Source organism: Limanda limanda, chromosome 13, assembly GCF_963576545.1.
Source record: "Limanda limanda chromosome 13, fLimLim1.1, whole genome shotgun sequence".
NCBI lineage: Eukaryota > Metazoa > Chordata > Actinopteri > Pleuronectiformes > Pleuronectidae > Limanda > Limanda limanda.
In genome coordinates, this window is record NC_083648.1 from 15337856 (window position 1) to 15408893 (window position 71038).

The following is a 71038-nucleotide window of genomic DNA, read 5'->3' on the forward strand; positions in this document are numbered from 1 at the left end:
TGTAGCCAAGATTTTTAATAACAGACATCATGAAAACAAGTTTCTCCAACATTCCTTCCATCCCCATCAATAAATTTGGACCCATGGCTCAATGCTTTCAAATGATTTGGGTTTATCTTATTCTATCATTTCGGTTTATTCGTTCTGTTTTATACCCCAACATTACACCGTAAACGTTTACACTGCTGCAAATACGATTTGGTGATTGTATTATTTGTTTCATTCTAAAAGTCTTACTGATTCAAATTTAAAAAAAGACTAAATCGGCCTGTAAAATACTCACTGTGTATACATTTAGATAAAAACATAAACCCCCAAATCGCTAGAATACAACTGAAGGTTATGACCTCAGTGACCTCAGAGGAAGATGTGAGCAAACTCTTAATTATCACGATGACATTTATTGCTAAATCAACACAGGTCGTGATATTATTTCACAGGCTCGCCATGTACATAATGACTTTATATAAAAAAAATTAAATCAAAAAAGCCCATGAATTTGTGTTATTCCTGTAGGGTTTGGACATTATATATCATGAATGACAAATGGGTATTTGTGTGTCAGCATTTGAAACTAAATGAGAGTTAAACATAAATAGGCCTTAGTGAATGAATAGTTAATGATTTGACACAAATGAAAGTCAAACAAATGTCGATTAATATGAATCCAGACACACTCATGTATGCATGTGTGTGATCATGACTGATTGTTGCTCTGTGATTGGGTGGATGCTCTTTTTTATTTCCACATCGCAGCTGAGTCACACACGTACAGATTGTTTGGCAAAAGATAAAACAAAGAGCTTTCACCCTGAAAAAGCTGTAAGACAGGCCCCCAAGGGTACTGCATCATTCACTCTGCACACCGGCCAGTCCATCATCTGAAGTCTGTTAGAAGAGCCGGGGGCACAGACTTTGTGTTTAGTACGACATCTTGTGGTAGAAATAAGCATTTCAGCCACATGCCATGAAACCGATCCATCCCCTCATTGTTCTATGGCAGCAAATATTTCAAATTAAAGACACATCTGGAGCAGTTTTTTGTTAAATTTATCATGTATTCATGGTGTGTGTAGCGTTTGCTATTAAAAAAGGAAGCAAATATCTAATAATATATGTCAGAATGTCAAATAACATGGTAACACAATGAGTTGTGAAGGAAAGCATAATTTGCATTATGACAAATTAATGATGTAATGTTTGTTTTAGGAATGTCAGGTAAACAATAAACAAACACACATTGACCAATAAGTGTTATTAGGGCCCGAGCACTGAGAGGCACTGACAGACAGTGAAATTGTAAGGATTATTGTTAATTATTATTATTCAGGCAAATTAATTGGCTTTTTGATGGCTTTAACATGCTCAAATTCTTACCAAAATTTGCAGTAAATTAGATTTAATAGAATAAAACAAAAAAATGTAATTTAATTTAAAATTGTATTTACCTCCTGTGCAGAAGTGGGCTGCGCATCTCCTGCGCAGAAGTTGACTGCGCAGGATTCATTAAATTAAATTAAATTCAATTAAATTCAATTATTTAGGTTTTTGTTTTGAATTTTTTAGTGTTTTTTCAGTTTTTTTGGTTTAGCCTTTTTGCAATCTTTTCTAGTTTCCTGTATTGTGCACGTTTGTTTTGTAGGAACCTTAGTTTGTTTTATTATTGCCATTATTATTACCCTCATGATTTGTTTGTTTTGTTTGTCTCTTTCTCCACAAACTGTGTCCTACTACCTATATATATATTTTATGTTTTCTAAAGTAGATACACGCATTGGAGATACAGTATCATATACATATTAAATTGTAGTTAGTCTTAAAACAGTGTAATTTAAATAAAAAAGTTTTAGAAAATATTTGTACACCCCACAAAAATGGGAATTTGCAAGAGGGTCACATCGACTGGAGGAAAATGTGGAATTGATCTCGGGAGGATGATGGGAAATGTGGTTTTGGGACTTTTGCTGCTTCATCAAATTCAAAACACCCCCCCAACATATAACATGATACAAATACAACAATGTACCTGGTTTTAAAATAGAGAAAACTATTAAACGTTCTGTGAGTTTTCAGATACGGAAGTAAACCGAAGGAAAGTGAGTAAACCTGGCCTCAGGTCCCAGAGTGCTTTGGGAACCGAGAGTGCATCCTGGTATTTGTAGTCCACGAACTGGAGTCGTTTCCGCGTTACTAGCCCCTGTTCGGTGGAATCTGCAAAGACAAACACATGTGAAATTAGAGATCAGGTAGGAAGAACACTTTATTCCCGCGGCTCCCTCTTATTCAACTTGTCGACCACGGTATATATCCTGTTTTATTTCTCACGGTCAGTCCTTGTGTGTTCCGCTGAACCCGGTCGCTGCCACCAAGATGCAAAGAGCAGCGCTTTACATGGCGAAGCGTTTCCTTTTGTTCCGCTAGCGTATGTCCAGAAATGCAGGAGGCGAATTCTCGGAAATGTTTCTAATTCATGACAAACTGGGTCTGAAAGGCTTTAACAACATGAGCTAATCGCTGCTTCTAATTATAGACCCTCCGCAGCTCAGCACACCCGACAGTAATGGATACGTCGACAGTCATTCTAGCTAGCTCAGGTGAAGTTACATATTTATTAGCCATATAGTTGTCCGTCTAAATATACTACAGTGTTAGCATGGAGCTAGCATTAGCACGGGCTTGTCGCAGTTAGGTTGTTTACATCCGGTGTTGCGGGTTGATTTGCATGTGTAGGAGCAGCTGGGAGACGAGACTTTGTTGTTGCATTAAAATACTGAATACCGTGTGATGTGTTGTGACCTGACAGGTCAGTGGGGGGGGGGGGGGGGGGCTCGTCCTCTGGCCTCGTCACGTTCACTAACTGACTTGTGTTGTGTGTCACAGGGTGCTGTGAATATATGGAAACATGTCAAAGAAACGGGGCAGGTAGGTTCAGGCTAACCTCTGGTGCACAGTGGTTCACAGGATACTTTCATTCCCACACCAGGAAATACTCTCATGTACTCTTGTCAATTAATGCCCCTTCAATAACAACTTTTTTTCACATTTACTTTGTTTTTCCACATTCCTCCTAAATTCTGTTCTCGTGACTTGAAACTTTCCCCAAACTATTTGACCTATTTTATATTCTATAAGTGCTTATATGAAATCTCTTTTTTTCTCTATTCATTATTGTTTTATGATCAGTTCTTCAGAACTTACTCTGGCTTGTTAGGACAAATCAGTAAAATCAAAGTTATCCGGCATTGGGATGGGTTTGTCAGTAAATCTTAAAGACTCGTCATCAAATCATGAATCTGTAAAGTATCTGAGAGGTTTAAGGGAGTGGCTAATTATAGACACTACAGCTACTTTCAATGAGTTAAATTAGCTCTGATAAATCTTCACAATAATTGTTTACTACCCAACATTTCGCACCTTAATCGCAGAATCTCTGTGAAGTTACCCTGCCATGTTTATATTGTGTATTGTGTATATGTAGAGTAGAGATTTTATCTGATACATTTTACACAGGAAATATATATTTATAAAATTCATGTTTTATATGATTGCTAGTAATAGTTTAACTTAACTTATATATATATATATATATATATATATATATATATATATATATATATATATGTGTGTGTGTGTGTGTGTGTTTATGTATATTAATGTGTAACAGGCTCACACTATTCCATGCGTTCATGTGACAGTTTTGTAGAATAGCATTTTCACTATTAGGGGCGACAGTATCCATATGGAACCCCAGATGTTTGGTAAAAGGTGATGTACCTGTTCATATCTTATCTTAAAGATCGCCTTAGTCAAAACAAATACCCCAAAACTAGAATCGCTCTAAAAATGACCCCAAAAAGTACATTGTACTCGATCTGTAACTAATTTATCAATGCTGTCATTGGTCTTACTCCCTCGGTGTTCCCAGGAAGCGCAGCAGTGGCGAGCTCAGTGAGAGCTCGACGTCGACCCCGACCCTGAGCGCAGACCCTGACAACCTGCTTGGCCACAGAATCCAGCACAACTGGAGGGAAAAGGGGAACATGACCAAGTGGAAAGGCACCGTGCTGGAGCGTCTCACTGTCAACAGCTCCCTCTACATGGTGAAATATGACGGCTTTGACTGTGTCTACGGCATCGAGCTGTTCAAAGACAACCGGGTTTCTAATCTACAGATGCTGACAGAGAAAATCGGTGAGTTTAATGGCATATGATCCCTGGTCATGGACGTATTACGGCTTTGCTTGGGGTTAATTTAATAAAAAATGAAGTGCTGGTTGTTTCTGTAGCTCTTCTGTAGATCCTTTCTGCAGTGTTGTCCCTGAACTTTAGATTGAAATTAAACTGCACATCTTATTTTAAAAGATTTTCTGTTAAAGATTGACTTTGTCTCTGCCTCAGGTCTAGTGTGGTGACTATTATTCCTAACACTAGCTACCCAGTTCTTCTGTTTACTCAAAACACACTGCTGACTGACACATGAAACATAGCCATGTTTTTTTGTCTGCCACTGACGGTTTGTCTCAAACATTAAAACTTTAAATGGAAGCTAAATCAAATCCTGGACAAATCATTTTATAATTATCAATTTCTTATATCCATGAGCTAATGTAAAGCTGTTTTCAGCCCAACTGATTGCTTTTGCAGGTTTTGGTCCTAATTTACCACATTGTCGGGTTTCCATAAAGTTTTCCAGTTAAAATGCTCATCAGTTACTTGTCTTTCTTGCAGTGAATAATAAGATCAAGGTCCCTCCGGGGGCGGAGGAGCTGGTGGGCCGAGCTGTGGAGCATCTGTTCGAGAAGGAGGACGGCGAGAAAAACGAGTGGCGAGGCATGGTGCTGTCCAGGGCCCCCATCATGACCCACTGGTATTACATCACCTACGAGAAGGACCCAGTGCTGTACATGTACCAGCTATGGGACGACTACAAGGACGGAGATCTACGTGTCCTTCCGGAATCAGGTACGTAAATGTCATTGTTGATATGCACAAAACTGCTCCTGTTTCATATCAATTCTGATACTCCTGGAAAGGTGGGAGTCGGGGAACAGGATAAATTTACATAGTCATGCCGTATTATTAAACTCCAAACTCTTTGCCTTTTTTATTTTACATTTTGTGCAAAGTTACCTCTTAAGTCAAGGGAAAGAGAGTACGTTTGTGTTATGAGGTGACAATACTATTGAGTAGGAGTTGGAGGAGACAAGGCCAGGCACACAAATAATGGTTGTGGTTCTCCTTCAAACTGAATTTAAATAAATTCTTAACCTTGCAGTTTTTTAACAAATGTTTAAACTCTGTCTGCTTTAGAAAGAAATCACCTCTTTCACTGGCCTTATTATTTACTTATCTGCCTTTTGTCCATCCATCTCTCCCCCAGAGAACAAACACCTGCTGCCAGCAGACAGGAAGCCTGGTGAGGAGCCAGAGAGCCTTGTGGGTAAACAGGTGGAGTATGTCACAGATAACGGCCTGAAGAGGACAGGATTGGTCATCTACCAGGTCCCAGCGAAACCCACGGTATATTACATTAAATATGACGACGACGTTCACGTCCATGTCTACGATCTAGTCAAGACCACCTAGAACTGACTGTGCGGGTTTCATCTTCAGCTGAGGGCTCATCTTTGTCCCGACCAGTCGTTACCTGTTAAAGTGTTACAGATTCAAGTCCCCCTACAATGGGAGACGCTGTGCCGAAGATCAATATCCCCCTTTCATTTTTATTATTTCAAGTTTTTTTGGCCTCCAGAGGCAAACTCTTACATTGCGAGACATCCTGGTTTTGGAGTCTCCGTTTTTAAGTTGACCTTGGTTCATGACTCAAAGGTTGGCTTCAGTGTAAATAAAGCAGATCTGAGAAAGGTTGTATAGCCCAACAGATGACATGAAGCTTGACGTTAGATTTGGTTCAAACACACTTGTATAGTGCAACTTTCAAACTCCAAATTCAAACTTTTTCTAAGATACACATCGAACCGAAGGAATTTAGATTTATTACCTATACATCTGTGTTTTATTCATATTTGATCTCACTTTTATATGCCTGTGCTATTTATTTCGTCTGGACTATTTGGCTGTGCCGCCGGTAACATTTGAGCAAATCTCCTCTGGTGTGTTTTATGTGTGTCACTGGGTTGGTTTGCTAACTAAAGAAGTAATAGTCATTCATCCAGTTTGCTAATTTTACCATCGTCAGATTTCAGCTGAAGTCTATAGTCACTGATCAGACTCTGTCACATCATGGTTAAAAAAAACACACAGATTCATCTAAAATGTCATGTATCATATTTCTGTTTTTACATTATAATAATATATGAGACTTGCTGATGTTGATGTAAAGTTGTTTCCGTGGTGTTTGTGCTACACACTATTTATGTAGTTCAAATTGGCCACCAACATTGTTTAGTAGTTTGGACTGAAGTCTTTATTATTTGCCAAAAATGAAAACAATGTGAAATGATATTATTCAGGCCTCAAAATATTGTTATTTGTGTCCCTTAATATGTTTTGTTGTGTAAATATAATCTTGAGACATTTTTATGAACGTTAAACAAAGCTGCTCGAAAGTGATTTTTCTCGTCCAGTTATTTGTTAAAGGCCCTTCCAGTGGATACTTTGTCCTATGAACAGTTTGTGGTGGTAAGAAGTACCATACATTATTTAATCTCTCAATAAAAACTTTTTATAAGATTAGGAACATACTTTTTGTTTATAAGAAGCACTTAAAGAGGTCTGTGAAATGTATAGAAGTTGGGATTCAAATCTGTTAGTTAATGTCTATTAACATAATTGATAGTATGCTACATATTAAGATATAATACATAATCCAAGGTTCTGATCTCATTCCCTTCTTTTCGTGTCTGAGACTAAACATCGATGATAGAGTGCCGGGGTTTAACTTTTGAGAATGTGAATATTTTCATTATTAATTGCAGGTCTTATATGTTTATCAACACATGAAACTGAATGTGAAATGCACGAATGATCTGAGAGACGTCTCTATTCGAACTTTATCTAAACAGGGGACACTGTTGAAAAGTGGATGGAGGCAGTTTCAGACTCTACACACAGTTTTCTAATAAATGTTACTGTAATTCAGAAGCATCCCCAGCTTTCACATTATTCCTACAATTACCTTTTTGGTATACTCTGCACATTACACGATAAAACTAGAATAGATAGAAACTTTAGTAAGTGTGAGAGAAAGGTCACCAACATAAATGAGTGGCCTCAGAAAGTTGCTTTGTTTTATGTCAAAGACGAACAGAACATATGACGTCCGTGTAGCTCAGGTGTTGCTGTGTAAAAACACCATATTTGATTACTAGGCAACAGGTCAATCAACCTCACTGCATAAATAAAACATGACAAACGTATACCAGTAAAATGTAAACCTAATTGCAAGAGGTGAGCAGACGCATTGTCAAGTTGTGTTGACACATGTCAGGTTCCAACATGTAGTGCTGCTTGAAGTTTACACCTATAAAACAGGAAACACTCGAGCTGACTCAGACGAGAGGAACGTCTCTGCAGCATAGGGGTCGGTGATACGTCCAATTACGATACAAACATAAAAATATTCACATCAGTCTATATCGATAATTATAATAAATGTCACTTTATTAACGGTTAGATTTTTGCTCCCATGTGAAGGATGTGATTTTAAACTCTTCTCCATTATCAGAGAATGACAAACACTTCAACAAAACATTTAGAAAATCCTATAGATCAGTAACATGTTTTACCTCCTCATTTTGCTCAATGCATAAGCATTACATCAATGTATTTTGAACGTTTGTTATATTGCTATTAATGGAAATGACATTGCTATAGTTATTGATATTACTTAAGCTTTTGTAGATAATAGACATTTATAGATGTTTATCTTTTGGAGCTGTTATTTTAGGGGTTTTGATTTCTGCTTTTGGGGTCTTAGGCCTGCTTTAAGCCGGTGATATTTGCTTTGACTAGGTACTTTCATCTATCTTTAATATTTAGTTTTTCATATTTACCAAAGAAACAACACCTCTTACATCTGTTACATGGACTAAACAACACTAACATAACATGAGCAGAAAATATTGCTCTGTGAGGCTTTACTCAACACATGCATGCTGTAATCCCCACAATAACTCTGGTAACATGCTGTTGTTAATCAGCTCTAATGTTTGCAATGTTAAACATCATATTTGAGCAGGTTAACATGCAGAAAACACAAAGGTCATCTAACACTGGTGGGAGGGTCAGCATCTTTGTGAAATTGGACAAATAACAATTTTGCCCTGATGATGGCACTAGATGAATTCATTCTAAAGGGATATATCTCCTGGGAATAACCAATACCTGTACAAACCTTTATGGTCACTGGATATTTGGTGAGATATTTGTAACATAACTTCCAGCTTAATGCTTAAAATTAACTAGTATAACTCCTAAAGATGAAGTTTCCCTCTAGTTCAGCTGCTTCACCAGTTTTTTTGCCAGTTTTAATCAAACTCATGATTCGCTTGTGTATTTAAAGGCCAATGAAATCAGAAGAGCAGAAACTATTAACACAGCAGCTAATTAAGGATCGGAGTCATCTGAATGTGTTCATCTTACAGCAGCAGGTTCTCGATATAAACTCAATTTCATCATAATCCTCATTATTAGTTGTGCCTCATAAAGAGAGCTATCAAAACTCTGCACACACTGACCAGGCAGCAGCAGTTATTCGTCCTACAGTCACTGGTGCATCTTAAAGGGAACATCATTAAGATGATTATAGGATCATATAATTACTCATAACTGCCTGTCGTTAATCTCTACAATTCATTTTGATGGTTTGTTTCATGTTTGTAAATGACTCGGCAACAACAAAATGATATCAGACTTGACCCTGCTCAGACATTTGCAATTATTTTTATGCCAATAACGATCTGCCGTGAGGTGGAGCTTCGGTCTGAGCTCAATCTGTGTCTGTTCGTCAAATGTCAGCCTTGCTTTGATGGTGAGCAGAAATCTCCTCTCCTGATTACCCCCCCCTGGCCACACATGTAGCCACACGCTGACTGCCCGCCCCCAGAGTCCCTCCGAGGGGGCAGGGTGCTGCTGGTGACGGGTGCCAGTACAGACGTCGGGGAACAGTTGGCATACCATCACGCCAGGCTGGGCGCCCAGATAGTAACGACAACGAGGAGGAAGGACACGCACTACACAAGGTCTGCGCTCTTGAGAAATGTGTCTGATGCAGTTTGTCACCTGTTGTGCATTTCTCGCACTATCTTCTACCATTGTCTTTCTTTGCGAAACCATCTGCCCGGACTCCTGGCAACAGATCCAATCATCCGGACATAACAATTATAAACTGGAGTTTATGAGCAGACTGTGAGTCTGGTCACAATGAGGCACCATATGGGCCTGTGATGTGTGATTCTGTCCCCTGCCAGTGGGGGGTGGTCACAGGTGCCTGGGGTGAGCATGTCTTCATCCCTGAAATTGATCAGACTCTCGCCCTTCTTTGTGTTTACCAAGCACTATACATTCAAATGTAAATGTAAAAATTATGATACCAGCTGTACAAGCAGAAAGCATCATAAAATGATTATTATCTCTGCTTTCCACCTCAGTAGCTTTTTTAATTTACATTAGGGCAGGAGATTTACATGTGATTTGAATGTTCTGTATGAAGCTAAAACCAGCAGTTTATCAGCCAATGGTTTTTATTATCATGAGGATGCAAGAGGGAAACGTCTGCACGATGCACGACACTATTTAAACACCTTTATAAGATCATATTCATAGAATCCTCGCCATCTATTTTTTCCTGGGACCTTCCTCCAAAACCTTGTAACTTTGTCTGGATTCTTATTGGCCAATGAAGCAATGCACTTGACTCGTTTGTGTTGCTAAGCAACCCAAGCCAGTCCCTGTTTATATATACAATGCATTTGTAATTAAAACGTTTGCAGAGACCTTCCTCCATGATCTCATGGCCGTACCATAGAGTCTATATAAAAAAGGGGCAGCACACGTTGTTAGTGATCATCTCAACAGGAGATGGAGACGTGATTGATTTTTTTTCTTCACTTTTAGTGAAGATAAAGATGATTCATCATTTTTGATGGAACTTCCTGCCTTTATTTCAGCTTAGGATTTTAAAAATGGTGAAACTGCCCTACTTTGTATCCATCTCATGGGATTTAATATAAACAAAGTAACTAGAAATTAGAAATTAGCTAGATTGCATGTTCTAAACACCATACATACAAAATGTGGGATGCATAGTAAGTTATCTCATACAGCTATCCAGGTTATAACAGAATAAACAGTATGTTGTATGTTTTCATATTGTTTTTAAGGAATTTCAATAGGTTTATCTATGCTCTGCTCCTCTGCAGTGTATGTTATGCACAAGGTGGAACTTGGCATATTCTACAGTCTCTTAGTATGTGACTGTAACCGTATTTTTCCTTCTCTTCTGTCAGTTAGTTTTCCTCAACCACATGACCATGGTGTCAGAGAGCAGGATCAGACTTGTGTCTTCACCGATGTGTGAACACACCTATGGGTCTTTGTGGTGACTGTATATCTTTTATTTGCTCTGGCCTGTTTTCTAATCTGTTTACTAACCTGATTAAACGATTAATTTATTAATCAAAACTCAAAAAACAGCCAAGGTCTGCATCCACCTTAATACAAAGACTAAATAATGGCACTAAAATGTAGCACCGGCTAAAACAAACAACTTACTTACAAGGATATGCTCGTTCCTTGTTTTTTTCTGATCCTATAGGGACCTAACACTACTTCTAAGTTCACACTGTGTGGTCTTCCTTCACACCATGCAGCTCAGCAGTGTCACATTGTAGAAATCCAGGTCAGGATCACACTTGGATCCTGACACTCGACTCTCATAGTTGTTTTTTGATACCGTCATTATTTCGTGTGTATTTCCACCATGTTGACCTCTCCTGCAAAACTAGGAACCTGTCTCCCCTTTTAATTCTCATGGTCAGTCTGAGCCGTCACATACTGAACATACAGGAGTGCTAACCACTAGAGATGTATACCCCTCTTAAGGACATATAGGAACCGATTTTTGGAAATTTCCTACCACCAGAATAAACAGTTAAACAGATCTGAAGACATTAAATGTAAAATTAAGTCATCTTATATGATAACTTTACTCATTTGATAATGGTTTTCATCTGTGTCTGATTAATTTATATTTTTATTCTTACAATGTATTGTGACCTTTTTGGATCAAAAAAGCTGAACCAGATTCAGGGATTGTAAATCAGCCTTGGCTAGAAATCAGACACACGTCACATGTTTATCAAGTTCCTGCGACCTGTTACAACAATGTCCCTGTCTAATAAACAAATAGGTTCACATAGTAAAGCATCTAGTTTTCTGTCAGCAGGTTATCTCATTAAGGAAGGCTCTTATGTTATAGAAGAACAGAGCGGAGTAAAGAGAGGGCTTTGTTTTCTTTGTTATCTTCTCTGCATCCAGTGTGTGTTGAATGAGAGGATTTCAGGTCTAACCGTCATGTTGGCGCTGATGTGAGAAAATGCAGAAACAGAGGTTTGAATTGAGAGGTTTTTATTTTACATATACAAAAGGCGAGTTCCAGTACAGATTAATGGATGAACATTTAGACATGATCTGAAAACAGTAATACCAGGTTATTTGAGTCTGTTTAGAACAAAATGTGCTCCTGTGTGTCGTTATTACAGAATTTCCCCAGGATTATGGAGCAGCTTTCAATGAATATCACTGGGTCAAATGATGCTTTTGATTGCAATTTTGAGTGTAATTAACATATCTGAATACACACATTACACATCAGGGCTGGATCAGAACATTGTTCATGAGTTTTAAAGGGAAGATTTGACGTTTTTCTGAATAAAGCCAGCAGCGAGCCAGCAAACAGATTCTCAAGCTAAGATGCTCGCAGGCTGACGTGGACTGAAGAGCCCTGCTTGTGCTGAGAGGCAGACTGGGACTTGTTGTTCTATCATCAGCGTCACAACAAAATCACTAGTCTTCCACTCAGCACCACCAACACTTTCCCTCCTCGTCCCCTCCTTTCACTGTCCACGTCAACTGCTTCAATCTGTAATAAAAAAGAAAAAGGGACAAGTTTTTTACACCCCCGAGCCTCGAAGTACTTACGCCTCAACATTCCCTCCACTCTACTGCTGTTAAAAATGCTATATATTGATTATATCACCAATATTAGGAGGGAGGGAGCATTTCAGGATATATGTGTGTGCAGAGCGTTAGACCACCGGCGAGTGGTGTGTTGATAGCTTGTGAACTTTAGATGTTGGAGATGGGAGACACCTCCTGTCTCTGTGCTTCCCCTCAACCTATTTCTCTCTGAAGCCTGTTGACATTCTATCCTCCCTTTGTTGTTGTAATGCTAACCTTTCAGATCCTCTCAAAAAAGGGGGACAGGAGGGAGGAGGGGGTGAGGAACACACATTTACAATGATCGAGAGAAACAGAGATAGAGGGGGTCACAGCAGAACACGTAGAAAATATCAAAAGGTTGTTAACGGAAACTCTAAAAGCTGAAAACTAACAGGACAGGAGTGTGAACGCATAATATCCACAACAGTGTTTTGTGTGTGTGTGTTTTTCTATCCAATAGTCACAACTGGACTGAGAGAGAGCGAGAGGGAGGGAGAAGAGAGAGGAGACAGACAGATTGTCCTGCATCTCTAGTATTTTTCTGAGCTGGTAGCTATGCAACAAGACTGGGAGTCAGTGGAAGAGGGGGATGGGAAGCTGGGGACAGTTTAGTGAGAGGAAGGAAGCGAGGAAGGTAGGAAGCGAGGAGGGATGGATAGAAAGGGAGGAGGAGGAGCAGGAGGGGGTCCTTGAGTGCAAACTGGAGAAAAGAGGAGTGCTGAGCAAGGCAACAAGAGTACACCCCACAGCAGATGGCCAATAAAGTAATTTCAATTTGGTATTGATTAAAGGCAAATAATCACTTAATTTGCTTTGGCTCTTGACATTCAAGCATATGCCACTGGTAAAATCTCCAGTTTAGTTTCCTGCATTGAACTGGTTGTGTTAATATTCAGCAGACACGTCAGCTTAATTTTTAAAAAAGCAAATAAACGTGTTTGATCGCAGCTTTGAATGAATTGTGAGCAGCCCTCGACGTGCAGGGAGCTGTCCAGCGCGTCGGTGCTGAATGACGCCCTACTTTTTTTCCTCCGCGTCCATCTCCTCCTCAGCATCTCGACTCCGGCCCGCGAAGAAAAAGAAGAAAAAAAAACCCAGGCCACCTGTTGCTGCACCGAAGTTTTCTCTCTGGAGGTTTTAAAGCCACGTTGACCTCTGATGCGCGACGTGCATCCTGTTTCGCGGGTGCTGGTGCTGATCTGGAGTCAAATCTCAGTCACATTTTCTGTCAAATCACAGCAACATGTCATGATAAACATTCAGCCCCCCCCCCCTTCCCTCCCCTCCCCTCCTCCCGCATCCAGCAGCACCACCACCCTCAGGCGAGGCAGGAAGAGGAGGAAGCGGCTGGTATTTCATTCCCATTTCTGTTTCCTCCTCTTCCATCCATTTTCTTCATCATATTTATCATATCTCATGGGGAAAAAAGCACTGCAAACATATTTGACATCCTGCAGAAATAACCAGCCCTGCATCCTCTCCACTAACCCTCCGGCACTCACCGTTTATCGTCGGGGAACAACAGGTGCTGTTTGGGTTTTTCTTTCAGGGATCGGGGAGCCTGTGCGCCCTCCCATCATCCACAGCTCCGCGTAATGATGGTGGTCGTATGGAGATGTTACTGGGTAGGCTGGCGTGGAGGGGGGACGGGAGCGCTGCGTTTATATACGTCCGCTGCCCGGAGAGAACAAGGCGGGGGCGGGTCGCTGCTGAGTGACGACTGAGAGAGGAGGCCAATTGACGAGCTTTCTCTTTTTTCTTTTCCATTTTTTCTTCTTTTCCTTTTTTTCTCCAGACCTTGTTAAGGGTGCGGCCCCAAAGCAGCAGCCAAATTACATTATATGAAGGTTATAAGGGCGCGTATGAATAAAACATATGGAGACCCAGGGTGTACATGGATGGAGTATACCCCTCTGGGTTCTATTTTAAGAAAACAGCTTGTCACCAATACCGGCTCATGACTGCTGATAGTCTTCTGAAATTATGTCATGATTAAAATCTGCTGATGATTTATTTGTCTCCCATACTGCATCCTACTCCTCACTGGCGTTGTGAAGTGAGTGTTGATTTATAGATTTTAAGTGTCTCGGCTGTGGCGCCTCTAGATACACAAGAACATCTCTGATTAATGTCATTGAACTCCCTATTTTTAATAGATGGAGTCAATTTCATAGGCTGTATATGGCAATATAAGGAAAAAGAAAATATGCATAATACTCAATTGAAATCACGCGTCCCATAAGAGCAGATGTGATTGTATTAAAGCTGAACTGTTGAGTTCCAGATTAGGCCTCTAATTAACTGGCAATGGAAACAACCGGAGTGAAATGTTACACACCTGCAGGGCTGTGGGACCTGCACAACCACAACACAACAAATTGATGAGTTGCTGCAAAACACAACTGCTGATTTACCCTCCAGTGAGAATACATTCACACACTTTATATGCACATTATATAATCACAACGTGTGTTTGTATAGCTTGTTCAGTCAAGGAAAAAGTTCAAAGACAGCAACTACACGAAACACACAAATAACCGTAAAACTTAAATTAATGCCTAAAAACTGCATCATAAAATAATGAATGAATAAGCTTTTTTCTCAGAGCTAATGTCGTCTTTGTGTTGTAGCCAAAGATGAGCTCATGATTTATATATTTATTATATATTATAAATCCAAGTCTGGACCATATTGCTGCTCTGTTTACTATCCTAATGTACATAACCATACATGATTCATTGCTACCTCTTTGATCATCATCATTGTACCACTTGAAGTTGGTTTACACCACAAGCTCATGCACATCACTAGACAGTTTACTGACTGCCTTCATTTTTGTGTACTGCTGTAAGTGTTTGTGTCAATTCTCATTCTTCTTATTGGTCCTATAAAGGTATTGATGTTATTCATCTTTTATATATTATACAACAATATAACAATCAATGAAGTATTATCTTATCTTGTCTTAAAATAGGGTTTCCCATACACTTCAGTCAGAAAATGGAACTGGAACATTTTGTCCATTGAGAGAAATTGTCAGAAGTCTCTTTTGCAGTTTATAGTAGATGATAATCAGAACTCATCTATTATTCTCTCACTGCACCACATTTAAATGACTTGCTAGAATAATATTAATCAACTTTTACTGTTACTCATTGTTTTTTAACCTCTTGACATTTTAGCAGTAAATGTAGGATGGTAGAGAACAAGGTAGAGGTTTGGTTTGAAATCACTGGTATTGGATTTTGTATTGAATAACAGTGACTGCATTAGTCCCGAGAGTCCTGTTTGCATGAAGTAAGCTTTATTGTCACAGTCATTAGGTGGGAGTCTATACTGAAACCTAACACAATGAGGTGTAGGAAGCATTTCCCCCCTTTTATATGAAATCATTGAAATTTGAAGATTTTACTTAATTCTATCTTTAAGTAGTGGATTGTTTTAGCCTTAGTATCACAACTAAAATAGTACTCATTAGAGTGTATACCTCCACCCAGGCCCAACTGTCTCCTTGAATTCAACCAAGCTGCACCACATTGTACACACTTAGATATCAGTTCCTTAAATATGCCTCATCTCACATGTTAAAGAAAGTGTAAAGACAGTTCTGGATCCGCCCCATGACCAGGATCAGCACCAAAACGTGTGGTTTCATTCTTGACCCATTCTGTTTCGTGGTAATGTTGCTATCTAACAGCCAAACAAATAAACAAATAAAGAAACATATAATATATAAAAAACTGCTAAGAAAGCATTTAATATTAAAAACCTTTGTCGAGAATTAGATATATGGATTCGCCTTATAGAAGTCTCCAAGGATCCATATAAAGCGTATATATATATATATCCCAGTAATTAATAACATTCCTTTTTTATATATATATATATCATATGGATGCATAGACTATTATATACATACACTCATACAAGAATAGCAAATATCTCAAAATGTATCTAGATTTATTGCAAAATTAAAAAAATGTGCACAAAGACATGAAGAATCCTGCTCCTCATTCAATGTTAGTCTAGTCACTAAGAATATAAAACCAAAAGTGATTTGTAGTGACACTCAGAGAAAACTGTTCATATTTTCAAGTATGGAGTATTTTTACTAAATAAAACTGGAACCTGCTTATTTTGTAGTACCAGCCAACAGCCAACACAACAGCGGGGGTTAATTTAAGGACAATTTCAATTTCATTTCCCTCCCAAGAAAAACAATAAATGGCTCTGTGACCAAATGTCTCCTGTTGCTTTCAGCATCGCGTGTGTGGCATGTTTTTACAAAAATCTTCATTAAATCAGCCTCCACCAAATCTTTATGTTGTTCTGTGATCCCTTTGTTTCCCCAGAGGAAGCTATTTAAATCAGAGCATCTTCTCTGACACCTGCCAGACGACAGCTCATTACAGTTTACAGGCTGTGGAAAAAAGCACGCCACTCATTTATCATTGCAAAGGTGCTTCAGGGGTGAGGGACTATAGTGTCTATTTGTACATAAGGCAAACAAGTGACCCTCTCTGTGCTCTGTTCCCTCTGACAAAATGACCAAACAGCAGTCTGGGTGGCTGCAACCATTACTTATCACAAAGGCCGTGTTCCTTTGATACCCTCGTAGGCTGGTTATCAATGCAACTCAAGAGACGGGCTTAGCGAGGAACCTGGGGGAAGATCCTGCTCTCTGTGCTGTGAGGCTTTAGTTGTATAACGAACATCGCTCTCTCTCCCTCTTGATAGAAACATCAGGAGGTAGGATTATGCATATTAGCCATCCCCCTCTGTTCTCCCCTCTTCTTTCAGGGCTTAATGTTAACATCTGCCCACCGAGAGCCACAGATGAGATGGGAGACTGTGCTGAATGTCTTCCATTCAGGTGATTTATCTGATCACTATAATGGACCATGCGTGTTATTTAGATGACATTATAATGGAGTCTGAAGGGGGAGAAAAGGCTCGGGCTCTCTGTGGTGCTTGGAGAAGCTGAGTCACGTATGGTACCTGATCTTCATCACCAAAGAAAAAAAAAAATCACTCCAGGATAGAGACCTTCACTTTTTGAAATCATGAAATTGAAATTCGTATTCTTCATTATTTCTTCTTTCCTTTGTGAATTTCAGCTCTGGCCAGGGACGATTTGCTGTTTTCTGTCTGCAAATTTGTCAAAAACACTGGAGCACTGAAGACGCCTTTTTTTTTCTTGGTGCATTTAGAGCCTCCAGCTGTTGTTTACACTGATAAAAATCCATTTGCTGTTTAAATGTGTAAGAGTGGGTTTGGATGGGCCACAGGGCACAAGCAGACGTGTGGGAGCTTTGGGAGGTGGTGAACATTTGTTATTTTTCATGCTCTGGGTCAAAACTTTGCGTGGGATGGACTGGGAATATGATAAATATTTACAGACTTCCAGGGACCAAGGTGAGGCCACGGGGTGTTTTGCGGCTTTTAGAAACTCTCCTTCTAACAAACGTGGTCCTAGACTCAGGATGAAGTGAAATCAGATAACCTTGTGGTGATGTTATCTGTCTGTTGGGATGTTTGACCTTCCTCATAACCTGCTACACAGGCAGGCAACATTACTGCTGTGATTTTCCTCTGGTGAGCTCTGAATCAGATTATCACCTTTAAGGTGGATGATGTTGATTGTTCAAGTTGGGTGACAGCAGTGTTTGTTAAAACTGCTCATGGGAGAGCTCCCTCTGGTGTTCACTTTGTATTCTGAGGCCACAAAAAGCCACAACATTCAGACAGGTAACATTAATAAAAAAGCGACACCAAACCATTCAGCAGAATAAACTATAAACTATGCGAGTTATATGGAATAAAGTAGCTAGCGCAGTCACAAATAGGTAAACATCTATTGGAGATTTCTATCTGAAGTGTTAGATCCCTCATCAAACACCAAATGAGGGATTAGAAAGCTTCAAAGATGGAGAACTGAAGATCATGGTGGCCCAACACCTTTCTAATACTTTAATACTTATTAACTTTCTTTAAATATGCCAGTCATCTGTACTTATCTTTCGCAGTATGACAACTTTCATCCAACTTACAACAGTATCTTTCATATCCATCTGTCAGAGAAGCATTACTTGATGTGCAGACGCATTACAGATAAAGGCTAAGATAGGAAAGTAGAATATACAGTTTACAAAGAGATTGCATTAACAAAAGCATTTAATTTGGGGATTTAAACTTGAAATAAATAAAGAAACCTCTTTCTGTTGACATTCTATGTTCTTCTTAATGAAAATAAGAGCAATGGTCTGATCCTACTAATAATTCCTGTCGTACACTTGCATATTACTATAAGTATTTTATTAAAATGTTCCTGTATTAGTGTTTTTACATCATGCTGTTGTAAATACTGAAATCTTCAATGTGTGTTAATCTGCAGTTGAAAATAGTCCTCAACATGCCATGAAGTACTTGAGGAAGAACTTTTTCCAGTGTCTTATATATATTTTAAATCAAATATTATATATTGTATGTTTGTGTGACGTTGATGAAGATTTACCACTTCCTAGGAAATGACTGGGCATAGGGGTGAGTGCCACAGACAGACTAAGGATGTGAAATATTGAGAGATGTCTTGATTTCAGCAGCAGCCTGATTTTATTGACATCCACTCTCTGGTAATGGGACAATAAAACAGCAACGACATAAGGTACAAGATATGGTCATTTAATTGTTGATTATCTCTCAGTACAGAAATATTTTTTCTTCTTAACATTCTTTCTGTAATTCAAGTTGGCAGCATCGTCTTGATGTTGAAGTGGTATTAAAGTAAATTTCCACAGAGTTTAGCAGTGAACCTGCTCTTCACCTTCCCTCAGATAACATTAGTAAACAAACATCCCAACTCTGTACAAGAACCTTTCACAACACAAATAAATAGCATTCATTTAAATGTGGCACGCTAGCTGACTCAAACATTCATACAGGGGAAGAACAAAAAAAACAAATTGGGAATAATGCTACGGATGATTTTGTTTGATTAAGAAAAAAATAAGAGCATGACTGCTCAACACAGAAATGGTTTGAAGTGCCCCAAGCTTGAATATCTTAGCAGACCCATCACAGAACAGCAAAACAGCTGCCTGGTCTGATTTGAAATGTTGTAACTGTGCACTTTAGTTACCATTTCAAACTCCTCTGATAAACTCAAGTGTTTTTCTTTACTTTCCTTCCTGATTTTCATTTAAGAAACAAGACTTACTTACATGTCACATTAAAATCTTCAGTTTTGAACATGAATTATTTCTGTAAGCGACTGTTTTACAGTACGGTGTTACTTTCTTCTAAGATGTGCCGACTTCTCTTTAGAAACAATATTTGCCAAAACGGCTTAATATCATTTAAGTAAAATGAACTTAATGTCATGTTTAAAAAAAGGAGATGAGGCCCATTTGTCCAACTGTTATCATTCCTTGAAATGGCACAGTGTTATGAAATCTGTCATCAGTGTACATGAGATATTATTGCCTGTCGGTAAAAATACAAAAAGACAAGCTTCGATGTTTATGTAAACCTGAACAAGCCAAACACGCTCAAAAACTGCAGTTACACATAATGGGGATCTAACAGCCTCTGAAACAAACACACGAGTAAGAATATGGGTTAAAATAAGTAAAAAAAAACACTCAACAACTCAATAAAATAAATAGACAATCAAAGACAAACTTAATATTTGGCAGGTACGCACAACGTCAGTCTGTAAACAAAACATAAATCGCACCAGGGACATAAAGCCCCTAAAATCCTCCTCATCCTCAGAGCTCTCTGGTGGCCTGGAGGAGGCAGTGGCTCCACCATTACTCAGGAGGAGGTGGAATACTGTGTGTACTGAATGTATGTCCTCTGCCCTCCACACTCCTGATCCTCCAACCTCCCAGGAGAACAGCTCGGCTCAATAGACACTAAGGGCAATCGAGGGGAAGTCCTCCATAGACAACCGAGGTGAAGACTCAAAGAAGGGCGTCAACTTACAGCTCGACACATGCAACAAAGAATTCCCTTCCCGCCTTCGTTCCCCTCGTAGAACAGGGGCGTGCTCACTACCGGATCCTTGTGAAGAGGTTCAGCACCGACACCGATTCCTGAAGGAGGGAGGGAGACAAAAGAAAGTAAGAGAAAGACCATTGAAAAAATATCAAGGATATATAGTAAAACTGTAATACCATTTTTGAAATCGAATAGAGAGATTTTAACAAATGGAGAGCAGAAAAAAGCACAAAAACAAAGAGCAAGACATTAATATGAATGAGAACAAATGGAGTAAATACCTTAGTGGATCTCATCTTGCTGAAGACGTTCCAGAACCGCAGAGTTTCATCTCCAGCCCCCGTCACAATGGCCTCTCCGTCAGGGGACATGGCCTGCACACAACTCTTTATTATACACTGAATAGACTGTGTAACAACATCATGTTATCTGCTCATTAGCCTTGTTTATCGATCTATTCAAATTTTTGCGTGGGTGGATTTGCTGCTGCTTGTTCAGAGAAGGAAAGTGATCATGGTTGTTTAATAATTCAAACTTTCAGTAGTTAACTCTATGAAGGAACCTGCGTTATATAAATATATGAACAAGCAAAATACTACCAACACTTAAGGTCATTTTAGAGAAAACATATTTCTGGTAGTTTTCCTTTATCCACAATCGATTTTGTTTCAAGTCTTTTTGAGGTATTTTACTTTGTCCTACTTTGTAACCTTGGATCGACGTCCTGTAAACAAACATAAACACATACACAGTGAACAGTATACTGACCAGGTAGAGAACTCTGTAGGAATGCCCTGTGAGTTTGGCCACTTGAGTTAGCGAGGGGTACTTCCACACCAAGATCTGGTTCTGGGAATAACCATGAGTGCTGACCTGCAGGATGATTTGAAAATAATTGAAAATATGAGATTCAGTGAAATGGCTTTGCTAATGGTTGAAAGCAAAGTTTATACAAAATAACATTATCTGAAACTATTATTTACAAGTTGCATCTCAGTAACCTGCATATTTTATAACTAGGATGCATTGAATGCTAAGTTCTGGGTGAACAGTAAAGCATATTTAATCTTCTCATGTGACTCCAGGTAACATCATTAACAATTTATCAAAGCTGTAGTTCCTTTTACAATGTACACTTTTCTGCTTCTGCATCTTCTCCACAACAGGACTGTCCAGACCACAGACTTGAGGACACTCACCAGTTCGTTTGTGTGCTTGGACCAGGCCAGGTTGCAGACCTGAGAGCCGGTGTCGGTGCACTGCAGCGGCTGGCCTGTCAATGTGTTCCAGAAGCGGATGCAGCGGTCGGCGGTGCCGCCACCGGAGGCCAGTAAGCCGTGCTGGTGGGGAGACCAGGCGATGGCCTTTACTGCAGCCAAGTGCTCTGTGTACTGCTGCACCGGGAGGACGCTCGAGTGATTCCACACGAGCAGCTGCAGAATGAAACAAGTAGGGGAAGGAAATGTATAAGTTTGTGGTAATTGAACGTGGTGCTGGTGCAGAAGTACAGGTGAGATTCTCTGTCTGCGTACCTTGTTATCATTGCCACCGGAGGCAAGCAGCTGGTGGTCCGTGCTCCACTTGAGCCCGCACACTTCCTGTCTGTGTCCTTGGAGGCGGCGTTCAGACTGGAGAGGCGGGGCTCTGATGTCCCGCTGCAGGATCACCCGATCACGGCTCCCAGACGACAGCTGGTCGGCATTCCACGCTAACGCACCTGGCAGCAGAGAATGAAACATCCAAGCGAAAATGATTCACTGACCAAGAATGAGAGATGTTGCTGAAGAACAGCAAAAAAAAAAGGCAATTATGTTTCAACTTCAGCAACTGCCTCCGTCACGACAGCCTCGCTCTACTCACCCACTCTGGCTGTGTGTCCCTCGAGTACAGACAGCTTCTTCCCTGCTGCTGCATCCCAGATCTGTACGTAGCCTTTATGAGTCCCCACTGCCACCAGGTTACCCTAAAAATAGACAGCACACTTTTAATATTAACACAGTGTCTCTTTGTCAGAGTATTAGTGAATTTCAACCGTACTTTTCTTTCTGTAAGTGTAACCTCGACGACAAAAGATAACTGAGAAACTCACCCTCTCAGACCAGCCCACCGATGTTACTGAATCTCCTTCTACAGAAAGATCACATAGACGTGTCACCTAAGGAAATGGAAAGGAGAAAAAAAGATTGAAATGCATTCAGAAAGCAGTTCGATTATAATTAAATACTCTTTTAGTTAATGTGTATGACACAGAGGCAATAAAAGCCCCCACGTTCATATCCAGTGTGATTAGAAACATTTGAGGGAGAAATTGATACTTTTAGATTGTTTGTAACCACAGTGAAGGCTGCTCCTTCAGGCCTCTTTGACCCCATTCAGACCTGGAAGTAACATTCGTCCAAAGTAATCTGAATGCGTCCTGAGATCAAATCACTCAGACCAAATTCCAAGTTGGACTTTTCTTAAATTGGTATAACATTTAAAAATATCAGCTTCACTCTCCATCTCTCTCTCAGTCCTGCTGATCCACAGACACACACACACTACCACCATAAGACTCATTTGTAAACTCAAAATGAGTAAAAACAACATAATTTTGTCTCTTATAACGGTCATGTTTACTTATATAAAGAGCTGGGAAGCGAATTTGAATCACAAGTGGTCATTTAGGATGCATTACAATTCCAGGTGTGAAGAAAAAATTATCAGATCTGTCAGGACGGATGTTAATACTAGGTCTCAACAGGCCGCCTCCCTTCAGTCAGATCATACACACACACAAACACACACTCACCTGGCTGGTGCAGGCACTCCACAGGTAGACACATGTTCCCAGTCCGACACTGAGCACATTCAGAGAGGACCAGTCCACAAGGTTGAGGTAGAAGTCATCCTGAAGCTCTGGAGCATCCAGAACTTTGAAAGGAATTTTTGATATTTTGCGCGTTGGTTTCCTTGGCGACCGTAGCAGTTTCTGGCTGCAATGAAACAACACAAAATAGTGAGTGGGGGATTTTAGGCTCTTTTCCTCTTGAATTGAAGAGCTATCATATGATGAGCAGCAGGGTAAATGGTGTTACCTGTTGCTACTGACAGGTGATAGAGAATATGGAGATACTGTATTTCCATCCTCTTCTGGCAGAGCTCTCTTTGTACTGACAGAATACTGAAAACACAAAACAAATGATTATAGATACAGGGAAAATACAGCAAAAACCAGTATAGTATATAAAGTTAGAGCTGTGTTAACGGTCTTTACACTAAAAAGGCTCCTTTTGGCAGGAGTGGACGGCTGCAGGCGGCGATCTTCTGACTGCGGGTCCTGGACTTTCTCGATACCAGCTCCTAGCAGCTCGTTCTTCAGCAGAGCCGAGTATGCCAGCCCATCCGCTGAAGGAAGAGACAGAAATCATTAATTTTAAACAGGTTTTTTCCCTTTGCAGTTTAATTTCTCCAGTTTCCCTGAGCCTGCTTACACTTAGTAAACAAGAGGGTCAAAGGATCACCACAGACCCCAGCAGACCTGTGGAAATGAGCTGAAAACTCCCACTAAATATCCAGCAACAACAAAGCATAATATCTGTGTTTGGGGCTGAGAATCACAAGGTTGAAACATGATTTATTAATATTATCGTTGTTAGACCCTTTTCTACTCGTTAGAAAACGCCTGCCAATATCTGGCTTTTGTCTCCAATGGGAATAGATACAGTCAGCATGCACACCTGGATCCAATGACTCTGCACTGGGCACAGGTCTTAATCGGCTCTGATCAGCAGTGATGGAAACATGAGACCTAAATGAACGTGCTATGTTGACCAGAGAGGGCCACAGTGTCCGGCTCATTCATGATGTTGAACATGACTCACTAGGGGAAAAAGTGAAAGGCAAACTCCTCTACTGACTATGGAAAAAAAGTTAATTGCCTTTTTTGTTGGGTTTAGCTGTGTTGAAAACAGTATACCCTCTAATTTTGGTGTCGCAGAGGTTTATGTTATCTTAGGAGTCATAATACGCAGGATTTCTAAATACACAACATACGGAAAGGCTACAATTAAAGTAAAACAAGGAAACATCAAGAGCTTTCAGTCTCCTAAATAAAGCAACAAACTGGTGTCATCTGTGAAAATGTCAACCAGCCCAAAAAAATGAAATGCCTCAAAGAAGAACAGTTTAAATTTAAAATGTCTGCAGTAAAATGACGCACCTGTCTCCTAATAGCAGAGCAGAATATTTCATAATACTGGTGCCAGTTATCGTGTCAAGATGCATTTTCATTTGCCTTTATCTCGTCTACTCTTGGTAGAAAAGTGGATTTATTACCTTTGTTGCTGTCTGTCGTGCCATCTTTGGTTTTCCTATTTTGATTATGCGACTTTTCAATTTCCTGCAAAAAAACAAATGAACAAATGAATAACCATACTGAAACCAAATCCGAGGAGTTAATCTGTGCAAGTTACTACAGACTAATTGACAGAAAATTCTAAAACTTAATGTTAATCCTGAGATCAATGTTCTTTTGGATGGAGAAGACAGTGAAAGGCCTTGGTGTTTCACAGCGGACTCACATTGATGCGGTGGAAGTTGACACTCCAGTTGGCTCCGGCCCGGGAGGGAATGAAGCGATCACCATGCTTGCTAGGGGAGGACAGGGGGGAGCTGGTGGGTGTTAGAGCTCGTGCAGCACCTACAGCTTTCTACACAGGGGGGGGGGGGGAGAAAAGAGCATTTTCTGACTAGAGGACAAACACAAACAAGCTTCAGACGGTGGTTTGAAAACTTGATGACAAAACAGGACGATCATTTCGGTGGCAGATGGTGCGTTTGTTGAAGGCGTTAACAACAGGAGGCAACATTCACAAAACCCAGTCATTTGGCTGGTACGGTCTTGTTTTCACTCAACACCAGTGACACCGTCAAATGAAAGAGACTGGCCTGTTGAAGTATTTACACTTCCAACACAGAGAGTAACACCCTGTCCGCCCATCTTCAAACCCTTACTACTTAATCCACTTTGGGAGGGGCGAACAGTATACTAATAGTCAAGATGATGACTAACAGAATAATTATTATACTAGTCAAGAGTGTACGCCTTTTTTAAAAAGGAATTCGCTAAAATGCATAATGAGAGGGACATAAAACACAAAAATACAAGTGATCGTATTCTTTACTTACTACAGGGCTTGCATTCTCATTCTGGATGTTGATCTGCCGGAGCAGCCTGCACTCATAGTCCTGATCCATGATACCTGGAAAAAATTATATAAATGATCAACACTATCAAACAATTACGACAGTTTTTAAATGAACATGTCAGATGACAGACGACTAACAGAGAGCTTTACCCCGGCTTGCTGACTTCTGCTTATTTTGTCTGACTCCGCATTGATAATAAAATATCAATAATCATCTCAATATAATTTTCATCAATAGTAATATAATAAAAGTCAAATTCAGCATAAAGCGTATGTATTGTGCAAGTATAGCGAGGACTTTTACGTCCCAATCGATCTACCTCCTTAACTCGTCTTTATGAATAGAAGTTGACAAATAACAATTGTTCACATTTAAGAAGCTGGAATCTGCAACGGTTTGACATTTGATTGACGAGCTACTAAAACAACGATTGTCTTTCAAGTTGTTGTTAGTTTTGTGGCAGACCAGACCATTGATTATTCCACCGGTAGTTTCATCAGTACTAGCTTGTGTCTTTGTGACATGTTAAAATGACTATTATGACTGTTTGTTTAAATGATCACAACCTGAAGGCTGGAAGACGAGCTAGTGATTGCATTACAGGAGAGGAAGGATCACACTTATCAGCCGGGTGTGTTTTAAAAAGGTACATAAATGAGTTAATGAACCTCATCACATCGAAGTGGATGTTAATGACAAAACAAACTTCACAGTCACCTTCAGGACAAACTGGTAGAAACAACCCGGGGACAAACCCCACTCGCTGATGTCTCTGTGGCGATAGAGTACCCAACAACTCTGTCTGTCACAATGCAATGTTGCAAACAAAGAACATATAATTTAATAATGCAGCATACGGAGCTATGCTAATGCTAACGCTAGCTCAGCTGACTAACCTATGGTAAAACACGCTAGCGGTCCTGCTAACCCATTAGCAACATTGTTTGTCCAGCATCTGCACTTGTTTTCCCACTTCCTGCGTCTCGATACGCTCTTTCCGGTACGTACCGTGGAACTAGTTCTCCTCGCTGCGTCGATTCCAGTGGAAAGTTTTTCGTTCGACGCTTTTTTACTATTAAAAAACGGAGCATAGAAGATGTAAATGTTTCCTTCAGCCGATGGTTCAATCTGGGCTCGCTAAGCACCACGGGAAGAGTGTGACGTCACGGCTTTTTTGAATCGCACATTCGGCCGTTGCTACGGAAACGCATCTCTCTCGTCCAATCCATGCACACGCACGCGCACGCGCACACTCGCTGTGTCTGTCTCTCTCTCATACACACGCACGCACGCACGCACGCACGCAGGCTCTCTCTCTCTCTCTAATACACACGCACGCTCGCACACAGGAGCTCTTTATCAGGACACTATTTACCTCCCGCTGCTGCCTCTGAATTCATGGTGAACAATGAAAACGCGTTTAATGAAGTGAAAACTAGTGCGTGCGTGAGTGAATGTGTGTGCATCATAAACACTCTGGATCCTGACACACAGAAGAACATCTGGAAATGTAACAGCTGGTTGTATTTATTCCTCTTTAGCACAAGTTCTCTCTTTTTTCTTCTCTCCTCTGATTCACATCTGCACATTTCTTCATATCACTGACGGTCGTTGTGACTCTCAAATTATGTGATGAACACAAGCTGAAGACATTTTGAATCCACTGCTGACAGTAGCTCAATATTCAATTTAAGGGTTGTCAAGGGAAACCATTAGGGACCCATGCTGAGAGGTGGGGCCCCAGAATCAGCTGATAAGTGCACAAAAAGACTAAAAACAAAAGAAAAAAACGAACATGCACACTCACCAAAGCTCCGGGTGGATTTGGTTTGAGACCTTAATCAAAATACAGTGTGGGGTGCAAGTGCCCTTAAAGTATGAGTTGATATAATCTGCTTTCAGTCACGCACTGAAGTTCACACATTTTCTTGAACATTTCTGAAGGGGCCGTATGTGAGGACACAGATGTCAGTTGGTCCAGACAATTTCTCGAGTTCCGAAAACAGTGAAACAAGGACTAACAAGTGGCTCGTACACTGCAGGGCTGAAATTTGGCGCTATCAAATAGTGAGAGCTGAAGGCCTGCAGCGTGGGAGACGCTAGTTTGAATGTGTGTTTGTGTACCAAATCGTTTTTAAACATTTAAAGAAGAACCAATGTTTTCATCTTGACTGACACATTGCACAGTGCAGGGATTTACAGTAGCTTTCAAATGGCTTTATTAATTAAAAAAAAGGGAACATACAGTCTAACATGAAGTAAAAACAGAATGAAGACATTCCATGTGCAAAAGGTTTTAAAACTGGAGACACATTTAATGACATATCCTGTTTGTAGTTAAGACTGTTGACTGGTGAAGTAAATATTTCACCTATCTGCAGGATACAGCAATGGCCTACAGTGAAATGTGGTTGAGAGCAAAATTAGAGCTCATGATTACAATACACTGACAAAAAGAAATAATATAATCTTTAAATCATGTCAAGAGCCTTGTTTCTCAGCGTGATCCAACAGCTTACCTGAAACAATCAAAGTGCCACAGAAAAGGTACAGTAGGTTCAAGTAAATGAATGAAATTATAATCATAAAAAAACCCTTAAAACCAAGTTAAGTATTATGTGCAAAATTATAGTTCTTTTAAAACTAAATATTATATATGGGCTGGCTCATAAATACATACTGGGATTGCTAAAAATATTTTTTCCCCACAAGTTTTATGGAGTAAAATGTGTGGCTCAACTGAGCAGATCAAATGGCTCATGCAGCTCATATTAAGACGGTGAAGACTGCCTAAGGTTTTTTACTGAATTGGCCATGCACTTCTTCAACAGTGTGATTTAACATCCTGAACTGATTCTCAGTCATGCTAAGTTCACAAATAGTCCTGATAGAAAGTCACAGTCCCATCTCTACAAGACAAGTATGATCAGAATAGATCAGATCACATGAATGTTCAGCTTGTCCAGTACACTATAAAACACATTTTATACAGATAACTGATTAACCAAGGCAGAGCTCTGAAGATGAAGTGGCAAGAACAGTCCCTTAAACAGAAAATATGACAGCGTTGATTTTACCCAAGCCCTGTGTTACCTGTAATGACCAGCAATGACCGAAGAGAAGTAGTTGATTATCAGACACCCTGCCAGAAGTATCTAGCAACACTAAATATATTCAAAGCATTGAAATTCTAAAAGTCTGGAGTGTGCACAGTAATGCCATGGCTTTCAAATGAGTGAGGACTGAGTTTAGGAATGGCAGAACGCTGGTCTACAGGGAGGAGGTGTCACCAGACGTAAGTGGCAGCCCGTTGCTGACCTGGAAGCGCGTCTCATCTGATATACCATACTGCTCCAGGGGGTCCTGCAGAGACAAGAGACCATGAGCAAAGACTGTAAGAAAACAGTTCAGTGTGCAACAGAACAAATGCCCAAGGACAAATAAGAAAAAGAACATGCAGTTGTTTACCATTTTCCCAGAATGGTGTCTAGACTTGTACCAAAGTTTGGGTTGGATTTAGTTAAGTTTTGAGATCTTTGAGACCTCAAAATATGGTATGTTATGTGGGCAAAATGTAATTGATGCATAAACCACGAATCTACACATGCATCCAACAAAGAGAAGGCAGTAGTTTGAGAAGATTATGAGTTTAAGCAGCTTTCAGACATGCACTGAAGGTCTGACATTTTCTCGATGTTTACTGGAGGGGCTGCTTGTGGCTGCAAATGTCCATCTCAGTCGCTCCAGACATTTTCCGCAGTTCATGTCTAAAAGCAGCAATGCAAAGACAAACAAAGGGCTTGTACACTGCAGGACTCTGATTTTCACTTATTTTTAGAGTAATGAAATGAGAATCCGAGGCCTGCCATGTGGGAGAGACTTGTTTGTCTTTGTATTTCAGAATTTCATTGACGCCATCGTTGTCACTTTGACAGACTTTTAGATTTTTATTACGTTTTGCCTGAGGTCTATTGATCATCCTTTTCCTATGTTCTGAAATGGGACTGTGTTTAGTTTAAAAAGGCAGAGAGGTAATGATGTCTGATCTGCTGAGTGGGCCACATGGCTTTCATAGTACTGCCATACAGGCCAGTAGCCAGTCAGATTTACCTTTAGCCTCAGCGTACCCTCAAGCTCGGCCTGTATCGTTGATTACAAGCCTAAACACTTGATGATGCTAAGGTGCACAACTCAGGTTATGTCCCTCACTGATGCTGATGGCTGCTAACACCTGCTAACATCTAATGGCAGTTAGTAATTTAAATTGTGCAAAAGACCTTCAAACATACATGGTTTTCTATAATGCTTTACGTGGCGATAGAAATTGTGAGTGCATTACTACATAACACTGTTATAACCACATTAGTACATTACTGTACTTAAGTGTCCCAAGTCTCAGCTATAAAACTTTACACAACAAAATCCAAACTGAGCATGACACAAACACTGCCAGTGTATTACAGAGTGTGGGCAGGGAGATGCTCCATCTGTTTGGCATTTAGTGCTTTGAAGGGTCTTACCTTGCCAGTGAGCCTGTGGATTTCAGTTCGATAAAATACCAGATTCTTCCTCATAAACTCGTAACTGCAGGAGATGAGAAGAGTTATTTTGACATGGGATGAGAAAATAGTTTCTAAGGGAATAAAGTGAAGATTATAACTGCAAGTATTTGTGATCAGTTCAGTTCATCTCTATAAACGTAATCATGTATTACATAATGTACAACATTTTGTCTTTAGGGACCACGGCATCATTCATTTAATTTGTAACAGTGTTGAATCAACATCCTGCAGCAGAACAACACCATAGAAGTAATGATCACTGCACACCCGTAACCATAACAATGCTATAATGTTCCTTTTTATGGCTATGGTTAATGAGATGGAACAACTGAGACATATTTCCTTGTACAGGTGTCTTTATGTCCACAGAGAAAATGAAAAAAAACGAATCTATGGTTGAAAACTTTGTTTGTGGTTTCAAGGTGGAAGAATGGAGGAGTCAGGACTACCTGGCCTTGATGATGTAGTCGATCCACTCCCCACACTGTTCCTCCGAGTCACACTCGAACAGATACTTCCTCTCTGCTTCATCCAGGAAGGCTGGAATCACATCAAAATATGTCAAGTTTAATGGCGATCCATGGTGCAAATGTATTGTACATATAAGAAATGTAATAATAAATCCATTTATACTGGACTTTAATTAATTTCCCTTGTGCTGCTTGGTCATAAATTTAACAATGCATAATCATTTGAATAGTTTCTGTTCAAACAATGAGCTCAGTCATGTAAACAGTCAGTGTGTGTGTCATCTGACGTGAAATGAAAACGAAAGGAGGCTGAAGCTCACCTAAGGTGAAGCTCTGACTGTCCTCTCTCTCCACCCTGCACTGCTCCAGCAGCAGAGCTCCAACCGGCTGGCGAACCAATCAAATGAGGACTTTAATAACATGATTATTATTGATTATTCAAACTGATCAGATGTTTGAGTGTTTCTCCAGCTCACCTCCTCCTCATCAGTCCGGAAGTAAAAGAGGAAGTTGACAACGAGCTTCACCAGCCTCCTCTTTACAACTGATTTGAAAACAGAAAGAGTTGAGGTGAAACTTCACAACAATCAGCAGATAAAGAGAATTACAGTGTGAAGCCACAGATCAGCTGCTGCTCGCATGACGTTACACAGAAGATAAGAGTTGTGTTTGTGTGTGTGTGTTTGTGTGGTGTAATACACACTTACCGTCTCCTTTCTTGGGTCCTCTCATCCCCAGCTCGGCTGCCTTCTCTGACGGCTGCCGGCTCAGGAACACCAGCTCCTTCTCGTTAAACCGCATCACTGACACAGACACACACAGTCTGTAGTCACAGACACACACAGGAGCTACAGACGACACACGACATAACAACCCAGCAGCTAACAGCGGCACGAAGCTCCAGACGTGTTGTTCCAACGCCGCGTGGTTCCTTATCTGCCGCCGCGCAAATGTGACGGAGGCAGTTTGGTCATTTCTGATGGAGGACGGAGCGCTCGGACCTGTCCTTCATGTTACACACACCGGACATGGACACACACACACACCGCTCCGTGTACACTGACACGCCTCACTAGAAACAGCACGGCGGCCGATGCGGGCCAAACTAGGAAAACCGCGAGTGTAGAAACCCTGGAGGTATCATATGTCTATTGGAGGGATCCTCAGTTAGAGCGCAGCACATCATACACCTAGAAATACACAATAAGTGACCACAAGATAAAAAATGACCACAAACTGACACATAGCCACTACAAACATTTACAAAATGACCCCCAAGTCACAGAACTGACCACTAAAGGCACAAAATATCCACTAAGACCCACAAAATGACCACAACATGTCCACAAGAGGCACAGTTGGTCACACAATGACCACTACATGATCACAAGAGACACATAATGACCACAAAGACACAGAACTGACCACAAGAGACAGGAATTGACCACAAAGACACACTACAGAATTAAAAAAATATATTTTCACCGAAAGATGAACTGTGTTTAGAAACGTATGTTCTTTGCCAACAATAACATTGAATGAGTTGTATAGAGCTCATCGACTATAGTCAAGGATTTAAGGAATAAGTGAAAATACTCTTTGTGAGAATGGTCACAGATCCAAAATAAACCATTTCCATCATCAGGGCACAATTCACAAAAATATATATTTACATCAATATAATTAAAAAAGTAAATGGGGCATTTAATTAATCACCTACTCTCAAATGCTAATGCTAAATTCCACATTTCTTCCACTAAAACCAGACAAAGAATATCAGGCCAGTCCGGCCTCTGCTCCAGTCCAGCAGGGGGCGGTAATAAGCCTGAAGCTGCCAAAGAAAGCGGATGTAGAGAACGTCACTTGGGCATACGCAGTGCGAGTTTACTGTGGCGTGATTCTAACGTTGTGGACTCGGTGAGTGTTTTGGACAAAGATCGCTGTGTATATGGTTTCCTTGTTTATACTTCTAACTGTGTCCTATAATTCACAAACTTATTATCACGAACTACGTTTCGCTCTGAGTTTGATCGTTCGGATTTGTTAAAAAACATTCATTGCGAGCTTTAACACTGCTAGCTTAGCGTTAGCATTTCGCATAACGTCCGCTAGCATATTGCGGCTAAATGGATCTTCAAGAGAGTGATTTTACAGAAAGCCTTTGTGTCGTGGCGTATTAAACCAAATCCTTTCATGTGACTCGGAAATATTTGTTTGAATTACTTTGCTGTTTTCTTTTGCTTTACGTCCCAGTACTTATACCGATGCAATGCAAACTAAGCTAGCATCGTGAACTGTTTGGGCCAATTTAGCATATTAAGGATTTTTATTATTCTTAATCTACTCACCAACCGCGTAAATAAACATATTAAACAGGTGTATTGAAATTATATTTTGTAACATGAGCAATACGGTAAATTATCTTTACAGTTTAAACAGAGTCATAAAAGTTTGGTAACATATGTGAGTCCATCCTGGGCAGCAATGTCTGAATGTGTGATGTTTGTTTTCCAGAGAATCAGGAAGGATCTGCTTGAAGGACCTGTCCAGGTTGGACTGGACACTCAGCTGTGCGTTTGAGTCCAGAACTTTGCAAAGATGGATTTCCAGCACCGAGCTGGAGGGAAGACTGGGAGCGGAGGGGTGGCTTCCTCCTCCGAGAGTAACCGAGACAGGCGGGAGCGGTTACGGCAGCTGGCCCTGGAGACCATTGACATCAACAAAGATCCCTATTTTATGAAGAATCACTTGGGTTCATATGAGTGCAAGCTTTGTCTGACACTTCACAACAATGAGGTGAGGGGACACACAATGGAGCTTCCCTTATTTACCTGAACGTCGCAATATTTTGAATGTTTTGAAAATTACAAATTACTCTCTTCATTACAGGGAAGTTACTTGGCGCACACACAAGGAAAGAAACATCAGACAAACTTGTGAGTCCACATCTTGATTTTACGGTTACGATGAAAATATTTGATCTCTTAGGTTTGGTTCAGTTGCTTATTCTTATGTTGTGTTTACTACAATACATCACTTGCCCACGACTGAGAAGCCAAGTTAATGTTTCCAGTGTCAATACTGAATAATGGAAAAGAAAACTCTTTGATTCAGAGCACGACGAGCAGCCAAAGAGGCAAAAGAAGCTCCTGCTCAGCCGGCTCCAGCCAAAGTCAAAGTTGAGGTCAAGAAATTTGTCAAAATCGGTCGACCAGGATACAAAGGTAAGCAGGCTGTGGGTTATATATCAGTGCAGACATTATGTAAGATATGTGGATGGTAATATTACTGCGTATACATTGTTTTTTAACACATGGTCTGTATTTCTGTCTTCTTTAGTCACCAAACAGAGGGATTCAGAAACTGGACAGCAGTCTTTACTTTTCCAGGTTTGTGTTCTTTGGTAATCCTTTAATTTCCCCTTTACTTTGGTCTTTGCATTTAGTAAACGAGAGAAATTATAATGAACTTCTCCTCACAGTAATACTTCTCAACTTATACATATAGTTTTAAAAACAGCTACATTTTGTGTATTTTCATCGTCATACTGCTCTGTAATTCAGTGCTGCATGCAAAAGCTCATATTCTGTTTGTCTATTGTTATGTCTTCTTTATTGAGGAATCAGCAAGCTTGTGGTTCAGTGTACATTGTTGATTGATTTGTAATTATTTTGTGTGATTATTCTGTTATAAATGTTATCTCTACACTAAAATTGTTTAAAATGGGTTCAAAGCAGCACCTCATATGTACTGCTGCAGTGATGTTCTATGTCCATCAGAGAAAAGACATAAGTACAAACCTGTAAACAATCTGTTACTCTGTCCATCAGATCGACTACCCAGAGATCGCTGAAGGAATTGGACCGAGGCACCGGTTCATGTCTGCCTATGAGCAGCGCATTGAGCCCCCCGATCGTCGCTGGCAGTACCTGCTGCTTGCTGCTGAGCCATATGAGACCATTGCCTTCAAGGTGAGAGGAAGATGCTCTTTTGTTTCTCTGCTTTTATACAATTTTATTCTTCCATTGGTGACATCATTATCTTTGGTCCTTCAGGTCCCCAGTAGAGAAATTGATAAAGCAGAAAACCGCTTCTGGACCCACTGGAACAGAGAAACTAAACAGGTACTGATGAGCTGATTTTATTATTACAAAATAAATCTAGGTATTTTATTTTGAAAATAGAATATATGTGATGTAATCCATCTTTCATGTTGTTTTACTTCCAGTTCTTCCTGCAATTTCACTTCAAAATGGAGAAAGCTATTCCCCAGTCCACTGGTCCAGTGCCTCCTGCAGGTGTGAAGCGCCCCCTTCCTCTCATGACTGGAGTTGGACCCCGGTCAATGAATGATTCAATGCCCCCTCCCCCGCCAGGAGGGATGTCTGTCCCCCCACTCCCACCTGGTGCCCCGGGTGCCCCCCAGATGCCCATGCCCCCCATGCCAATGAGGCCGCCACCTCCCGATGGACTCTCATTATCTAATAATTGATCATCTACCAGTGGATCATGATTGCTTTCTTTCCTGGGCTGCAGTCCCACTTCCCTGCCTGCGGTGCCCATCTCACCGGAGGCACTGCAGGTACATTCAGTTTTTATTTTCCCTTCAGTTGATGTTTGAAGTCCACATTAGTAGATTTTTATACATTTGTTTGGTTTATCTAAATGTGTGGGGCAGTCTGCATCATTGTAATAACTACGCTGTACTGTTTTGTATAAATGCTTGGATTCAGGTCTTTTAAGAGTCTGTTTTTGTAATTAAATGACGAGGAGAAAAAACATTTCCATTTTTATGTCTTTATTTTCCAAAGACATTACACATGAAAATGAATTGATGTATCAGCGATTTGGAGAGAGGGTCAGAGCATAAGAAACACAAAAGAAAAGAGTAAGCCAGTGATGGCATTGACTCAGAATTTCTCCTGATAATAAAAAATGAAAATTCACAAAGACCTTTTATCTCTTCAAAGCAGCTCTCGGATGAAAGAGTAGGGATCAAAAATGTTGATTAAAATACAAATGTGATCCATGTTCCCATATTCTGCCTCTTCTGTAAGAATGAGAGATTTCTGGCTTCACATTACAAACAGCTGAGTGAGCTTGAACCCTTGATAAGCAGCTGAGTGACTGAAATAAGTTTTATTCATTTTAACACTGAAGAGCACAACTTTTCTGTGTCCTGGAAGCATAGATCACTTGAGTTTTAAAGATTGAATTTGAAAGATTCAAATTAGAAAATCTTGCACCAATGTGGCTGTCACCTTTAGTAAATGTTATCAAATCACTGTAGATGATTCCTTTTGAGTCCCTTTCTTTTCTCTCTTTTCCTCCAACCTTTTATTCTTCTCAGGTACTATCTCCTCATCACCGCCTTGATCTTCATCTTCTTCCCTCACTGCTTCTTCGAGTTCCTCCTCATCTCTTTTTTTCTTGTCTTTGGTTTGTTCATCCCTGGCTTTCCTGACCCTCCTGTCCTTTAATTTCCCATCTCTTTGCTTTGTGAGCTTTCTGTCCGGTAGCGGCCTGTTTCTGAGACCTCTTGGTGTTCGTGACATTGCTCCTCCCTTTGCTCTCCCTCTTTTCACTTCTACGTCGTCATCTTCTTCCTCCTCATCCTCTTCGTCATCAAGGTCTGGCAGCCACAATAACATTACTTCCCACAGAGAGGTCTGAGGCTAGAGGGGGGAGAACACGTGAAGTGGGTGCAGCAGTAAAACTAAGATTGAATAGCAAAGTAATGAATAACCAATAGTAATTTACCTCTGATGGTTGTCCTCTGTGACGTAATGTTTCTGACCTTCTCACCTTAAGTCCAACAACTTCTTCCTCCTGACCGTGCAAAGTCCCCCGACTACGCAAAGTTTCTGTATTTTTTTTCAAAGAAACAACTTATTGTCAGCAGTTATGCCCTTTTTGTACGTCATGTTCTACTTTCCTTCTGGTTTACTTTACCATGAAGCCTCTGAAAGCCCGAGGTGAGCACGAGGATTGTGATGGCCACAAACAGACACCGGTTCAGAGTGACGTTCTCCCAGGGTGTTTCTATCTGGGCCAGGTTTGGTGTGGACAAGGTTTTAGACAAGGATGCTGAGGGAAGACAAGAAAGAGAGGAATATATCAAAAGGAAGGACAAATTGTATACTCTCTTTATTCTCCAAGAGTTTGATGTTGATCTTTTCCCCTGTTATAATTGAAGCTACAGCCAACAGCCGCTAAATTAAGATTAGTATAAAGACTAAAGACAGAGAAACGCTTACTCTGGCTAAAGCAAATAAATCTTAATATGTTATATTGTGTCCATTTAATTGATACAAAAATTGAAGTGAGAATGCAACCATTTTTCACCTTATGGGTTTTACAAGAAATGTCTATCGATTTAGTTGTGTTTTCTGTTAAGCCTGCTGGCTCCCACCATACAAACTTAAAGTCGTCTTGACAAGAAAATGAATCAGCTAATATACTTCAATGTTGAATCATGTACTTGAAAAGCTGAGGGTTACAGAGAATAAAGGAAATGGCTCACGTGTTTTAGGGAAGCTGGGTTCTTTGAGTAAAGTCTTGGGTTCTGCCCTTGGTTGTTGTGAAGCTGGAGCCATTTCCTGTTGGAGAGCAACATGTGGTTGAGAATTAAAAAATAGTGAAACATTTTTCATGTTGGTTCTTTTCCAACTAACCTCTCTGATTTTCCTTGCAGCATACATTTCTGAAACAGACAGATATAGAGTTACTGAGGTGGGGTGCAGTATCATAAACCAAAATCCAACAAAAGCCTGAACAACCATGCCCTCAATATAATGTTTATTTATCCACATATGTTTAAACCAATGTTTCATTTTAATAATCCAAATAGAAAATAACAATGGACTGACATTTTTTATATTCGTATAATCTCACCCAGCCCAAGTCTTATTACCAATATACCACGATTGTGTTTAGATGAACTTAGGCCTACTACAGTTCTCTGACAAGTGAAACGATCTGTATCCCGACCATCCGTCCAACACGGCCAAGGTGCATTATCACTGTGCTGACTTTGACCAGGAGTCATATTTCAGAGCCTCCCTTCGCTGTTGCTCCCAAGTATTTATAGAGTTGGACAATACAACGGATGAGTGCTTTATGTGCAGGCATTACAGATTCTGTGTACGTGTGTGTTCGGATGTGTGTCGCCACCTGGTCTGCGGATCTGTCCAACTGACTTGTATGGAGGAGGATCTGCTCTTGGTGTCCCTAACTCCTCCTCAAATGTCTCATAGCTTTCTTCCATCCGTTCCCTGACAGAGAGGGGGTGAGAGGAAAACGGAAGAAGCTCAAAACTAAGTTTGTTTCATAAGGATGTGGCATTTTTAGACATTTGCAAAAGATGCAGTCAGAGTTCCGCTGAATATGCTGAATATATGATGAATGGCACAAAGTTACTTCTATTGTCTTATCAGTGCTTCATGTTAAAGGTCAACATCTGAATCAGCTTCTTGACCTTCCTGTTTACAGATGAAAGCTGTACGCCTTATGTGTTGCATGACATTTCTAAATGGACACTGAGCAAATGTCCCAGCAGCTATAAATAGATGAAGCAATGCCACTGTAGCGACATGGAAGTGGATGGATACACGCCGCGTATATAAATACACACAAAACAAGAAGAATACCTGATTCTGCTGTAGTATGCGTCTGCCTATAGCTCCACCAGTGATGAAACATAACCTCTGACCCTGGTAAATATATAACGACCTACCTGCCTCCACATGTATGGTCCCCGGGGCAGCGTCAGGGGAGCTTTGTCACAGAGTCTGTTGTTCCTCTGCTGAGATGGCAGCAGAGTCATTCTCTGAGCTGTGTGATGGCCAAGCACAGGTGCTGGAGAATGGAAAAAAACAAAAAGCACTGAGTGACAGCCAGTCAGACGTGTTGAATGAGGCTGGGCTGACATTACCGTGCACCATACAGCTGTCACGGGAGATGGCACAGAGGGTTATACAAGGTTTTACCAAGTTGTGGTAGATGTTGGAAAAACAGATTCTATTGTATTATTTATAAAAGTATTCAAAATGAATCAATGCCACAGATTTAAAGCAACTATAGGACAATACCTCTATGCATTAAAAAACAGTATTTTCTTTGCATACAAACCAACAAATCGTCCAAAAGCTCAACAAGTGTGAATACATTTTTCTTTTTTGGATGCTTTGGAACCGATTTCCTCCTCCGTCTGGAAATCGGTTCAGCAGTTCACCAGCAGAGGGCGTCACAGTACTTGGTAAATGGCGTTTACAGCTTTACTTATGATCTGACCATCAGCTGCACCCTCTCTATCAGACAGTTTAGAAACACATTGCCAATTTATCGTTCTTGTATTTACATAAATACTTTATTGCACGTTTCCTCAGCCTATATTGTTCATCGAGTGAGAACAGTATTTATCCCAATGCTGTGTGTGTCTGTTGTCAGGCTTTGAGGCAAACTCCCCACTAACCAGAATCTGTGTAAAGAGAAAAAGTAAAGATGACGGGGTTATATCAGGGTGAGGAGGTGGCGTCCCCGATTCTGTGGGAGGGGAGAGGAAAGGAAGTGTTGGTAAACAGACGAGTGCGATGTTGATGACTCATACCTTTGCTGTGACTCTGCCCAAATCCCCTGAACCGCACAACAGTGTGCCCATCAGTAATCGCTCTGAATGGGACATAAGCTCTGTAACCTTTGCTGCAGGCAGCCTGGCCAATAGACACCGTGTCAAAGTGGTGCACACGACTCTGTGATAATGCAGCTTACATTCCAATGATATTATGCACAAAAACTGACTCAACCCAACTTGTCAGTGGTGGTTTGTCAAACAATTATAACACGAATGAAACTCCTTCTGCTTTTAGCGTCAACTTCTTCCCCTATCTTGCTCCATCTGAAATGCTTCTGGTTTCCTTATAGCACATCTCAAAGTCATGTGACCATAGATACTGAGAATAGAAGGCATCACTATCCAATGCTATTTTTATTATTTTGAGTTTTCAGCTGGGAGATGTCAGGTTGAATTAAATTTTCCTTGGCTGTTCCACGATGTCCTCACGTTGGGGGGTCGGAAGGGACTGACAATAACTGCCCGTCTTCTCCTGGCTTGAAGTTCAGCTCCTCCCTCTTGTTCCACTGACAAAAATATCCTTTTTGCTCCTGACCCCAAACCAGCTGTCTTTCTCCCTCTCTTTGCTACTACCAGGAGGCTGAGCATCTTCCACAGGGAGTCTACCTGGATGAAGGCGACTTCTACTCAAGGATGAACTGCATAGGTTTAGCTGGTCTTTCGTGGATCTGGTGCTTTTTCTGTCTCTCCTTTCAGCCTGTACTTTGGTGACCTTGTTATGACACCTTCTGTATCTCACCAGTATGTGGGTCTCACCTTCTTTAACTTATATAGTGGGTCCCTCCTCATTTCCCACCTGTGCAGGTATGTTTGTGTTGAAAAGGTCCTATTTTTTCCTCTCGCCCTGTCATCCAAGTTCCACACCACTTCTGTCTTCGCCCCTTCCTCCTCCAGGTGTCAGACTTCAGCTGGGATCACATGTTTCCTCTGACTAGGGTCTGATTTACAGAGTGCTGGAAGTAGGTGGCTCTGAGTCCTCTTCCCAAGTCTCCCTGTGAAAGAGGATTAGATGATGTCCTGCATCTTACGTATGGTGTCTCAGAACATCAAAAACAACCCATAGAGGATTCCATCCATCTGTCCATCCTTCCATCTATCATTTGCAAGTTCTTAAAACTTGGCACAACCACTCATCTTGTTATTGCACATGGAATAAGGACTGTTTGTTTGATCAGACTCACTGTGACCTTTAATGAAATGATAATTCACAAGTATATATTCATATAACTGTGTGAGTATTTGTAGATAATTGTATCATTCCACTACACCATCGATCTCTCCATCCCTCTATCTATCAGTCCGTCTGAAGTCCATCCAGCCATCCAAGAATTTATCGTGTTTGTTCAAGGTACAAAGTGTACAATATGTTGTATGAAGATGTTTTCTTTCAGTCCTATTATCTTAAACTGAGCTTGTCTCCAGACTCAATAAACCAAATGCACAATATCATTCTGCTAATTTGTCGGTGCTTATTGGTCTCACAACTTATACGTCATCATCTGTGTGAACGGTTTCAATTACCACTGTAAAGCATTTGATTATGACACATTCATTCTAATGTATCAACTAAAACATGTGAATCTTAAGACTCCCACGTATTGTAATTCTCTAACACCAAGAGTGGGACATTTCTAGGCATTTTGCCTCAATGATAAGTGCCTAGAAGTGTCCAGCTCATTCTGATTGGTCGGGACATTTCTAGGCATTTGTGCCTAGAAGTGTTCCTAGTATTGCACTTCCGTAACCACTAGTGTGGGACATTTCTAGGCATTTTGCTTTAATGTAAAGTGCCTACAAGTGTCCCACGTATTGTACATCCCTAATCCATCTTATTCTCAGCTGGTGTTGAGGTTAAAGAAAAGTCAAACGCAGCCATTTTTGGGCCAAAGCCTTTAAGAATGTTTCAAGGACAGCACATGGCCTCTGTGGACACAATAAAGTGAGCAAATATTGCCTGTGGGTGTCCATGTTCCAAATTCTGGCTCCTGAGAGATGTGAGCTTTGTCAGGCTTTTTGTCCCCTTTTGTCCTTTCATAATAAAGAGGACAGACTGTTCAGCACCCAGTGGGAGCTGCTCTGTGCCCGTCCTCACCGAAGAATATGGTTGAGCCTGAAACAGCACACCTTTAGTCTATTTGGATCTCAAAGGCCTGCATGACTTATATAGACAGGGCTATTGGAGTGAACTATTTAACTCTTTGCTGTTAAAGAGCTGATGTCTCTTTAAAAAAAGGAAACATTTAAAGATAATGCTGTCAGAGCAGTATAGACTTCCCAGGTCTTAGCTTCAAATAAAGCTGACAATCTGACAGTTTTGCCCAAACAACTGGTTGTGTGTAAACAGGTGAGACAGCAGCACGCGGGATTTGAATGTTTCTTTCAAACGCAGACATGTACTTATATATAAGCTACAGAATATATCTGTTATTTAACTGGGTAGAAGTATCACTGATATTTTACAACAGAGACCTGGCAAAGCAAAACAGTATTATAAGAACAAGTTGACAAAACAGACAATTACAGTTGCCATACACCAGATACACAATACACATACAATTTTCAAAGTAAATTTCAATACAAAACTTTGAGATCATCCAGAGCGACCATAGTGACCTATTTTCTAAACCCTATACATTTCACATCCTTATGTAGATAAGGGAGGGCAGCATATTTTAAAGCTTCTTTGTAGAATATTGTCAGTTGTCACATCACTTTTTGTGTGCATAACTGAATTTATGACCAACTTTTAAGGTCAAGGTGTAAACCTATCCCTGTTTTGTAGACCTATACTAAATTGCATGTTTACATGTTCTCTCCGGGCCTCCAGGTAATCCGGCCTCCTCCCACAGTCCAAAGACATGCAGCTTGGGGTTTGGTTAACTGGGGACTGTAAGTAGACTGAAGCTGTGAGTGTGAATGGTTGGTTGTCTTTGTATGTTGGCCCTATGATACGCTGGCGACCTATCCAGGATTGATGGATTTACCACTTGAACTGAACTCTGACCAGAGACTCAAAAACAAAACTTTCTTTTATAGTTGATAGAGATAGACACTTGTTGCACAGAGATCTTTAAAAATTAACCAGAGCTGAGTGTGTTCAGTGGATGAATAGATATTTTTAAATATTGAGATGAGGAAACCTTGCTGCCTGGCAATAAGAAAAACGATCCTACATATTCTTTTTAGTTACAAATTGTTCCATTCAGCTCTTTCTGGAGTGCTGAGCTTCATTCATTCAAGTCTGAATGGAGCTGCGTCAGAACTTCTAATTCAAATTATTCACATACAGAGGACAGACATGACTATCTGCATGTATATGAGGAATATGTATTAGAGTTTATTCACACCACAATATATGTTGGTTCAAATGTTTTAGAACAGATCTGATTGTCTTGTGTGTTAGTGTAATGATTCCAAATCATACAGTGACAAGTGTTTCTGTTCTCTCAGCCCACAGCTCCCCGTAGAGACCTGTGTGTACAGAGGAAAGTGAACCCATATATATCTTTAATGTGTCCTATATAACAAATTTTAAACAGTTTTACTCTCATGTTGATTTATTGTGGCATTTTACTGCTTCATTAACTTTGTCCATTTGAAAAACAACATTAAGATTATTATGCACTGAACACGCAGCCCTGCCAGTCTCAGAGTAAATCACTGGATCTGCACCAACGACCCTCATTTGCCAGGCAGCCTCTCAGGACCTGCTCGCCTTCCAGCTCACATCTGCCTGTGAGTTCCACATCATCCCTCTCAGATGTGCTGACACTGTGGAACCTGTATTTGAAGAGGAACGACACTGTACCCACAAGGATTCGGTCGTATGACTCTGTGCTGCTCGGCTTTCACTTTGAATCTCATCCCAAAGCCTTCAAGTTCCTCTCGGAGCCACAGTGGGACCCGTGTGTTCCTCTGGATCTCTTCAGGCAGCTCGCTCAGCTCTTTTGATCTTTTAGAGACTACAACATGCAACGGGTCGGATGGCGAGTACGACTCTTGCTGCCAGGGGTTCACGAGGGAGAGCTGCTCATGCTGTAATCCGGACTACGCCCTCGGGCAGATAATGTCCCGGCAATTTGATAATCTGTCCCTCACTTTGCCATCGCAGGAGGTGTTACGTCCAGAGAGATCTCTCTCTGAAAGGAGCTGGAAGATGAGATGCGGGGCCCAGAGGAATGCTGGGGCGTGCTGGAGGATGACTCTGGCAGGAGGGTGGGAGGGGGATCTGAGGAGAAAATCATTTATCTGGAAGCCCTGTTTCATCATTATAGGATGGGATCCTGGGAAGATGAGAGAGCTGAAAAGAAAAGATGAGAGAAGGGGTAATTGGTTGGAGATATTGGATTTCTTAAAAGACAATGGAAATCCAATTAGTTGAGTTCGTTACTGAATATTAAGTTCAACTTTATCTCCCTTCTTCAGAGCACGTTGCCTGTTCTAATGAAACTTTGATGCCAAGGTGTTAAGATACTGTTATGTTTTGTTTTAGTGTCCTGCACTTTCGTCTTTTTCTGGTTTTGTGTTCTCCTTCATAACCTTTCATTCCAATTGAACCTTTCAAAATCAGCTCAACAACTACTTTTTCATCTTTTTTCCCCCACTTACTTTAATGATGGGCTCTCTCCCCCGCTAACACTTCACTTTCACAGTCACACCAGAGTTTCTCGGGCAAATGTGTACAGGTCCCCCCCTCCTCCCTCCCTCCCTCCTTCCCTCTATGGCTCCCTGCCTGTCTCTCATTGTATCTGCAGGCCACTTTATTGATGGAGTAATTTGCCCTGAGATTGTACTGCAGTCTCCCGGGTGCTATGTGTATTAATTACCATCTATTCATCTGAGGCTGTTCAGCCTTTCAGAGTGCTGCAGATCAGCAGTTCCAGGCCAGTGCTTCACAGCTTCTGTCATGGTCCTAATGCTCCGGCGCAAAGCGTGTGCGCCTGTGGAGAGGCGAGTAATGTGAAACCTCATGCACCCAGGAAGAGTGAGATTTATAACTGCTGCCCCGGCGCTGACCACTTCGTCGGCGTGAGGAAGGGACACAACACACACACACATCCAGTTTGGACAAGCAAGATTTTTGAGCTCTGATCACGTAATGACATGCTCTTTGTCTTTATTGGGGTCCTCACCCCCTTAGTCAAGCAAGTTTGTGCATGTTACTTGTACAGGCCTATAATCAATAACTCATTCCAGTGTCTTCAACTCATTACAAATTAGTGAAACTGCAAATGAATTTCAGATAAAGTATTCATTTGTACACAGTGAGAACTGGAATGATGCAAGTACCCCTGCCAGGGCCCAGCAGGCCTGATTCTGAGTGCTGGCTTTTTTGCATCAAGATCTATTAATTATTCCCTGGGAAATTTAGAAAAATGCCCCTTCACACAATGTGACAGACAGTGTAAATATGTCTTTCATCTAGATCCTTCCACCCAGTGTCATAGAAATCCATCTCTTCATTTTTGTGTATAGTTTTCCTTGTTTGAAACAGCTAACAAACGGACAGCGGTGAAAGCATAACCTCTATTATGAAGGTAATGAGAGGGGAAGATGGAGAGAGGTGTGTGTGTGTTTGTGTGTGTGTGTGTGTGTGTGTGTATGTGGATATAAAACCCATAGAGGTAAATTACACCCTGACTCCCACTATCATTACTCATCTGAGCCCAGTGAGAGGGTTTTACAGACTGGTCATTTTTCTCTCTCTCTGAGGATGCAAGGTCAGTTTTATTACACGCTTTCCCAAAAAGGTATTTTTTAATCTTAAATTTCTATCTCACGCTTAAAATACAGCTGTTAAGAAGAATGACAGCCTTCCCAACCCTCATCTTACTCATCTAACTGGCTTCTTCTTCTTCTTCAGTTTATTCAAGGAGCCTGTTTTTTTCCCGATGTGAACATCATTGGCAGTGTTCAACTTGTGCTTTTAGAAATTTAATTTAATGAATTTTTTGGTCGGCTTGACAAACTGTTCTGCACAGTTTGTCAACCACTGCCTCAACCACTGAGATGCTTTTAAATAAAGAAGGGGGTAAATTACAGTCTGAGTAAAAATGCATTCAAGTAAATGCGACATTTTTTAAACATACTGTAGATCTTTGAGGTAAAATGAGCTCTGACCATGCTGAGTGGAAATTAAATCGGACTTTTAAGTATGAATCAACTTGACAATATTACATATTCTTTATCTGTACATGCAGTTTTCCGTGTTGTAGCAGCAGAATTGAATTTTTTCGCTACACAGTTCAATGACAAACTGTTGCCCAGACTCCTGCTGCAGATGAAAATCATGCAACATGATGGAGAACTCATATAGTGGAGTCTCTGGGGATGTTTGGGGGCGGGGGGGCTGAGCGATTGACTCTTTTCGCTTGACTTTTCATTACAGAAGCTTCAAAATTGAACGTTAAAAGACTGTAAACTGCACCAGAGTGTGTGATCATCTGCCACTGCCACCTTATAGATGATGTGTCAGACAGATTTTATACGCATATTGTTATTCAAAATTCACGGCTACAAGAATAGAGCTTCAGACAAACGTACAACCATGAAATGTGTTTATTCAGGGCCAAATCTAGGGGTGGGGGCCAGGGGGTAATGGCCCCAGCAGAAATCTGATTGTACCTCTGTCCTCTAGTCACATACTAACAATACTGATATTAAATGAAGATTTGTTAATATTCTTTTATTCTCTAATGTAGTTTTAAGAACTCAATGTGCTTGAACAAGGACATTTAAAAATATATATATTAAATGACTTGTGGCTTTGCTCAAAGCTACAGAGCTAATAGTAAACAAGCGATGGCTTAATTTTGCATCTAAGTGAATCAGGAACTGTGTGTGGATGTTGGACGTAACATAATTGGCCCCTCTGTGTAAATTGTTGGCTTTTTATGGCCCCTGATTCCATCACTGTCTTATTTCTATTTTATACATAACTTCTGACTTTTCACTCTCGTCCTGTGTCGGTTGGTTGGTTGTATGTAAGCAAGATGACACAAAAACTACTCGACAGATTTCCTCGAAACTTGGTGGAAAGATGTGGTATGTGTCAGAGAAGAACCCATTAACTTCTGTTGATGATCCAGGATTTCTCTTTCACTTTCTTTAACATTGCGAGAAAGGGTGTTTTCAACATTTTCCCAAGGAATGATTCATGGCTCTTGATATTTAAAAAAAAAAAGAAATAAACCTGTCACATTTAGAAAACTGATATCTATGAGTATGAAATACAGACTACATCTAAGGAACTGTTGAGCCTCTGCAGAGTTTTGCATTCGACTGAGTGCCATTCTAGTTGTTTATATACTCTCTCTATTCCATGTTTTTGATTGTGTGTCTCTTTTGTGCAGAAGTTCTTTGGGACATCTAGGAAGCTGCTGTATAGATAAACAGATGGGTACTTTGGAGAGGCAAACAACATTTGGTCGGATACAGATACAGAAAACTGAAGAGACAATAGCCACTTCACATCGGCAAAGCTTCTTTTGTGCTTGTGTTTTTCACAGCCTCGCTGCCTGATTTCAAAACTAGCGTCACCACCATTTTTCCTTTTCTCTCCCAGAGATAATTTTTCCTTGCTCCCCTACGCTGTTTGTGTGCGAGCAGCCTTTCAGCCAGTCTCTGGTTGTCAACTGATTGTAGATAATTACAGCTATTTGACTGCAGCTTTCACAGCCCGTCCTTTCTGGAGGCACTTACAGAGGAAGAACATGCCAAGCGAGAGCTCTTAACTGCCTCTGCAGAGAGCAGACACAATGACACAGTGAGTGTGATGGAATATGAATCATATATCTGACTGATCAGATGTTCACGGATAAAAATCTGCTCTTTTTTAAAATCCTCTATACGTAAACAGTAGGATTTTGCATTGATTTATCATCCAAAGCACTAAATAACATTCCTAAACATTAAGTACTGCACTCAAGTGCTGCAGCAAATTATAAAATCACACCCTCTTTTTCACAATCTAAGCATTTTAAGCAAGAAATGTTGTTTAAAGTCGATAGAGTGCAAGTAAAAATAGCTGCACTTGTCTTGTTAGAAAAATTAAATGCAACCACAAATGATTTGGTGGCAGCGTTGGAGGAAATTCTTCCTCTGTCCAGTTTTGTGGACACTGACACCCCCCCCCATACACACATATTATGAGCCTAATCCTGGTTTGAAGGAATGTAATTGTTCTTGAGCTGTCATACATTAGCTACATGCCTCTCAGCTGAGAGCTATATCCAGAACAGTAGGAATGAGTCAGAGGCTTTATGATGACAGCTCTCCCCGTTTTTCCTCCGTCTCCCTCTTTCTCTCGCTGCCTGTCTGACACTCTTTTTTGTCTCATCCCCCTTCTTTTTCGTCTCCACACGATGTCTTCTGCGCCCTCCTTCCATCCCTCTTTCGACGTCTCCTGCTTACATAAGCTGAGCTGTGTGCCGCGGCGATGGAGACTTGAGGACCCATCACGGCCGTCACTCAACGGGAAACCCCCAACCCCTTCTCTCTATCTGTCTCCTTGTTTCTCAGGGAACCATGACAGCTGCACAGTTGACCGCAGGCAAAAGTGGAAAACAGCAAGAGGGATTAAAGCAGAAAACATAGCAGACACATGCAGTTTTCTCTTTTCCATCTTTCTCCATCTGTTCCTCACAGAGGCATTTCCCTCTAACTCTCACATGAGAACATGAGGTGCAGTACTTTCACAGCAGGCCTACAAGTTCATTTATGAATATATTTTTAATATATACTGTCACCATGTAGAGTATTATACAACACTGTCACCATTTTGACATTACAGAGGGTTGACTGAAGTTGGAGGAGAAATGTAGCTTTAAAGGATCAGTTCAGAATGGTTTCATTTATTTCTTAATACAGTTCTCACATACCCATACACATTAGCTGCATCTCAATTCAGGGGCTGCATCCTCCGGAGGCTGCATTTGAAGACTGATTTCGTCACAGCAGTGTGACTAAGCTTTCCCAATCTGAAGGCTCCTTCAAATGCAGCCAACATATGCATCCCCGAGAAAGGAAGGTTCCAACGTGTGGATCCATCCCCTTCCCAACCTACCCTATTGTTTTTTAAAGTAGCGACATTATGTCCAATGCTTGGGTAAGACGCTTCAACTCAACTAAACAGCTAGCAGTGCCCATGTAAAAAGACCAAGGGGCATTACATCTTTTACTCTGCTGGTAGGCAATAGCAATAAGAGCAGAACGAGTTGGTGATGACAGTCAGGAAAGCCTCTGTAGCCCGGAGCGTCTCATTTCAGTTTGTCTCTTGTGGTCTACATGGGTAGAGGCCACCCCTGAATTGGGAAACAGCTACTGATTTGTTGTAGCTAAAGCAACTCAGATGTAAGTGGTGGGGAAAAAATCCAACATAGCTTCTTAGAGGAAAGGAATAGTTACAACAATCACTCAGTTAGTTCACATAAAGGCATGTGAGAGTTGTTTTTAAAACAGGCTTGAAACTAGAGTGCAAACCGTTAATGTTAATGTTGCTTGCAAGCAAACAAACAAACCAAAGAAATAACAGATGGTAGTGAAAACATCCAACAAACTCTTTGCCAGAGGTAAAAATCATATTCTATAATTGGAAGGTTTATTTTTCACAGACACTGTCAAATTATTCTTTTTGTATGAGCCTCATTAAATGCAGTAAAAAAAAATTGGTGCATTATGATCGTCTAACATGAAAATATAAAATAGCCACTGGTCTCAGTTTGTGTTTATGGGCTGTGAAATGAGGCGTCCAGAGGAAAAAAAGCAGGAGATGAAAGAACTAAAGAGGTAAAACAATGGCAGCGAATTTATGATTATTGAACTGAAATAGACCCCAGGTCTACATTGAGCTTGTGAGGTGGAGATTCAGATGCATTCACAAACAAACGCACACACAAACCCTCACTCACATAAACACACAAACCCACACTGATGAATGCTCATGCCTTGCTTTTTGTTTATCTCACCGCTGCAGGCAGTCGGACGAACCTTTCTGATTCCACATGCAGCCTCACATGTGTCACTGTGATGCACTGACTGACGGTTTGCTGGCGTCTGACGGCAGATTTCTTATTACCTGTTTGCTGAGTGCGCGTTCACGTTATGTACTCGCCTGTGCACGTTTGTGTGCAGTGATTAGAATTCTCTCTCAAACAAGAACCATTTTTTTTAAACATGCGGGCGACGAGGATGCTTTGATCCACATTTTATTCCCTGTTTGATAGAGTTTGCTCTTTTGCACGTGGGAACGGTTACAAAGACGAGAAGGATTTTTGCTGTCACTTGCTTTGATTCATCCCTCTGGGCCCTTTGCATCATTCTGACCCTGTAATGCTGTCACAAAAGTTTTCTTTCCTGGTTTTATAGCTCTGGAGTTACAGTTACAGCTAGCAACCCAAAGAGCCAGATATATGGTCCAGCTCAAAACAGAACAGCAATGAAAAATAACAATCAATACTCAGATCAATACAGGGGGGTGGGGGTGCTGCTTGGGTGCACTGTATGTATAATGGATTGTGTGTTTGATTGTGCGTTTGTGTGTCTGTTTGTGTGTAGCCGCCATTAAGGACGATCAATCTATGCCTGGTAATAGCAGTCCAAGTGTTTCCATCTCAATGCCAAAATAAAATGGGATTACTATTTATGTTTTTCAGTGCATTAAGAGAGCAGTAATTAATGCAAACCTGAGCATCATTTATCAAAGTTTTCTTCTCTAGATGTCGTTTTACTTGACTAAGTGCTTGTTAATTTGTTAATATATCACAAGGTAATTGGGGCCTTCTGTGAATGTAAACAGAGCTCATACCGACTAACCTTTCTACAAATATGATGAATTATACAACAAAAGCACAGTGATTTTTTCCCTTTGCAAAGGCCAGTGCTGGGGCCATAATTCACTATGTACGCGCTCTCTGTAACAATGAGGTGAGTGTCAGCTGTGGTCCACTGTGCTGCAGTGGCCCTGGTCTCAGGTGTTAGGTGGTCATGCCAGGCTAAAATGCAGCCCAGCCTGCATCAGCACACAACATCCATCCCCCTCAGTCTCATTCTCCGCCGGGAGATAGAGCTCTCATCGCTCACCCAGTCCCCATCAGCCCCGGTGATTGGCTTATTATCAGATGTCCCGCACGGAGGAAGAATGGGCCATGCATCACTGCACACATCGCTGCCTCCACACACACACACAGACACTCACTGACTACACAAACACACACATCAAGGAACCTAAAAGGATAACACCTTTTTTGTCCCGGTCAGTTGTAATAGCCTGGTGGGACGACTCAGGCACGCACTTGAATGTGAATGCGCGCTGGTACATAAGCTGCAGAAGAAGGCAGGAGCATCTCAAACCCACTAGTTACTGACAAAACACCTGATGCTGATACTACACCATAAAAAACAACACGTCAATGTAGATGCAGAGTTAACCTTGAAGATGAATTGAGATAATTATCTCCGCCAAACGGGTTTCATCAGTGTTTGTTTGTTTGTTCGCTGCATCGCAAAGACGTCAATCACAAAATGTAGTGAAACAATGCAGTATGAGTCAGGGAATAACACATTAAATGTTGCTATGCATCCTGATCAGGGGGTGGATACGGGATTTTTTATTTTTCGCTTTCTTAAATATTGTGAGAATTAAGTGCAGATCCAAATAAAAATCCAGATCTTTAAATGTGGTTTCATAAGGGGGCTGATGGGCCGTGGCGAATGGTTTGTGCTCTCTGAGTGCCATTCTGGTTTCACATGTCATTTACTGCCTACTGTGGAAATGATCATGTAATGTCCTTTGCTCGTGTGAAGGAAGCTTTGCCATGTCTGAGAAAATCACCCTGATGATGTCATCAGTGTTATCTACGCTTGGCGATATCAAACGTGTAGCAGGGAGCCAGGATTTTAAAGTGGGGTATAGAATCCAAAGACATGGATATAGATAGATGTCACATTGCATTATGGGAAGTGTGCAAGTGTGTGTGTGTGTGTGTGTGTGTGTGTGTGTGTGTGCGTGTGTGTGTGTGTTTTGAATGCTATTAATGAACCAACAAATCCCCCCATAATGTGTTCCATGCTCTTATGGAAACTGCATATACCATAGCTGTATACTGCATGGCTGCAGCAGGCTATTTAAAGAACATAGAAGCTATAACGCCACATTACATCACATCCCTTCGGTCATATAGTGCAGTCAGATGTACAGGGGGCAGCTGTTAGTACCTGTCTATGTTTATGGAAAAGTAAACTGGCTTTAGGCTTAACAGGTCTTTACTTGGCTGAAGGTTGCAGCCATAGGATTAGTCTCCTCTAAAATCTTTATTTAATATCATTACCATAGGGGAGACGACAATGAGAGAAGTGGTGGTGTTGGTGCTGGGGGTCTTTCCAGGGTATTGGTCGTGCTCTTCTCTGCATGCGTCTGCAGCAGAGCATGGGTCTGGTGAGATAAACTGCACTGTGCTGGAATAATCTCTGCGTGTTTCAGGCCTGACTTCACCTTAGCTATAGAGCGAGGAAAGAGATAGACAAAGACAGGGAGGGAAAGTGCGGTAGCACGGGCTCCATGTTGTAGATTAGGGGTCAGCCGTTTGGCCTCCTCCCTCGTGTGTATGAGCCTGTGTACGATACAGAGCCAGACGTGGTAGGGCAGCTTTGCCTATAGCGGGGGATCTATTTTTTTAGTGTGAGGTAAACGGAGGTAACAGCAAAAAGCCTCAACAAGCTCCTTCTCCTTTATCCTCTTTGCACAATCCTTTCACTTTCTGGCCTCCCCAGCCATCATGTCTGCAAACGCACACTAATTCTGAAACCAATTTGATACCGTATGCCAAAGTGTTCATTTTCCCTCCACTTCCACCCACTCACTTGTCAATCTTCAAGCTTTATATTTTTTTCATTTTTACCTCCCTCTCTCAGGCCAGTTAATCTCTCCCTCTGCTGCTCTAGTTCCCACCTTTCACTTTCCTTCTTACCGATCTTTGCCTCTTTCTGTGCCTCATCCCTCCGTGCCCTTCTCTCTGTCCTCCTCCAGCCTGGCTCTGAGCCTTCCCTCTCTAAACCCTGTGAAATGCCCTGAGTGCTTAAACAGCATGGAGCTGCGCCGCTTTTCAGAGAGGAGAGCTCGAAGGTGTGTGAGGCTCAGTATCCTTAATGTGTGTGTGAGTGTTTTGTGTGTGTGTGTGTGTGTTTTAGAAACTGTCTAGGGAGTGGTTAGTAGTACCCTCAGTGATTAATGTGACTTCTTCTCTCCACTCATGCAGATCGGACACTCTCAAAGGGGAAATACAGGTCAAGGACAGAAAGTGCGGTAGCGGGTAGGAGGAAGTCAGTTAATGAAATATTTTGTTTCTACTTTTCAAGGATATGTGCATTTATAAATGTTACATTTAGTAGCTGTGTTTTTTTTATGGAAGAAAAGGTTCACGGCGTGTTCCTTAAGTTAATGCAGGGCAGCAGCGGAGGTCTAAAGGTCGGATGGTGAGCGGAGGTCTGGAAAGTGTGGGTGGAAGAGTGGAATGAAGAAAATGTCTCATTGTTGCTGCACTTTCTCCTGGAGTGCCCTTGAGAGAAGTTGCTGGAGGTCAATACCAGGGGTTTTATATATTCTTATCGCGTCGGATAAAAAGTGCATGTACCCACCAGCTGCTGGCTTCCACTCATTTAATAAGAATCTGAAAATTGACACTCAACACTGGAGACACAGTGTAGGGGATTCAGACCATTAGCCCTCAGAATAACGGCCATATTAGATGGGTTGCGCCCCCTTAATAATATGCATCTGCTGCCAGCGTTTTGTAACAGGGAATAAAGTGGTGTGCCTTATCTGGAGAGGCGGGAGAGTAATGATGTGAAGGTCAGGGAGGTGGATGGGCGAGTTCACTCCCCATTGCCGGCTTGGGATTAACATTTTTGTGTTTATTAACCATAACCAACTATTTAAGCTGCTTAACCCCTATACTCAACCCATAACCACAATCATTCCCCCTCCTAACATTTAAAATTTCAACAAAATGTGTGTGTGGGGACATATACAATGTGGAGATAAATCCTGGACCTACAGTGTGCATAAGGCATGCAGATGCTTTTGTCCGAAAGCAAATTTGTGGTTCATTTTCTCAAAAGGACACTTCGGCAGGTCAGGACAGATCAAACCACCAAACTATTGACAACCTGCTCTGGTGTAATGTCTGAGCTGCACCTGAGCCTCGCAGTGTCAGCAACTGTCTTAAAATTCATGTTTGCATAATCCTTTTAAAATGCAAGAAACAGCATCATTCATATTCTTGTCCCACACCCACATAGCTCCCAAAAAATATGCATAAACAATTACATATAAGAATAGATTAAATAAAGCAGTGTGAGCGTATATTCTGCCTCTTTATTTGACATCTGCCTGTATCCATACCAGCCATGTCTCTTAATCTTGTCTTGAACGTAGTTGTTCACATACTTGTTGATGTACTAAGCGTGTTACCAGAGGATGCCACAAGAGGGCACACCGGAGATCAGATGTATAGGACTTCTGGATTTGAATGAAGTAAACAATGGCGACTCAGTGAGCTTCCCTAATTTCCGCTACACTGCCCCTACAGGTCAAGTGCATATTGCATCTGGCATACGTGTAGCTAACCGACGCTCCGAATGGACGAGGGTACGCAAGGCAGCCATCATCTATACACGTATGCGTAGTTCACAGCAAGTATATCTCCGGCTTTATGAGACCATATTTGAATTAATTCAAAAAATGTGTCCAAATTTTTGTGGATGCAAACCACATTACACAAACTCATAAACATCAGTCACCTAAAGATGCCAAATTATTTAAACAAGATCCATGAGATCATTGAGAAATCAGCAAACATGTTTTTAGAAATTGCAATGCAACTCATGAGAGATAATTATGGATCTGCCCAAGATCTGCAGCAAAATAAGAAGGTTTCTTTTATACGTCATGCCCCAGCCCTCCAGCAGTTTTGGTGTATGCCTGCAAACTAACAAACATACAAACGAAAACATAACCTCCTTGGCAGTGGTAATTATGAGCACTGAAGTAGGACCTCGTAAAATGAAGGCCTCTAATGGTTGCTTGTAATTTAAAATGTTCATGATTTCAATGTTCCTGATTGAAGTAAATTGTTCACATGTCTTCTTATCCCCAACAACTGTCGTCTCCAGAGCTGTGTCGACCTAAATGGAAAATGTTGGCACAATGCATAATGCTGAGGTGGGAGTATGTTTATTTGTGGAACTTTAAGCTGGGGGGTGCTGATGAAAAAAAGAGTATCTCTTCTCAGCCCCTTCATTCCTGGATGGATGCTTTAAACGAGAGTAGTTGGGTGGATGGATGTGGTCATGACGGGTGATAAGGGCTTTGAAAAAATAATTGCAATTCTCCCACGGAGGCTTGGGCTTGACTCCAGGTTACATTCTGTTTGCTGGAGCTACAGAGCAGGTGGATGGAGGCTGATATACGCATTGGAAATTAATTAAAATTCCCCCTCTCCTCCTCCTCGCCTTTCATGCATATACAGTCGCTCACTGCTCATCACCACAGGGCTGAGGGTCAAAGTACTGGAAGGAGGGCAGAGAATGAAAGGTGAGAGTGGGGGAGGGAGAAATAGAGGAAGATAGCAGAGGGAGGAAGGTGAGAGATTAATAACCGCTTAGTCCTTTACTAACAGGTTACCACATGGAGTTAAATCCCCAGTCGCCATTGTGTACATGTTTATTGACATTTGTCAGGGTTAGATTAACACACACACAAACACACACACACACACACACACACACACACACACACACACACACACACACACACACACACACACACACACACACACACACACACAAAGTCATGTCCCCATGACTTCAGAGGACATTGCATTGATTTCCTCTAACTCTGACCATACCACTGGCTTACCCTAACCTAAAACAAACTGAACCTGAACCCGAACCTGAACCTGAACCTGAATCTAAATTTAAACCGAACCATAACCCTAACCTTAAACCCTCCTTACCTAAACCGGAATCTAACCTTCTAAAATTACATTTGTGGACTTGTAGACTTGTGTTTTTTGTCCCCCACAACATGAGCAATATCTGTACAACACATACACACACAGTCCCACATATACAAACTCCTGTTGAAGCCACTAAGTAAATATTTTTATAAATGATGATTATCCCAAAAAACTATAACTGCTCTTTAATTGACTAAATGATTAATGATTAATCGTCCTCCAAAGACCAATGACCTTCAATATCAAAACACTAGCGATTGCTGTTTCTTTCTCATCTACTGCTGATTCTGTGTCTTGTAACCATGACCACAATTGTTGCTTAACCTTACCCAGTGTTTATTATTGTAGCCATGACAACAGAGCTCCCTTCTAGTAACAAAATACTGTCATTCTTACACAGGCCAAAATGTTTCCCCTCAACCCGACAAAGTCGTCTTTGTGCTTAAAACTCAACCAAACCTTCAAACAGCTCTGTCACCTCAGCAAATGTATTTCCAACAGTGATTAGTACCATGAGTTGACACAATTGGGGAACTTCTGTATGCTTGTTTGTAGTCAACAATATTTCGGGCATTATCAGCTGGCCTATGCTGTACACTGAACATTTTCCCAATTATTGATGCTAATTCCTTTACCTGGAAAGTTTAAAATGAAGCTTCACCAGCAACATCAAACTACAGCCACAGCGTGTGCTAATGTGTCTGTGTGCTCCCATCACACTGTGAAATTAAACCTTATTCTTTATTTTACTCAGTGCATATCATCCTCAGACAGGGTTCCTGGTACATGAAATGTATTCTTTTCAGGCAAGCTGAACACGCCCACACACCCCTGATTACACTTACATTTATTTGTGATGTATTGGAGCCTTTTTCTGTGCAACTCTGAACTAATGTGCTTTTGACTTCTAGTGCATCAACTAAACTAACTGGTTTTGAGTTTGAGACAGAGACATTCTGTTTTCAGAATTGTGTGCGTGTGTGTGTGTGAGTACCATTTTGTGCCTATAACTCACAGCATGATTGCTATTTAAAAGGGCTTTTTAAAAGGTTAAGATTTGATTATGCGGTTAGAGTAACGATAAGGATCATGTTTAGTCTAGGTTTAGGTTTAGGTTTAGGTTTAGGTTTAGGTTTAGTTTTAGTGTTAGGGTTGGAATAAGGGTTAGGGGTTTAGTTGTGATGGTTAAGCTTAGGGGAGAGTGTCTTCAGTAATATAATAAGTACAAGGTTTTTGTGTGTATGTGTGTGTGTGTGTGTGTGTGTATGTGTCTGTCTGTGTGTGTTAGTGTTTGTGAGTGTGTGCATCTATTTGAGTGTTCTCATTGAGTTTTTAATCAGGGTGTCACGCTCTCGGTTCCGATTAGGTACAGAAGGAAGGGCTCTCTCCAGCCGGCTGCTTTTGAACAACACCCTCTAAAAAGCAGATAATGCTTTGACTCTCACAGACTGGAAGAAAATCAACAGCTCTCTCTCTCTCTCTTTCCCCTCCACATCTGCAGCCCACATCAGATCGATGCGGTGAGAAAATGAAACTCCAAGTTAACGGGAAGGTGAGAGCAGCCGCAGGTATGAGATAAGTCTTGCCACGTGAGAAAAGAAAAACAACAGAATCTAATATGAGGAGCAATCAATGTGATTCAGTGTCTTGTCCTCCGGCTTTCCACATGCCACTAAACATTTCCAAAGATCATCAGATGCAGCACACGCACACACACCCATGCACACACACAGATGCCCACAAACCGCACAGTCGAATACGGCCTGTGTACTTGTGTTTGCTCATCTGCAGTGACAATATGTGATCCTCACACTTCATCCCACATGTCACAAGACATTATTCTTGTTGCTTCCCATTAATTGACTCATCTTTTTTTTATTTCATCTCCGGCTGGCATGTACGCGGACTCCTTCAGGCTCTGCAGCGATACGAGGAGCAGAAAACTGGAGAGCAATGAAGATTAATATGTGCATAAACAATTGTGCCCGATGTATGTGATTCTATTTAAAGTATTTCTGTGTGCCAGCTTTTCATCCAGTGAAGTTTGTATCCTGATATATGAAAATAGCTCCTGTACCGGAGCGAGGGCAACTCTGCATTACCTCCTTTGTCTCCCAATGTATTCATATATATAATTCAGCGGCAGACACAGTAGACACAATGCATACCTGGACGCCCACACAGTATCACACAGTATCACACAGTATCACACAGCTCAGTACAACCTACTGTGAGATGAGACAATGGATTTTAATGCCACGGAAAAATGCACTGCTTAACCTCTTTGTTTCAGTTTCCAAAGAAAAGTTAAAAATTGTACGTATATGTTCTGTACTTTTCTGCCGCCCACCACAGCAGTTATAATTTATCTTTATCTCCCTATCTTTATGTGTCAATCGATATTTGGTTGATTTGTTAATAGAAGAATCTTCTTCTGGAAATCCATGATGGGCTCTTGACCCAGATTATTTTTAATGTATGTTTTGTTTGTATTCTTTCTCCCAATAAAATAATAGTTGAATTAATTTGTATCTTAACTGTTCTATGATCTTCCCCTAAACATAACCAAGTTGTTTCTGTGATTTCACCAAATCGTGACCATTCATCCTCAACGTCATAACCATAAACGGCTCATCTGCATCATGATGACAAAAATCATCCTGCATGCCTGCTGCTCTCTTGGTGATATTTGAGGAGTTGCCCCTGTAGGTCATATCCAAGAGAAGAGACAAACCACAAGAATTCCGCCACCCCTTTTAATTCCACACTTTACTGTGTTGCAGATTTTGTGGATAAAATTACAATTTTTTACCTATCAACCTATACACTGAATAACCTATGATATGATGTCCAAACAAGATTCCAATGAACAATCACTAAGAATCAAATAAGGGGAAATGTGTAAATTAAATTTACAAAAACATCCAGATGGGTAATCCAGTAATTTATAAAAGCAGCTTTGGGTGGTACCTGAGTTTTCAGTGGTTTAACATGTTCTTCCTGAGAGATCTCTCAAGCTGCATTGAATTGGATGGGAAGTTTCTGTGAGATGCCATCTCAGAAGTCTGACTTTGAGTCCCAGTGAAACCCAACTTCTTCAGTTTAACAATTATTGAATCCACTGTGCTCCCGGTAACACTCAAATCTTTACGCTTTATATAGTTCTAATCCCTTTGCCCTGATCCATGTCCCAACTCAATTTGATCACAGAGGTCCAGAGAGAGTTCCGTGGACCCGATGGCTTGGTTCTTATCCTGACATGCAGTGAGAATTGTGGAAACTTCTAAACACAGTTGTGCAGCCTTTACCAGGTGGAGCACAGTCCAGCTCAGGGCACATGTAAAGGATATTTGAAGTAAAAAAGATGAAACTATCCACAGTTTGGAGCACCACAGCAAAGGGTCTGAATGCTTTTATACAGGGGGACACATAAACTACCCTGCATGGTTATCCATCTGACAATTGTTAAAACATTTCAATCAATGTCAAAAATGGGAACCTTGGGAGCTGCAGGAAAAGCCCTTTCCCACTGGTCAAAAACCCACTAACAACCACTAACATTGGGCTTTTGTCTGCAATGGGAATGGTATACAATTCTGCATTCACTCCCATATCAAATGGGTTTTTATAAACTCCGCTCTAATCGGCCGTGATGGCAACGTGACACCCTGGGGTGAAAACGCTAATTTCTTCTTCTTTATGTTTACTTTAGCAGTCTACACAGATGCCTCACAATGTTATGACTCACATTAAACTTCCAGGCATTGGTGCATTAAATAGCCACAATTATTTTTTTTACATCTTTGGAACAATGTGCAACAGCGATTTCTTTCTTTGCATTGTGCAAGATGTAACACTAGCAGGACAGTTGAGTAAGAGAGCTTCTCTGGTACATTAGTGATATCGTACCTGAATCATTGGGAAAACCAAAAGGCAAAGTCTTCTACTGGCAGTCGGATTTATTTTTAAAGAGGGTTTACCCTTGTTTAAAAAAGGCAGATATACCTGCTAATTCTGATGTAGAGAAGGTGTAAGTCATTAGTCGTCATCCTTTTGGAACATTACATGTCTAAACCAAAATTGACTGTGAATCCAAGCTGTAGTTTTTGCAGTATTTCAGGTAGTACAACCAACAGACACACTAACAGACATTCATTGCTTTAACTAGAGCCATGCTGCTGTCATCACTATTTCTTTTGAGGTGTGAGTGTGAGAAACTGTTTGTCTTAACGTGTCAGACAATAACCTGTCCAGTGTAGGTAATGTTCAATATGTGTGTGAACGCATGCTAAACTCCACACGTTCACAGATGACACCTCCATGAACAATAGAGATATAACATGGGAAAGTGTATGGAGTGTTTCGGCACATTTTCAGCACCATTGTTATCTGCAATCCACTCACAGAAAGACAACATACTGTAATAAAATGCTTGGTTAGATACCCACAACTTGCCTATAACCCATATGGTCTGGAATGACTCTGTGATGGAATATTACGTGGCCAACTGTGGCAGATGTCCTGTTACTGCTCTGAATGGAAACTGTTGATTTACAGGGAGGGTGCATTCTGTTTATCCCGCCACATATTTGATAACAATATCATATCGCCAGGTTATAGAGAGAGGTAGGCAATCATCCAATGCCTCTCCATCGCTCACTTCGCTCCATACCTACCAGAGTTTTTGCAGTCAGTGCGATATTTCACACTTCAAGTTGAAACTTTCAGAAAGTGAAAGGTGAGACGATATATTCTCCTCTTGCTCCACATGTGTCCCGCTGTAAACACACTCCAGTCAGCCCTCTGCTGCTCTCCTCCCTGCAGGGCCCTCCGGTGAGTTTTAGATTTAATAGCAAAGTTTTAATTATTTTATAAAAGGCCTCAGTGGGTCTGCTGGTTGATTCCATTTGCAGGCAGCTATTTCGATGAGGGCCCTCGGGTCCCTGCAGGATTCCTGACCATTAGAGTCGACACGCGAATTAAGAAGTAGCCAAGCCTTTCTTCTTTATTCTGAAACTAACAGAGCCTCTAAATCTCTGGCTGTGCGAGAGGCAAAATGACCTCCTGGAACCAGAGAGTAATCTCTCACACACAGTATATCCATTGTAGTCGTTTGGTCCCTATTGGCTGTGAGGTGGATGAGGCAGGGAAACAGCAGCAAACTTTTGAGGCTGTAGCTCAATGTGTGAAATCATGTGTGAAGGAACGTTAGGACCAAATCCAGGTTTTTAAAATGGGTCTTTCTAGTTCAGAAAACTTCACAGTATACTCTTGTCTTGAAGGAGCCCCCACTCAAAACATGCAACAGCAAAGAAGTTTGTTTATTATACCAAAAGATTTGTTTTGTGTCTAAAAAGCTGATTGATTTTGTTGCATTTGGTTCAGATGTTATGACCCCATGCATCTGATCCAGTGACCAAGATGTTTTGGATTTTTTCTCCAGCGCCACCACAAGGTTTTTGTAGTATTGAATGGATTTTACTGACGATTTAATACAGACACCTGTGATCACTTTGTTGATCATTAGCCTTAGCTGTATGTTACATTGCTAAACTATAAAGATGAACATGGCAAACATTATACTTGCTGAACATCAGCACGTTACCATGTCATTATGGGAACGTGTGCTGGCCGACATTAACATAGGGCTTAAAGTGCAGTGCCCATTCTGAACCTGCCTGTGAAGGGCCGTTTGTTTGGCCTGAGGTGATGCCTTTCTGAAACTGTTAAAGTGACCTGCAGTAATTGAGCCATGGCGAGTGAAGACAGGCTGCTGGACTCAGACCACAGAACCCTGCAGCCTCGGCACTGCTGCTGCACAAAGAGCTGTTGAAGCCCAACAGCTCGGTGCATAGAACTCCAAACCGGACAAGCTCCTGTTGCCATTGTTGTGAAAGAGTCCCAGTTGATGAGTCCCAGCCACCGCAGCTACAGAGCGCTGCTACGTATCATGTGTCCAACTTGCACTAGATTCTACACTGCTCTTCCCTTGGAGCTTAACAATACCCATGCCAAGTATAAAGCGGATATTGCTGTGAATTTGCATCATTGTCCCCAAGCATCACAGAGCAGCCACCATAACTGTTGTTAAGTTAGAGCTGATTTCTTATATTGATTTCAGAAACTTGTGTAAACTCGTAAACAATGTTGTGTTTAAAAATGTATCAGAAGAGAAAGCAGCAATAAACATACGGTTGAGACATTCAAGTCCAACATGGCACATCCTGGAACAGCAAGTACTATTTCCAGAAAATACACACCTAAAGTCTGTTATCTCACTGTGAATCATAAATGATAAAACCGATATTATCATCTATGTGGCTGCCACTGCCTGAAGCCCACAGACGAGGCTACAGGTAAATCGTACAGGCTGTGAATCTGTCGCACTGCAGACTCTGCACAGGACACACGCTCAGCAATAGGACAAGTGATCAATGATCTGACTTGATGGACTGAGAGTCTGATGGTCTCTGGGTCGATGACCAAAGACAGGTGCGGTACCTGGTATGTAGGCCATCCCAGGCCATGTTTAACCCTGTGTGAGGGGGAAACAGATGAAAATGAGCTTTTAAGCTGCAGCTAGTGAAACAGCATTCTCTTGAGCTACCTCATTTATCCCCCCCTCATCCTCTCCTAAGCTCGGGATCCAGACAGCCGCTGGGTGGCTGAGTTTGTTACCGTAGGAGTCATTTGGGACAATGACCCAGATGCCCGGTCCTCTGTCGGTAATGCCCCTCCCGTTAGAGACCTGAAATATGTTCATCTCCGAGAAGCCGAGCCCGTCACTGTCTTGGCTCCCAGGAATGTTCTGACTAAGAGCCCTGTGGTCTGCGGTGGCACGATAACAATAACACCTCCTCCCTGCTGAGCTCTTATCTCCTCTCATGGTGAAAAAAAAAACATCGGGCGTTGGATTGGTAAATGACAGATAACGTTTCTTTTTTTCCTGTAATTGCACTGTCACACCTGTTTTGTCTCTACGTGGTGGTAGAGGCTGTTGGATTTCAGTTTCCATGGTTTCTTCTGTTTTAATCTTTATTATATAATGTTATTGGTGGCTGGTTGCTGTGAGAAATGAACACACAGACGCACACGCTCACAGTTTGTGTCAGTAAATGTTGCTAACCACCCCCACATCCTTGTCCTTCCTCGAAGAGAGCAGCCTGAGGACAAACAACAGCTCCTCTCACATCGTCTTCCTCTCGCTCATACTCATCACACCCTCTCTCTCTCTTTTCCATCACCCTCTCGCCCCTTCTCTCTATACCTTCGATGCCCTTCTCTCAGGTTTATTGTCACCGTTCTCTCTCTCTCCCTCCTTCCTTGCCCCGATTCTCTCTCAATCCACTTCATCCCTCTCCAGTAAGAGGCGTATAGATTTTTGCATTTTGGCCTCTCCTGTCATATCTCCATATCTCTTAATTCTCGCACACACTCCATCGCTCTCAGGCTTGTTAACATTTTCACACACACACACACACACACTGTTTCCCCCTCCCTCTCTATCATTTTGTTATCACCAGCTATCTCTGTCACACACTCTGTCTTTCCCTTCCAGATATCATTATTCTTAATGCCTTTCTTCTGCCCTTCTATTCTATCAATCTCCTCAGGATGGGAAATATACAGCATCTCTATATATACCCCCTTAAAAAACACATATGTCTCTCTCCCAAGATTTGACACTGCTTTTCATTTCCTCTCCTCTCACCTCTTTTACTTAAATGTCACGAAGCACTGAGGAAACATAGGCCTGTTTGAGGCTTCGGGCTGTTTGTACATAGACTCACGATTTGTTCGAGAGTTTTTTGCTTTGGATAAAATCGACAGTACAAGACAAGTTAATGATTCCATCCTCAAACAAAGTCAACACTTCTTGTTGGTATGAGCATCCTGACTTGAAGCTGCTCTTATCAATAAGTTTATATTAACAACAGAGAGAATTAAAATTGTAATTTGGTATTCCACACATCGCTGGACTCAGCAGTTTCCCTTAAAACCACCAAGTTTTCAACTGTCTCCAACCTGAACGACTGTAGTTAATTTGTCCTCACCCTCTCAAAGAACCCACCTGAAATAGCTCTCCTACTGTGGAGTTGTGCTGGACCTTTGTCATCACGGTTGGTTACGAAAATTAATGATAAGTAAATGAATTACTAAGCTTATTGAATGTTATGCTTTGGTTAGAATAGCAGCAGCTTTATGAGGTTTAGGTGAAGCTTTATTAAGGATTAATGAAGGACCTCTGTCATCATGGTTACAATGATAAACACATGCTTTGTCTTTTGTTTTTCATCACCTCAGCCACTTCTGTGTCCAACATTGCTGTAATGTTTTATTCCCTGCATCAAATTCTGCAGCAGTGGGCGGCTGGTTTCTCAAAATGTTTGGTAAGAGTCCAAAAACGAGCTCAAACCAAATCAGCATTCATCGGTTGGCGAGAAACACAAGTCCCAATGAGAGATGACGCTGCTCTGTCAGTTGCATGAGTAAATAAAAAAACTGTAAACATGTTATGTAAGTGTTTTAATCCATTGTGAGAATTTGATGTCACCATGTACACTCCCAGTCAAATGTTTTTGGACACCTCCATGTTTTCAGTTTATTTTGAAATTACAGCAATTTAAGTCCAGTAAATAAGGTATAAAAGTTTTGGTCAACGAAACCAAACCGTTTTTTTTTTTATCTCTGCTGCAAAGGAAATAAATGAAGCCTTTGAAGTCAACAGTGCCCCACTTACAAACCTCCTGAATAAGCAAAGGCAGAGATGGAACAAATTGTGCTCCGACATCCTCTGATGAATGATAAGGGGTAAAAAAGTACTGCAGGAGGTAACTGGAGAACAAAGGAACCTAATAGTGAAAAATAGGTCTGCAAGGTTATCACATTTGTGGGAGGAACTAATGCTAAAGTTTTTCATTTTCATTGCAAGCAGAACATCACAAGTGTTTGGCTGTTCAATGAGTCATTTAGATTAAATTCATGATTAAAATGTTCCCAGTTTGATTAGAAAATTAATCTTTATATTGTTTCATTGCTCTGTGCTTCCGCTACAAAAAGACGTTACACCATGTAAATTTAGATGCTCTGAAACCTTTGAAAGGTTGTGTACCATTTATAATAAAAATTGAGAAAATGTGCAGCTTTGTAGCAAACAAGGAGACTTTTCAGACATATCTTCAGAATCCCTGGTGATTTTAATTTCATGTATTGTTGTCGGAGCACACAGGACATAATGTACAGCCGGCTAAAGCCTGTAGGCAATTTTAAAGCCACATGACAATATTCTGGATGAGAGCCCAAAAGAAGACCTGGGATTATTTTGCCCCTCGAGGCACCTGCACAGAGGACGAATCCATCAAAATCCTCATTTAAGAAGCCTGTCTCTCCACATGAGCCTGGCCCTCCTAACCACCTTTGAGGCATCTTCCTCAACTCCAACCAACTGCTGTTCTCTTCCTCCACCCAATCCCTCACTTTACGTTCCCCACCCACTTCCACAACACTCTTTCCACCCTGATCACGTCCTGCCCCCCCACCCCCGTTCCTCCTTTTTTTTGTGACTTTTATCTTTTAGCTCTCCTCATTCACAACGCATCATCCCTTCTTGATATCCTCATGTGTCTATCGTCCATCTCCCGGTCTCTGCCAAGCTCCCAGTCTCCCCATTTCTTTTCTTATCCTCCAATTTTCACTGTTACTTTTCTACCCCCGCCTTCCACATCCTCCTCCTCCTCCTGCTCGCCACCCTGCTCACGTCCAGGTCTGTTTCCACTGATAAGACTCTGAGTAACACACACACACACACACATACACACACACACGCAGAAGAGTAGATAACGACACTGAAATTGCCAGCATAGTTAGCATGGCGGCTAACTGCGATTCCTCGTATCCCTAATATAGTCGCTAATGAATGTGTCAACAGTGATATTTCTCTCTCAGCCAAACAGGCGCAGTGAGAAGATAGGAAAGAAAATGATGGCGACAGGAAGAAGCTGAACAAGAGAGAGGATAAAAACATTCTTTCTTTCTCTTTTTTCTTTTGTGTGTGGGGCCGAAAACAAAGTTATTAGCTGTTATGTCAGCGCTGGCTCAGGTAGTGGGAGAGCGGTGAATAAGCTGTGCAATCTGAGACCACAGGCCGAGCTACAGGTCATCCCCTTTATTATGGTGCAGACACAGATAAAGAGTTTCAGTCTCGCCCACACTAACACAGACTTTTCTCAATCCGCCGCCAATTAACACAAGCCTTGATTAAGATAAAATGTATCTGAAAGCGTTGCAGGTATTGTGGAGCAGAGTGACAAACAAATGTTCAATCTTGTTTTCATCTAACTGCAATAGAATGCACAGATTAGAGTTCATTTAAGGTTTAGAAAACTCATTAAAAAGGTAATCGACCCTTAAACTGCACGAAGAGACCTTTCACATTATTTGTGATGGAAAAACAAAAGTGAAAAACTGAGTCAGAGCATAATTAAAACAGAAGTGAGGCAACGAGTCAACAGGATTCACTCTGTCCCAGTTTAAATGGGATTTTCTGAATTCCTCTGTGCATTAATAAAAAAAAACTTAATTTAGGAAGCACGTATCAGCTCACTGCCGATTTGTACCGAAATAAGAAAACAGAGTAAATCACTGAACAGTTTCCTTTTAATAACTAATAGGACTTTCTTCTACCTTGACTTTTGATGATCTGAACAAAATAACACTTTCAACTCCCTGAAACACACAGTAAAAATATGGATTTTTACTTGAGGGATTTGCTCTTATTTTGATAACTTACAAAGCTATTTTTTGTGGGCAACAAGTGGGTTTATTTCTGTAGAGTAAAGCAATGTCTTAGACAGAGTATGTAAAGACATATGTAAACCAATATCAAAATCAAACAATCAATCAATAATTGTTATGATCTTGATCAGATTTTTCATTTTTTAATGCTGAGCTTGTCAGTTTTAAGGAATCAGAACAAACACTGGCAGTAATTTGTCATATTTAATTGTAATCCGATGTTATCTTGTTTCTCTCATCCACTGTGTCTGTGCCATTTGTTGAATGCAACAGACGATGCAGTTGCTCTGACAGTTTTGAGTCGCCTGCTCTGGCACAAAGCATGACACATACCCCTATGTTTATATGCTAAACTTAAACTGTACCAGCTCATTAAATATTACATATTTGATTATTTTCCCAAGTTGGAACATTGAAATTTCAAAAAAGAAAGTGACTGCCCTAAATCTCACATGTTCATATTGGTCACTCAAATTTTTGTGACTGTAGTCACTGTAATCAACTAAAAAATAGCCATTATATAGCTTCAGTAGTCAAAATCAAGTGCCATCAGTTTTCGAAGTCCAATTAAGTGTCACCATCAACATGTTGTCATGTTATGTGGACTGGAAATATCTTGACCTCCTCTATTAAAGACTAAGTGGGAATTTGAGTACATTTTTCGTCCGTAGCAGCTTTGTGCTTTTGGAGTCTCAGACTGTGTCATCCCCAGTGTAGAGTTACTTGATGGGAAATAGCTCCGGTCACATGAGAAGCGAGTGGTATTTTTGAGTGTGACCGCATCAAAGCCTTGTGGTTCCACCTGGCTCTCGACCGTCTCCCTTTTGAGCGGGCTGAAATGCGGAGAAGTAGCCAAACACAACAGTAATGAACAAGGCTTTGATTAGCTTCTCGGCGGAGCTGCTGATAGAGAGCGTGTAGGCCGCAACGCAAAAAGACAACCATAATGTATGCATCTGCAAAATGAAATTTCTTCTGTCATCTCTGAGAGATTGCTCCTATTATGGAATTCATTTGCATATCTTGTGAGCATAAGGTGACAAGGAAAGGTAAGTGTGAACATGAATCATCCCCCCAAGTCTAATAAAACCTTGCTGTCTTTGAAGATAATGAAAAATAGACCCAGTAGTTACATTTATCACATATACATTTGCCTCTCTAATGAATAAACTGGAGTGCGGGTGCAACTATCCAGGAGTGGTAGTCATCTCTCTTAAAACATCCTTGCAGTTCTTGCTCTATTCCAACAAATCCATCTGATGCATTCATGTCTGACCCACATCCCACATACACTCACAACTCAAATGTCAACCTATTCTGTCCTAAATGTCAGTGCAAATGAGAGTCCTCCCAAAAGGAAAGGCTTTGAGAGACGAGACTGTCACTTGGCTGCTTTTTGGTATAAAATTCTTACATGTGCAGCCATAATCTTCACACCCACTGTGAAGACATCTTGTGCAAGCAGTCCCTCCACCCACAAGCATATCGCTAAGGGAGAGCCACGAAATAAAAACAGCAGAATCATCAGAGGAGCTAATCGACGGAAATCATTTCATGACCTTGAAACGGTGATGCGGTTACAGAAAGGTGGGATTTCACAACAATAAGTGGTAATAAATGTGCAATAATGTGATTAAAGTGTTGTTCAGAGGTGAGACTAATCAGTAGACACACACCACTTGCTTCTTGTGTTTCAGTTAGGTGTCATTTATCCATTTTCATCCAATTATATACGGCTTATTTAACGGTCTGGCAGGGGCTGGAGACAATCTGTCATTGGTTGAGAGGTGGGACACAAAAATATATAAATCTCTAATAAATATGAGCAATCATAACTAAACTGTCACGTATTCACGCATCGACTGTGATTCAGTGTAATAGTGGTGATAGTAATTATGGTTATATGATATAAATCAAAACACTTGACAACCAAACAAATGAATAAACTAATTTCCTTAAAACAAATCTGCATGTGAGAAGGTTGACAACTTTTTCTTCAGACAGAAGCATGTGCGGCCACAAACAAGTCTGCCAGATATGCATCACTAATTTAAAGCACAATGGTTTCACTGTCATCAGATAAGTGTAACCCTGAACAGACTCGGTCAGGTCAATCACGGCTGCAGTGGATTTGTCCGTTGATAAAACTTATAAATAATCAGTAACTGACTACATTTAGCTCAGAGGCTAGAGCGTGAGGTGTTCGCTGGACCCGTTCGCCACCGAGCATCATGACACGTCTGACCTCTGGCCTCAGGGTCGCAGGCTGGACTTCTTTCTCCTTTCCTGCGATGAGCTGCTATCTGACCTTTGGGGCGCTCAGTCAGACTCCAAGAGTGTGTTTTTTTCCGCGCATTTTTCTCTGTGTGTTTGAACCTCGGTATCCTGTGATCTAATTTACCCTGACAAGGCAACAGGACCGAACAATAAAAATGTCTATTTGCTCTCTCTCTCTCTCTCTCTCTCTCTCTCTCTCTCTCTCTCTCTCTCTCTCTCTCTCTCTCTCTCTCTCTCTCTCTCTCTCTCTCTCTCTCTCTCTCTCTCTCTCTCTCTCCCCCCTCTCTCTGTGGGGGAGGTGATTAAACAGAACAAACCCACTGGAACAGGACAAGAGTGGGATTTCCAAAGCGTAATTTTTGGAATTGAAATCCACCTTTTGTGTATCAGGAACAGTTTGCTGCTATACGTATGGTTCTTAGAGCAGCTGGAAAATTATTCACTAGACCCAACAGATGATGCATAGAACCGAAATGTTAGCATCCAATCACTGCCTGCTCATATGAGAGCAGGCAGTGATAGTTTTTTAATGTTTGATGTTCTGAATTGTAGTAGTTCCTCGGTCGATGTTAAAAAGCAGGAATCATTAGAGGACTGTTGATTTTCAAAACATCAAACAAACTAACTCTTTATCTTAATCATCCCTCCAAAGACATTTTTGTGGAAGAGCATTTTCTCAAATTGTATTCAGTGTCTCTTGTCTCTCTGGTTCCCGCTGTGCAATGTGAGTCAGAGCCAAGTGTCCAACATCTTTAAAATCTTTAAAAGGCACTGAAGGTTTGACATTCAACAAATTATTTATAATTAATCATTTTAATCATTTGTATTGAATTTTCGTAAAAACAAATGCTTACAGATCTGTCCTTTTCTTGCATTTGTCCTGTTAATTTCAATTTGCTGTAAAAATACATTATTGTTATTGATATTATGATTGATATTATGATTATGATTGTGATTATTATCATCATATTATCACGGTAACTACAACCACGATCAGTAGTAACAGTAATAGTAATGGTATTTTTATCAGTATTATTAATCAAAGGCTGAAAATGCAGAAACGCCCCCCCGGTTTCTCCATCGTCTAATCTCTGCTCTCTCTCATCCTTTTCGTTTTTTCACCCTGTCTCGATGTTTAGAGAGACTCCCTAAGCCACTGCACGCCCGGCAGCTCACTGAATTGTAAGTCCGAACAGCCGGAGCAGCAGCAGATAGATAGTGACTGAGAAGAGGAATGGAGGGGAGGCAGTGAGTGAGCGAGAGAAAGAGAGAGAGAGAGAGATGAAAAGCAAGCTAAGCGCGCAAGGGAGAGAGGGAGAGGCGTTCATACTGAAGGAGGCAGAGGCAACAGCAACAGCACGCTCCTTCCCCATCCTCCCTCTCCTCTCTCACAATCCCACATCCACGCCGGGGGAGATGGAGGGTGCCCTGACCGGCTGAGAACCACTGTCTGAAGGAGAGGACCATCTCAAACCAGCCCACCCCTCCCTCTCTCCCCTGCTGTGAATGCCTGGATCATTTTTTTTTGGGGAGGGGGGACCATAACTAACAAGGGGTGAAAGGAGGTGTGTACACGCGAGAAGGGGGAGAGACAGAGAGAGAGAGAGAGAGAGAGAGAGAGAGAGAGAGAGAGAGAGAGAGAGAGAGAGAGAGAGAGAGAGAGAGAGAGAGAGAGAGAGAGAGAGAGAGGAGGGGGACGAGCAGCAGGTTTAGTGCAGCTGCTAATGCCAGAGTCTGGGAGGGAGACAGACTGAGGGGGACCTGAGGAGTGGAGTGGGGGGTCTGCAACTTGTGGGCAAAGCGGAGGGGCAAAACCGATTCGCATTCGCACACAGCTGGACAGATGAGGAGGCTTCAAGGACCACGCTTCAGTCCTGGGTATGTGCACGCACACTCTCACACAGAGACATGTTAAGGCTACATTCTGTCCTCGGTGGTCGCTGTGTTTTCAGCATCGCAGCTCAGACACACTTGAAACACAACAGTGCATGTTTTGCAGATCTTGTGCGTTGATGACTACCCACCCTGACAAGTCTCCCTACTTGCCCTCAGATACTTGCAGCGAGGGAGAGAGGACACAGAACACAGAGAGATAATGTGCGTGTTTCTATGTGTCATGCTTTCTACGTCTTGTAATAACATTATTTTGCAACCACTAGAGGCATTTCACACGGGCTCTCATGAGCTGTCACTGAGACGATGCATGTAAATAAATGGTGGAACATAAATCTCACTTTGAATCTCATTACATTAACTTTCGTACATATTTGTCCTGCACACAGCCGCCAGTCGTAAATTGTGCACAGTCAAAATGTGATTGGCTAACTTGTGTGGCTGCTCTGGGAGACAAAACAAAGCTGTAGTCCAGACTTGTTTGTGCGCTCCGGACTGAGACATGTATAGCTCTGCTTCCCCGTGCTACACTGCAGGATGCAGGAGCCGTGGTAACATGACAAGTGTGGCCATGTGTTATGTCACGTTGTGGCAGAGTGCATATGGCTTATGACAGCAGGTTTTGCATAAGGTGCATCAACCAGCCGCCCCTCTTTCTCTCCATCTAACACCCCAGTCTCTCCTCCTTTTCCTCTTGTTTCCACCATCTTCCTTCTTTCTCCATTTCCAATTATGGGCTGTCACCCCCTTTCGCTTTCCTCCTGATCTTATCTGCAGTTTCATTCTATTGCTAGGCAATTGCCTTTACCTGACTCTGCCCCTCCGGACAGCATGGCTGACTGGTTTCCTGTCTTCCCCTTCAACAATCAAAGTGAGGGATGGTTGCTGATTTCATGACCGCTTTCCTACGGTTGAGCGACACCTGTGACCCCAGCGACGACCTAAACGCAGCAGCAACATCACGTTAGCGCTGCTCCGACAGATCCGGAACAGACATCTGAATATGAAGCTCACGGTAGCTGC

General features: G+C 41.3%; 5 protein-coding genes across 6 annotated transcripts; 2 read left to right on the forward strand and 3 right to left on the reverse strand.

Moving 5' to 3' along the window:
- The first annotated feature begins 2171 nt into the window (after nt 1-2171).
- LOC133018688 (spindlin-W-like) lies at nt 2172-6700 on the forward strand. Of its 2 annotated transcripts, XM_061085108.1 has the most exons (5): nt 2172-2246; nt 2881-2922; nt 3926-4191; nt 4729-4962; nt 5381-6700. In XM_061085108.1, exons 2-5 carry the CDS (start codon nt 2903-2905, stop codon nt 5584-5586), a joined length of 726 nt encoding a protein of 241 aa, XP_060941091.1. In that variant the 5' UTR covers nt 2172-2246; nt 2881-2902; the 3' UTR covers nt 5587-6700. The 2 variants fall into 2 exon arrangements, with proteins under 2 accessions (XP_060941091.1, XP_060941090.1); XM_061085107.1 differs by lacking the exons at nt 2172-2246; nt 2881-2922 and adding an exon at nt 3703-3765.
- Nucleotides 6701-18863: 12163 nt separating this feature from the next.
- LOC133018683 (fizzy-related protein homolog) lies at nt 18864-26501 on the reverse strand. The gene is made up of 14 exons (XM_061085102.1): nt 26383-26501; nt 25354-25427; nt 24747-24875; nt 24502-24565; nt 23441-23571; nt 23262-23347; nt 22976-23159; nt 22274-22339; nt 22045-22147; nt 21717-21901; nt 21384-21617; nt 20953-21057; nt 20466-20558; nt 18864-20279 (listed from the first exon to the last, which is right to left on the reverse strand). The coding sequence occupies exons 2-14, from the start codon at nt 25420-25422 to the stop codon at nt 20238-20240; spliced, it is 1491 nt and encodes a 496-aa protein (XP_060941085.1). The 5' UTR covers nt 25423-25427; nt 26383-26501; the 3' UTR covers nt 18864-20237.
- A 1068-nt stretch (nt 26502-27569) lies between these two features.
- Nucleotides 27570-31465, reverse strand: plekhj1 (pleckstrin homology domain containing, family J member 1). Its single transcript, XM_061085109.1, has 6 exons — nt 31114-31465; nt 30883-30950; nt 30727-30793; nt 30386-30476; nt 29895-29958; nt 27570-28737 (listed from the first exon to the last, which is right to left on the reverse strand). Exons 1-6 carry the CDS (start codon nt 31205-31207, stop codon nt 28645-28647), a joined length of 477 nt encoding a protein of 158 aa, XP_060941092.1. The 5' UTR covers nt 31208-31465; the 3' UTR covers nt 27570-28644.
- Nucleotides 31466-32278: 813 nt separating this feature from the next.
- On the forward strand, nt 32279-35187 carry sf3a2 (splicing factor 3a, subunit 2). Its single transcript, XM_061085105.1, has 8 exons — nt 32279-32323; nt 32921-33202; nt 33296-33342; nt 33521-33630; nt 33746-33795; nt 34237-34377; nt 34462-34530; nt 34635-35187. Exons 2-8 carry the CDS (start codon nt 33005-33007, stop codon nt 34896-34898), a joined length of 879 nt encoding a protein of 292 aa, XP_060941088.1. The 5' UTR covers nt 32279-32323; nt 32921-33004; the 3' UTR covers nt 34899-35187.
- A 495-nt stretch (nt 35188-35682) lies between these two features.
- Nucleotides 35683-43304, reverse strand: LOC133017512 (junctional sarcoplasmic reticulum protein 1). The gene is made up of 8 exons (XM_061083619.1): nt 43137-43304; nt 42847-43040; nt 37580-37680; nt 37081-37109; nt 36930-37005; nt 36359-36493; nt 36167-36270; nt 35683-36081 (listed from the first exon to the last, which is right to left on the reverse strand). The coding sequence occupies exons 1-8, from the start codon at nt 43302-43304 to the stop codon at nt 35683-35685; spliced, it is 1206 nt and encodes a 401-aa protein (XP_060939602.1).
- Nucleotides 43305-71038: the final 27734 nt, after the last annotated feature.

Excerpts from the sequence above, each read along its gene's own strand:
- LOC133018683 (XM_061085102.1), bottom strand. The coding sequence starts at position 25,422 with ATGGATCAGGACTATGAGTGCAGGCTGCTCCGGCAGATCAACATCCAG. Across the intron at positions 22,148-22,273 it reads CGGTGGGCTGGTCTGAGAGG|GGTAACCTGGTGGCAGTGGG; the intron begins GTGAGTTTCTCA and ends GTCTATTTTTAG. Across the intron at positions 21,902-22,044 it reads GGGACACACAGCCAGAGTGG|GTGCGTTAGCGTGGAATGCC; the intron begins GTGAGTAGAGCG and ends CTCTGCTGCCAG.
- plekhj1 (XM_061085109.1), bottom strand. The coding sequence starts at position 31,207 with ATGCGGTTTAACGAGAAGGAGCTGGTGTTCCTGAGCCGGCAGCCGTCA. Across the intron at positions 30,477-30,726 it reads CAGTCAGAGCTTCACCTTAG|CCTTCCTGGATGAAGCAGAG; the intron begins GTGAGCTTCAGC and ends ATGTGATTCCAG. Across the intron at positions 28,738-29,894 it reads TCCACAGGCTCACTGGCAAG|GACCCCCTGGAGCAGTATGG; the intron begins GTAAGACCCTTC and ends TTGTCTCTGCAG.
- LOC133018688 (XM_061085107.1), top strand. The coding sequence starts at position 3,740 with ATGGAACCCCAGATGTTTGGTAAAAG. Across the intron at positions 3,766-3,925 it reads CCCCAGATGTTTGGTAAAAG|GAAGCGCAGCAGTGGCGAGC; the intron begins GTGATGTACCTG and ends CGGTGTTCCCAG. Across the intron at positions 4,963-5,380 it reads ACGTGTCCTTCCGGAATCAG|AGAACAAACACCTGCTGCCA; the intron begins GTACGTAAATGT and ends TCTCTCCCCCAG.
- sf3a2 (XM_061085105.1), top strand. The coding sequence starts at position 33,005 with ATGGATTTCCAGCACCGAGCTGGAGGGAAGACTGGGAGCGGAGGGGTG. Across the intron at positions 33,203-33,295 it reads TGACACTTCACAACAATGAG|GGAAGTTACTTGGCGCACAC; the intron begins GTGAGGGGACAC and ends TCTTCATTACAG. Across the intron at positions 33,343-33,520 it reads AAGAAACATCAGACAAACTT|AGCACGACGAGCAGCCAAAG; the intron begins GTGAGTCCACAT and ends TCTTTGATTCAG.
- LOC133017512 (XM_061083619.1), bottom strand. The coding sequence starts at position 43,304 with ATGAAACAGGGCTTCCAGATAAATGATTTTCTCCTCAGATCCCCCTCC. Across the intron at positions 36,494-36,929 it reads ACCCAGCTTCCCTAAAACAC|CATCCTTGTCTAAAACCTTG; the intron begins GTGAGCCATTTC and ends GTCTTCCCTCAG. Across the intron at positions 36,271-36,358 it reads GGGCTTTCAGAGGCTTCATG|AAACTTTGCGTAGTCGGGGG; the intron begins GTAAAGTAAACC and ends AAAAAAATACAG.